Here is a 60,022-nt window from a genome sequence, read left to right on the forward strand (position 1 = left end):
TAGATGGAAATAAATGCGCTTGATGAACCGCCGCAATACGGCGCACGAGAAATGCATTTTTCACGTTAATAAGAGATAACTCTGAGCATGGGGCGGAGGAGGGTGGAGACGGCGGGCGCACGTGTTTGATTTGCATTTACTTTCTTCTACGAAAACCAACTTCTTATCATTTAAAACGCTTTCCAGCGAACGGCCTGGCCACGAGAGAAGGCAGTAACCGGCCTGGACACTTATCGTTGACCTGAATAACTGCGGATTTACGTTGTATGCCCGCCTGTAATAATGCCATGCAGTTGGGACACGATTTTCCGTGATGCTTGCAGGCACGTGGCGAATATGCGTGCTGGTGCACCCGGTCGCGTGGCAGCCTGCGCGGTGTAACTTACCGAGGAAAGTATGACGGAATCGGCCTGTACGCGAATTCCAGAGGAGACCACGTCGAACCATCTGCCCCACCCTCTCCCCCTTCCGAGTAAAAAAGATGTAGCTTGGATTCTGTTTCAACTGGGGCTCGTCTGGAACTCCTGGCTACGCTCCTTCGGATGATTCTTTCCTCCTTGTAAGGGGACACTGCGCTCGGGGAGACCACCCCTTTCGAAGGGAACTTTGTTATCTCGAAACAGATGTCGTTAAGAATGATTGAGAGCGAAATGGAGCGGATATAGCCTTTGCTTCGGGTGAGCTCGAGCCTTGGTAGTCAGGAGATTATGGGGCACGAGTCGTGATGGTCGCTTGGACTTCAAGTTCTAAAATTTTTAAATTTTTAAATTTTCAAATTTTCAAATATTTAAATTTTCAGATATTCAAATATTCAAATTTGTTAATTTTTCAAATCTTTAAATCTTCAAAACACCAAGTACTCCAATTCTCAACTATATCAAATCTTAAATACTTATTCAAATTTTCGAATATTCAAATCTTTGCCTCACAGTAATACATAAAAAAAATGAAATTCCAAACGAATTAAATCTAAAACCATATCACCCAGAGACCATGGATTAACACCTTTTTCATCACTTCTACCCTTCGATATCCCAAGCTTCACCAAAGTCTAATGATAAAAAATTCTCGCCCCTTATCCACCCATCTGTCATTCCGGTCCGCCTGATCAACGCTCGAGTCGTTCGAAAGCAGCTGATGGTTAACACCGATTCCTCGATCGTGCACGTTTCAATCTGTCGTCGCGATGCGTAGCTGGAAAAAGCTGTAACACGATCCCGCGGTCAGAATATCGCGTGCCGAGGCATATGGCTCGAAAAATGTCCAGATTGCCGCGCGAGGGGCGACGATGTTGCGCGCGAAATTCAATTAGCCAGGCACCTGCTCGTTATTATTTCCATTCTGTCGCACCTGAGCGATTCGCTCGGCGCCGACGGAACGCGCGAGGCTGGATGCAAATGAAGGAACCGTATCGCGCAGGCGGGGCCAGCTGCGGGATCCCTCTGCAAACTGACTTCTATACATATTTGTTGGTCATTTGTTCCTGCGCGTCGACCACTCTGCCAAACGAATTCCCGAGCAACGAATTTCTCAAATATTATTTCAGGATGGCCTCTCCTTCGCCCCTCCACCTCTAACCTTCTTCAGTGTCCTCGAGGCCCCGAGTTCCTTGTGCTTTTCGTCGGTCAAATAAGGATTAGTTTCCTGGAACCTCGAACCCGTCAACTCTCTTCGTATTTGAACAGGTTGCCGATGACAACCAGTCTATAAAAGAGGAAACTCTGCCTGGGGTCACGAAAATCGTGGAAACTCTCACGATACCAACGCGACCTCCGACTGGAAAGATTGTTGATACTTGGGGTGGGTTTGTTGGATAATCGTTGAAAGCTTTGAAGGTCCTTCGTGGCTCCTCGGGTAGGGAGAGTGAATTATACAGTTGAGTCATTTTATTTCTTGGTACTCAATGTCTTTGAATCTTTTATGCACTAGGAATCTAAATTAGGGGTTCAGAAACTAGGCTGTGCTGTAATCGATGCTATCCGATAACACTTTCTGACGAAGCTGTGTAACCTTGTAACCTACTGTCCAAATAAGTAACAGATACTAGTACCAACAATAGCTAAAACTAAAATTCATATCTCATATCTATCTTTTTCCAGAAAGTATACTTCTCTAAGGAACAAATTCTATTGAACTCACTAAACAATTAACCACCACGAAGGGTTAAAACCCCCTCTACTTCTAAATCCTAAATCCTCCCCTGCTCCTAGCATTCGTCGACGCCAGTGAATTACAGCTCCCCTGGCCGACAGCGAAAGTAAACTTTCAAAATTTCTGCGACCAAGGTTGCCGAACTTATCTCGAAAAAAGAAAGAAAGAGCAGAGGCTGTAGTTGCGCGCGTCTGCGGACGGGATTCAGTATCTTCCTGTTATTCCTGCGAGGCGGAGACTTTGTCCTCCGAACTTCGACTCGGTTTTATAAAGGTAAAGTTCCAGTGAAAGGATAGGCATAGTCTCGGGATGCTGTTGTTGCAGCTGCCAGCCGGAATTTCGGTGAGAAAACAAAGTTCCTTCGGAAAGTAAAACGCCTCCGGGGCGCATTGAAACCGTCGCGAGGCCGCTGCTCTTCCCCGTCGACCCGTCGTCGAACTTTATCTTCCATAAATTTATATTCCTCCGCGGCACCGCGAACGAGCCGTGACTTCGTGCCTTCCTACGCCTCCCTGGCTCGTTTCACCCACGATTTAACCCTCCGCTGGTTGGGTGGAAACGATTCATGCTCTTGGTTCCCCCCAATCGTGTGTGATTGGTCATGCCAGTCGTCCAGGGAGGTCTGAGTGTCCTTTAACCCTTAACTGGTATGGGAACACAGTATTTATACTGGCTCACTGTTTACATTTGTATGGAAAGGGATTTACTTTCAGATTATCTTATAGGTAACAGTGATACTATATCAGTTAAGGGTTAATACATTGAAGGTGTATTCTATATGTGTAGTTGGACTACAAATATAGTGTATATGTAAACTATGCCCAAAATTTTCGAATCACCTATTGACCTATCCATTACACTTCTACCAACAAAAAAATCCTCTCAGCCGCAGCTCTTAATGGAGCCACCCCTCGACTATTTACTCGCCTCAGATTCATAAGAATTGCAAAAACGAAGAAGAAACACTATCCCAAGCCAAAAAATTTCGTTAAGTCAGGTCGATTTTAGCCTGAGTCGATACATAAAATGATTATTTGAAAAGCTCTCCTCGTAATGTCGAGAACATTTGCCTTCCCGGGGCCAAATATTTGCCGCGAGCCGCGGGACGATTTTAACATCTCAAAGCACACACTCGGTCCGCGGCGCTCGCGTTATGACGAACGGCCTCTCCTTCTTTTCTATTTGGAAAAAACCCTTGTAGCCATTGTGTACCCAGGCACAGTCTACACGCGGGCCCGTGGCACGGTGCACGGAACGCGGACCATTGTCTCTATTGTTTGTCTACGCTGGTGCGCCTTGTCTACGGATCTTTAATTTAAAACACGAATTTCCATACGGTTTCGTGGTTCCTGCGGCGGCCACCTTCCCACCGTCCCCATCCACACGTAACTGTTTATCCACGATGGCCAAACCAACCCCCCTCCCCTCTGCAGCCAACAAATCATCCTCACTCCCCCGAGCTCCGCCATTTACCGTGTCGTTAAACACCTATTCTCCGCGCGTCTATGGGCGACAATCAAACCGCCAATTCCTAAACCGCCCATAAACTGACGTCTATCGACGATCGACCACGTGGCCAGCGGGTACACGGGCACAATGCGACAAAGCCTCGTCCCCCGGGCGAAGATCCGCCGAAATCGGCCGACGAACAATCGGCACAATCAGCGAGCCCCACCCCAGCGTCGCGGCGCCCCTGCTCCCAGATCTCGCGTGAAAAGTGCGAAAAGTTCGCTCTCTGCTCGGCCAGGACCCGACAATTATCGCCGCGGGGCGCGCGCCCACGTTCACGCCCGTACCCAGGGCGCAGGGGGAGGCCCAGCAGAAGGGGGGCGAAGGAGAGAAGGCGAGGGAGGCGCGAGCGAGGCCGTCATAAATTATCGGCCGGCAACAATGGAGCGAGAGGAATCTTCTCTGTGGCGACACCGCGGCCGAAAGGGCAAATATTTACACTGGCCCAGTGGCAGAACTCGAAAGTAATAGATTTGAGATGACTTTTCATTTAGCTGGACACAAAGGAGAGCCACCCGCTGGCACAGTGTCCTTTCTCGCCCCTGCGCCCGTTTCCAGGGGACGCGTGGACCAGGGAGGGACGCCGTTTGTCAAACGACCCGACGCTAATTGTTATTGCCCGCTAATTTCCTGGGACGCGAGACTTCGACTGTGGAGGGAGTGATCGTGCTCTATCTGGGAGTCACGCTACGCTGCGTTTTATCGATATGCGTTTCCGGGAGGTATTGTGTTAGGGGATGTGTATCGGGGAGGGTTGATGAGTGAGCGGTGGGTAAATAGTGGAAGGTGGCTGGAAAGAGATATGTATGGTAATTAAACTGGGTGTACACCCCCTATGGAAGTATTGGGATATCTAGTAGCCTCTGTGAACTGACATTTGACAATAGAAATTGTTGATATATGCAGTCAGTTTCGGCAAATTCGAAAAGATTTTAGGAAGCAGCTTTTTGCAGCAAAACCAAGCAATGATCTGAAGATCGAAAAAATTGTCGATATTTGAGCGGCTGTATCTCGGTCAAAAAAAATCGCAGGTGAGTGAGCCTAGTCTTATTCTAAAGGGCAAAGCCTCTACTTTAACATGCCTGAGTCGATCTTTACCGAAAAATATTTTTCACTTCACGGCGCGGCGAAAGAGAGGGGGTGGTTTTTCCTCGAATCTTTTTCAAATTCAGAGCACTGCCAAGTACTTGATAAATTTTTTTTGCGATCTTTTTTGATGGGAAACTGAAGGTTGAACCCTCCCTTTTCGAACGAGGCCTTAAAAATTGATCTACGATTTTTTTTCGCTGAGTTATGGCAGTTTGAGTGAAAAGTATGACTCTGACCTCAGAATAGCGCAGTGATCCAGAGCCCGAAAAAGTGGTTAATTTTTGAGCTGCTGTATCTCCGTCAGAAAAAATCGCAGGAGAGTGAGCCTGGTCTCATTCTAAAGGGCAAAGCCTCTACTTTCACATCCCTGAGTTGAACTTGTCCGAAAAAAATCATCTGCTCCGTGACTCGCCAAGAAACAGAGACTACTTTTTCCCCGAAGGTTTCCTGACTTCAGAGGACTGCCAGGCACTGGACAAATTTTTTCCGCGATCTTTCTTGATAGAACATTCAAGCTACAACCCTCCCCTGTCGATTGAGACCATGGCGAGTGCTCCGCGATTTTTTTTTGTCGAGATATTGAGATTTGAATGAAAAGTGAGCCTTGAGCTGCTGAATCACGCAGTGATCCAGACACCGAAAAAGTAGTCAATCTTTGAGCTGCTGTATCTACGTCAAAAAAAATCGCAGCGAAGTCTACCTGGTCGCATTCTAAAGGGTAAAGCCTCTATTTTAACATGTCTAAGTTGAACTTGGTCGAAAAAAATTGTTCACTCCCCGACTCACCGAAAAAGAAGGGGTAGTTTTTTCTCGAATATTTCCCAACTTCGGACGACTGCCAGGCACTCAATGAATTTTTTCTGCAATCTTCTTTAGTGGGATATTGAAGGTGGATCTCTCCCCTGTCGAATGAGACCACGACGAGTCCTCTACGATTTTTTTTCGTCGAGATATCGAGGTCTGACTGAAAAGTGAGCCTGTAGCCTCTGAACCAGGCAGTGCTCCAGAGTCCGAAAAAGTAGTCAATCTTTGAGGTGCTGTAACTCCGTCAAAAAAAATCGCAGTAGAGTGAGCCTGGTCTCATTATAAAGGGCAAAGCTTCTACTTTAGCACTCCTGAGTTAAATTTGTTCGAAAAAATTTCATGACTCCATGACACAACGAGACAGAGAGGGTGGTTTTTCCCTGAATCTTTTCCAACTTCAGTCGACTCTTAGAAACTTGATGAATTTTTTTCGCGACTTCTTCTGCAGGATAATTCAAGCTTGAACCCTCTTCTTTCGAACGAGACCTTGGTGAGCGATCTGCGATTTTTTTTCGCCGAGTTATTGCACTTTGAGTGAAAAGTGCGACTCTGACCTCAGAATAGCGCAGTGATCCAGAGCCCGAAAATGTGGCTAATCTTTGAGCTGCTGTATCTCCGTCAAAAAAAATCGCAGGGGAGTGAGCCTGGTCTCATTCTAAAGGGTAAAGCTTCTACTTTAGCACTCCCGAGTTAAATTTGTTCGAAAAAATTTCTTGACTCCATGACACACCGAGACAGAGAGGGTGGTTTTTCGATAAGAAGATTCCAAAGCGTCTCCCATTTTTCCTTAAAAACACTTACAGGAAACTTTAGGAAGCATAATCTCAGCGAAATGTAGAACGATCCCAAGAAGCCGCATTCCACTCAAGATACATTACGACTTCCTGAAAGGTGATCAAGAGTTTGACACGCAACACACGAGTCGCTAGTCGAGTACGCGTGAAGAGGCAAAGAAAAAAAGTGGAGAAATCGGTATTACAGTTTCAGGCGGCGTAGGTAGACAGCGGAACAGCTGTCCTTGACACTGAACATACTGCGGTATGCACGCACGCTTCCGGTCGACCGAAGATCGAGCCACGTGGTTCCTGCGTAGGTGTGAGGGCAGCTGTGACTTTTTAAGGGGAAAAGACCCGACTTCTGACCCGCGGTCGGTGTCATCATCGACAGTTTTTACACTGTCGACGACACTCTGATATTTTCCAGCCCCCGAGGCCCTTTGTCCACGAGATTTATTGGACGATTCCTCTGGCCAAGGCGCAGCCTTGACATCTTTGACTAAACACTTCCGTGGCTTCGCTATCGGTAATGCTATTTAGTACACGGGGTGCTTAGTTGTTAGTGGAGAGTTTAGAGAACGTATTCTCCAAACTATGCCAATTAATTGCTAATGTCTATGCATGTAGAATTAAATAATATAAAAGGATATGTAAAAAATGTTGTGAGATTGAATTGCATTCAGATCAGAAGTGAGGAATATATTTTCACTCCTCATAGATAAACAAGTTCTTAATTAAAATAGATACGTGGAAACCTAAGTCTCCAAATCAGTAGGTGAGGACTACTTGCAGAAAGTAGAACTTTCTCTCATTTTATTTCCTGTATCACAACCCAAGCACCTGTTCCATCATGAATGCAACTGAATTAAACCGAACTCCATTAAATATCTCTCCACAGTCAAACCCGAAAGACTATCAGCCCCAGGGACTACATTTTCACAAAATGCCATAGATCCCCGCGGAAAGTATCGTTTGACGCCGACAAAGTGTCTCGGAAGGAAGAAAATCCAGCGTTACTTCGGCTCCCAGCAGAGGGATCAAATTCCTGCGAAGGAAGTGTTTGAACAGGACCCAGGCCCTCTGCTAATGGCTCCAGTCGCGTTGAATCTCGAAAACAGCGACGTAATCGGGCAACGCTCGTACACAGGCACTTCGACGAGCGTTGTCGGGTATTAATGCGATAACTAACAATAACAAGGTTCATCCCTCTCTGGTGGACCCGCGGCACACATCGTGCATGTGTTTTCGGTGATTCCTCGCGGTGCCTCGAGGCCTCCCTTTGTAGGGACGCAACTTTGATCGTCGTGTTACACTGTGGCGAACCACCGATACAGTCGGGACAGGATAATCCCTTCTCGAGTAAGGACCGAAGGGTACACTTCACCTCGAGGCAACCTCGTCCTCGTTCAACAACCCCTACCCCTTCCCCCACCTTCTCCCTCGCCGTAGGAGAAACGGTGCTCTGACGCGAAATTTCGGCGTTCTTGTTATTGTAATAAACGTCTGTTTCGCGAGCTGTTGCAGTTTGTCGGTCTTGTGACCTGGGGTTAACTGGGGACTTGTTCCAGTGTGCTGTTTTTTGGAAAAAGAATGATGAGAGCATTTCGTGGGTGAGAATAATAGCAACGCGATGGGATCTAAATTTTGGTTAATGAGCTTCGCTGGAGGTTCTACCTTGCCTTCGGATGGGAGCACATTTTCCTAATTATGTAGTAAGTTTAGAATTCCCATTATTGTAGCTTATCTCTGTTAGGGGGATACTCCAAACTGTGAGGTATTTTTTTAAGTACGCCCTGTGGTACTCTGAAATTCTCCACGCAGATTTATGCATGTTCCAAGTATCTATGTTTTGGAATTTGAAGAAAAAAGAAGAGATATGACAAAATTATAAAAGAAGAATCGAATTTCTTTTCACTGAAGGTCCCTGCATACTGCAGCAACACGCTCTCCTATCGTAGAAAATTCCCTAAACGCTTTCATAGTTCCGCGGCATTTTTCAAACTTATCGCTGCAAGGCTCGATAGCGCGCGTCAAACTTCTTGCGAGATAAGGACGGCCAGAAACACCGAGGGATTTTTCGTAATAAAATTATGAATTCCTCGCCACCGTCGCCGTTGTCGTCGTTCCCCGCGAAAAAACTTTCTCCTGTTATCGTCCCGCGGAATCGCGCGATGGCGGCGAACTTCTGACCACCGAGCTGTTACTCGGCCTCGTTATAAAGGATATATGTGAGCTTGCTAAAAAGAATACAGCGTGGTCCTAACTTAACCGTGTCTGACCCAACACCCATAAAAATGAGCATCAATTTCGAGCCCCCAGAATATGAATTTAAATGAAAAGCTATTGGATACTCGTTCGAAGAAATAAAACCCACGTGGAACTAAAAAAGGACCTATCAAATTTTGGCAACACTTCAAACTGTGATACCTGATATCTAGAGTGATTGATTTTTCCCCTTCTAATTTAACTCCAAAATTGCAGTCAAATCTCACCACACTAAAAAGCCTGCGCAGACTCTTCTTTCAAGCCCCAAAAAATCCACCCCTCGTCTCAACGAATTTCACAACCACCCTCTTTCAACAACTATAAGTACATTCCTCCGCATCGACAACCACGATACCTCCAGCAGAAGAATTCCCTTTGAAACGGGGCTTTAGCATTTGATCGTCGCGTTACACTCGAGCTAACCACCGATAGGGAACAGGAGAACGGATAATCCCCAGGTCCCGAGGAGAGATTCAGTCCTCCAGAGGTCTCACCTCGAGGCGAGGCAGGTGCTCCCGCGACGCAGCACCCTTTTTCCAAGCATTCCTCCAGCGACTGTGCCGAGATCAACGAGGAAGACGGCCTCGGTGACACTGTTGACCCTCTGCCACATGGCGTTTCGCATATGGCGCTGGCTCGTCGGTTATTTTTATACTCCTAGATGAAATTCGGCACGCGGTAAGGTGGACGGAACGCTGACAGATTGGAGGCTGGCCCCGCGGAATCGAGGGTACAGCTGCGTTCGATTTACTTTGGCCCCGATTCATTGGGCTTGTTAAATTTCGTTGGAATTAAGGGGGGAGGCGACACGTGCAGAACTGCGCAGTATGCGATGGTACGTGGCGATGAGATTTCGATTTGAGAGAAATGCGGTGGAAGATTGGTGATATTGGAGCTGTTTGGTGAAGAAAAAGGAAGTTCCAGAAAATGTATGAATATTCGTTTACTTATTGGGTGAAGAGAAATATATACCTTTGGAAGATTAATCGAATCAGTTGGAAAAATGTGTTTCTAAGGGTATGCATCCACTTGAGAGTAAAACTGTCGGGAATTGCTCTTGAGAGTACTCTCAGATAGTGAATCTATCTCAGACAGTATCTCTCAGTTAGGCTACGTGTCCACTTGAGAGTAAATCTATCGCGATTTGCTCTCGATAGTACCTTCAGATAGTGTATTCTCTATCTGACATTCATTGAGAGTAACTGAGAGATACTGTCTGAGATAGATTTTTCCCCAAGTAAAAGCGAAGAATTTAAAACATCTATGGATAGATCCATAAGTCTTAGATTTTCAAAAAAATGGAGTAAAGACTTGAATTGAGTCCTACAATATAGAATTTATATTTTCAGGAAAAAGAAAGACCATTAAAAATAAGGCTTCTAGAGTACAATATTAAAGTTACGAAACTTTAGAGCCAATATCTCGAAAACAGCCACACGTGGCTTAGGACCTAAGCTATTTCGCCTTAAAACGAAAAAGCATACATAGGCGCTTATAGCTAGGAGGGTCGTGAAAGTTAAGAAAATATCCCATTACGTATGCCGCGTACGATTCCCCGACGTGGCCCTAGCTCCCCGTCTCTCATGAAGGATTAATACGCGCGATGAAGAGCGGGCAAAGTCAATCGTGCGAAGTCCCGCGTAAAGTGCACTTTGTCCATGGAAATCGACGTAGTTTAATCAGAAAACTGCAGGGAACGGAGCTAAACGTAAGCACCCTCCATCGTTGGAATGTAGGGGCATTTAAGTAGATGGAGGGTATAGACCCCTGTCTACTCCATTTGCTTCCAGCCCGAGGGACCTCCCCGATATATATCCCAATATTCTCGGTAACAATGATGAATCACTGCAGAGCACCTCTTGCGCAAGAAGTTGCACATCCAGCGTGCCTGTAACGTCTCCATCTCTCTCTTTCTCTCTCTCCTTCCACCCTGACCCAACCTTCCCTTTCTCTCTGTCCCTCGTGGAGACTCTCAAATACTCGGCTGGAGGAGACTTGCTTTAACCGTAATAACGCGTTCTCCAAGTACTTGCCGTGGTTACGTAAAGCTTGACGTAACAGACGGATAAATAAGTGCATCCCGTTCCCGGCATTAATGCCCGCGCTGCAAACTTTCGTTGCGTTCGCTTTCGCAACGAAGAGCCGAGGAACACAGAGCAAGTTTTAGGGAATCGCGGTTCGAGGCACGAAATCTGCAAGTGCTCCAGAAGAAACTGGTTTAAGTGTTATGCAAATTCGCCTGGCTTGTGTCTGACCGACTCCAAATTTATAGAGATTACCTACACTTTATCTTGATAATGGATTTTGGAGAAAAATAATGCGAAACTCGGTGAAAAGGTTTCGAAAATTCAATCTGGGGAGTTTTATGCTATTGGGTCGTTCCATTTCTTGGAGTAACTTCTCGGATCTTGCTCAAATTTGGATATGTGCAGTTTTCAGCGATGTCTAAACGTATGTCAAAGGGTTGTCAATAGGAGCTTTATGCTATTGGGTCGTTCCATTTTTTGGGGTAACTTCTCGGATCTTGCTCAAATTTGGGTATGTGCAGTTTTCAGCGATGTCTAGACGTATGTCAAAGGGTTGTCAATAGGGAATGACCCTATTAGAAGTTTTCGATTGAAGTCTTCTGTTAGATCTCTGTTTGCAGTCGACGGTCGTGTAACCCAGGAGAGAGCATTAAGAAGGACTGTTTATTGGCACGATAAATCAGCAGCTGAAACGCGTTCACGGGCGACCAATTAGCGTCGGGATGTTAAGATCAGCCGGGTCAGAGCCCATGTAATAATGACGAATCAGTTCGGAGCCGGTCTAGTGGCATAGCTGGCTGCCTCTTATTAATAAATTCGCTTCCCATGCGACGTCCTATGAATCACTCGATAGGCAACAAGGGAGATTCTATTAGACTGATTGGTTTATACCGCCGCGGGCTCAGCTCGCGCCGATTCGTCTTCGTTGTTAGGCCCAGAGACCAGCAGGACTCTATAGATCCATTCCATGCGCGTTTCAGATGGGAAGACGCGCAAACAGACGATCAGATATTTGCTTAAAGAGCCCTGCCACTTTATAGCCACGTGTAGGAAAACAGTTTCTGTTTTGCTTCTCTATGTGGATGGAAGAATGGAACGCGAACCTGAAGTACGACGCATCGATAAACGGAGGGACGTGTTTTCGTAAAAATAGCTGATAAAAATTGATGAAATAAACATCCACGTTGGGGCTCTTGGAAACATTCGATTTTATAGTAGTCTTATTATTTTTCATAGAAATTGTATTAAATTATATGACAATATTGAGAGAAATTTTCAGGAAATACGAGGATTCAATACATCATCAGTAAATCTGAAGTACAGTGTAAAGAGAATTCCAACAGAACTCTTCTGAACATTTTTAACCTTTAAACTCCGATCGAAGTTATTACTCAGCCTCATGCCATATAATCACTGGACTACATGGTAAGTCTTAATTGGATTATCGCGAGGAGCGAGGATATCATTAACCAGTCGAGGATTGAATTTAAAAACCAATAAGCAGGTCCATAAGTGATCCTCGATCCTTCCCCACCTGACCCAATTCGAAATTCGAGCGCATTAATCCCAAAAACATTCGCCATCGATGGACAGAAGGGGATGAGGGTAGGATGAGTGGGAATCCACAGGTCCTCTTAACGCTCCCAACCCAAAAGCTCGCAGCACTCGCGCCCATAACACCGCGGGTAGCTACCTTACGCTAAATCGTGCTTCATCCTGGATTAACTCCCCTAATTTATTGACTCTACTTCCAGGGGGAGGGGTTTCGACTACCCGTGACTGAAAAGTTAACATTGCTTCGCAGGGACGAGGCCCGCAGGAGGGATACGCCGAGTCATCGCCGCGGTCGAGTTTAATGCACGCACCGATATCGCGTACCACATGTTAGTAATCGCCGCTGACAAGATGCTTTATGCGTATTCGTCACGGGCATGGTAATTGATGAATCGCTGTACCGACGAGAGATAATTGGGAACACGTATCTCACAGGGCTCCGCGACATGACGCAGAAATGCAGAATACGATGGAGAATGCATCACCAAGCGCGCGAGTTCCTGCACAGTCTCTACTCGTTATAGTCTCGTAAGTCGGTATCTATGACGAGATTGCGTATACATACAATGTAGGGTACGTGTTTCTGAGGTCTATTAATGAAGCGACAAGTCATATTCATCTTGTCATAAGTGAGATTACGGGAAAATGGAGCATCAGTCTGGTGAACAAACTTATACAAAAGAAGTTGTGTATGTATATCGAAATTCTCATGCAAATATCATGTGTGTGCCAAAAAAGAAATTTTACAGAAGCTAGTAAATATTGTAACATTAAAAATTGGTAGAAATTTGTGAGAGATAGTAACAAAATGATACTGAGTAGATACTGCACACTGATTCGATAACGATATGAATGCATACTTTTGATTGATATAAGTACTGGAAGATTAGAATCGTAATTTCTTTTTTGTGTTGAGCAGGCTTACAAATGTAATTTATTCTTACTTACCATTTAGAATCAAAGATAATTTAAAACGGATGCTGTCGTCCATCTGGTGATAAAACTACAAAACACTGATTCCAGGAAAGGACCATGTAACGCCATCTGTTGGAGATTCAAGAAACTACTTTCTAAAATTTTCAATTACAAATACAAATAATGTTAATATGCAACTAAATAAAGGAGGACTCGAAAATGGTTTGGAATTCAATTCGATTCAATTCGATTCGATTTGATGCAATTCGATTCGATTCGATTTGATTCGATTAGATTCGATTCAGTTCGATTCGATTCGATTCGATTCGATTCGATTCGATTCGATTCCAGTTCGATTCATCCATTTAAATATGACTTAATTCCGAGCTTCATGATAAAATAATAAATATACCTGTTCAATATTCTGAAGTATCATTTTATTTCGTATGCGAACAAAAATGATCCATTGAGATATGTCGCTGGCATCATTTACAGTACAACATACACGCACGTTAATATGAGTTCATTGCCGTCCATTACACGATATAAAAATTGTCATTACATCATTGCAGTGAATAGCATCGAGTCTTACAATCTTCCCCTGAAACCTCGAAGCAAGCACGCCCTTATATACAAAATATTTCCTCGCGTTACCGAAAATATCCATTTACAATGCTTGGATATAATCGGAGAGATATGAGTATGAAAATCTGAAGTAAAATTACCCACGAAAATGACGAAATCTGTCTTAGTAACGACACACAGCGCACCTTCCCGAGCAAATCTCGCTACGCTTTGTCGTTCCGTGTAAAAATCTCGCGATTATGTTCCTCTCGTGCACATACACACTCTAATATATAGATTTCACGTCTTTTCATCGATGTGCACGCTCCACAAAATAAATACTGGGTTCGACTCTTTACAAAATATATATTACAACATTGCACTTAATGTAAATGTACACGATAAAACGCGTAAAAAATATACAACGAGTTCCCTCTTATCCAGAGGCACTAACGACAAGGAACACAGAAGTGTCGCATTACATAGACGTCATAGATCATGCACGACTGCTCGTCCATACACATATGTTCGATTTTGCACTTAGAAAATCCCGGTTCTCATTTATTACTCGTTTTAGGCATATCGATTTCGGCTAAATAACGAAATTAATGACATTAGATACGTGTAGGTATAACGACAACGATATTCCATGACGGATTTCGAATTGCTTAAATCCATTTTCAATGCATCGATAATTTTTAAGTAGAGATCATGGACGTGAACGTGCATTGAAAAGTCACCTGTAGCGTGTATCATATAATTAAAAATTCGTGATCTTAGTACAGTGGACGTATTTTACGTATATTTAAATAGAGACCAATTTCAAACAATTTATATGAAATATTTATACATAATACTCTTTACTTTTCTAATACTGATTCACTGCGTGCAAATGACACAATCGTTTAAAACGAGACTCAACGATTCGCGAGACAGTGTGATCAAAGGATCAAGTACGATTCCTGACTTTTCTACTGGAACACCTTTCGCGCCAGCTTGTTCGTCTTAAAGTAAGTGAAACACATTTAATGTCAAAGATATGACTTTTTTCTGTAAAAGTTCCGTATTTACATGACAATTGTAGATACGCCTACATGTATCTCGATGTGTTCCGCACAAATTCCACACAACACATTTACACGTAAGAACACATACGTACAATTTGTATTCACGCTAATATAATTGTTCCTATAGTTACAATCAGATTATTCGAGTGTGTGCTAAATTAGTAAGGCGAGAAGCTAACAAGATTCTAAAGAAAATACAATTCGACACTTAGAACTACTATAGTAGCCAAGGAGACACCGTACAAGATGTACGCGGAAAAACTTTTGAACAATCCATTCGTTTGTTCTAATACAACCATTGGTAGGTTGGCACATTTTTGTAGAAGTAAAAATTACGCACACCTATATGATCCTTTTTTTTTTTTATATATTAACTTCGAGAGTAGGAGAAAATTATGATGCTAGAAATATAAGAATAGGTATGAATATATTCTTGTGAATATCTAATACCTGTATTATGAATCGTAGTTGATAGGAATATTTTGCATGGATTTATTAATTATGCCTTGTAATTTCGAATGATTTTGTCACATGAATTATTTTGGACGAATGAAAATTCGATTCAAATACAATTTTATAGAGTACTAAAATAAAATACTTCGCATATCGTACGTAATTGCGTGTGCGAGGTCCTCGTACGCATACACAGAGAAATTAATTCTAATTCTTAATTATTCGTAATCGTTTTATTACTTGTCCGTATATATTCATTATTTACAATTGCATCGATAGTGAGGATATCTATTAGCGATCGTTAATTAGTGGAATAGCTAAATAGTTCGAATAGTGGATGGAATAACAGTATTGTCAATTAAAAATTAGGATATCGCGGATTCCTTTGAATTCCGAGTCTATGTTCGATTTTCCACTATTCTGTTTAAAATGAAGTATCGTGATGAAATGTAGACTGATGGATGCTTTTAGTACACATTGATCATAAAATATAATATGTATGCACAAAGTTATATTTAAACATATATTCTTATAATTTTTTCTTATAATTGTTTGCTATTATTTTTCCTCCAACACTTGCTTGTATTTCACAAGAGATCCATTTGAATAGATAAGCTTTTATGTAGCTTATAAGACCTGAAGCATTAAGCCATGCTATAAGCAAAGTTATTGCAATGTGCTTGTATCTTTTGAAATATGTATACACTGAAATTTTTTCATTTCTTTAATAGTAGCATTGCGTACAAGTATTGTACTCAGTATAGTATTTTAACATTCTATATAAATGATCCAGAAGTAAAATGCTTTAAAGGCAAAACTATTCATCATTTATAAATCTTCATTGAAACAAATGTTGCACAACAAGCACATACAATAAGCTTACATAGCTAGATTGTAAGAAAATACGTCTTTGAATTTGTTTATAATAAAGCTCAATAATTAGAAAGATTGTAAATTCTTAAATGTGGAATATATTCTATCTTCATTATAAAGGCCACTTAAAAGACGGGATCTTAAGTTTTTGCATATTTGTAACATAATATTTGTAAATCATAATAAAATGTGGCATAAATTTAAATTACAAATGATGACTGAAAACATTTAAATTCACATTAATAGTTTGAATTAATGAAAAAATATTTTCTTGGTTCTATTTATCTTTTCTTTCCATTAACAGATAAAAGACAATTTATAGGAATGACACAAACTATAGGAAATAATATAGTACAAGAAATATCTGTTATTAGAGATTATTTAATTTTGTAGTTAACTTGATATAATTGTATATCATTTATATATATTTTTTAGGAGATTCCTTAAATCATTGTGAAATTTACATCGTCCAAAATTAATTTTGTTCCATATTTGTTCTTAACTATTATTATGAAAGTATAGTAAAGTTGAATTTCTTTTGTTCCATCATATTATAGACACATATTTTATGTTCAGTACCATTAAAGCTTAGAAAATGTATTTGATAGTATTATATCTTAAATGATATACATTGATCATTGATCTCTTTTACAAGTTACACTTGTGATAGTCACTTTTTTAATCAGAGATCAATTACAATTTATTATTATTTGCTTGAAAGATATATGTTGTGGCACATATTTTTTACTATCAGCATTATACTCATTCTTTAACGTATTTGTCATTGGTAAATACATGTAACAATCAAGGTTTTTTTAAACTGTTTATCTGTGACATTACATATGTATATTATATCTGAGCATATTCTTGAGTATTTTTTAAAATATTTCATATTTTAGCAAAGGTCTGATACATACATGAAAGATACTTCAAAGTACATTAAAGTTAAAGTGCAATGATATACACTACACTATGATTTTTTATATATTCCACTGTTTTTTAATTATATACAAAAGGAAATTAAAAAAATCTTAACTATTTCCTGTAAACAGTTCAAATAAAAATAAATTATGCTTTTAAAATTATGCAGTTTTAAAATAAGAACATTTTACTTAAAAAACAATCAGAAATAAAAATGTTGTCTTTTTTAATACCATAAGAGTATTTTGAAAATTATAAGTTTTAATACTTTTAGTTGAAAATAGAGTATATACATATATGTATATCAAATTTATGTCAAATTTTATATTTCAACATTTACTTTTAATATTTTTCATTCAGTAGCAGAATATTTTTGCACATTTTTTGAGTTATGCATGATTAATTTATTGAAATATACTGGTTATAGTTTTGTGGGAAGCTCTTGCCTTTATGTATCTTAAATATACTAAACAGATATCACATCTCAGTATTTTAATCCCATATATATCAAAATTTAAAAAGCCTACCTTTTTTTCAACACAATTAATTAAAAAATTAATCCTTGTTGATTTGCAATTGGCCAGCACTTCATTTCAGAAAAGCATAATGATCCTCATTTTAAAATTATGTAAAATTTATGCAGACTTTTATTATTTAAAATCTATACAAATAATATTTGAACCTTCAGCATAAAAAATATCTTTTTATCAATCACAATAACAAAAATATTTTGAGATTCATTCCTTTAAATCTGGCTATCCATCTACATTCTTCACCATAATTCACAAAATTACAATGAAGAAAATTGAACTAGCATTTGCTGGAACGTTGTTGTTCCAACAGTAGTAGACATTTGACTAATACTGTTGAATAAAGCTTCTGCCTGTAAGTTTTCTGGCAACCTAGTAAGAAATTGTGCTCCATGTACAAAATCCATTTTTAGTAATTCCTCCTGATACAAGTGCAACACACCAAGTGCTGTTCTAAACAGGAACTCATCTCCATCTCTAAGAAAAACATCCCAAATTCTACATGCAACATCCAGAGGCATTGCTTTAGCATATATAGTATACAACCAATCTAACAAATATAAATCTGGGCTAAGACCAGCTACAGTAAAATGAGAAAAGACTTTTGGCAGCTTATGTGCAAGCGCGCTAGAATATACTTTATAGTAAATATCCATCTGTTTTTGGTCTAATGTGAAAGCAGCCCTGTGACAAGGATGATTTAATAAATTAGCAAAACAAGTAAAGGCATCTGGAGGTTCCATGTTTAATGATAATACAGCACCCACAAAACTCATACCTTGTACGTAGCCTACATCAGGTCTATAAACTGCATAGGCTGCCAAAATACCTTGAAGGCTATCAGATAATGGTCCACCTTCTTGAAAGACACATAAGGTAGGAAAGGTACGATATACATCTAATTTGATTGCAGCTAATGTGTCACTTGTTGGACTTGTCATTGCTCTGTCGAAACATATGCTATAAAGATGTGTTGTTATATTTAAATCATTTGGAATTGCTAATTTCCACACTTTACCACGAACACTGGGTGGAAGACCTCTCCACCATAGATCACGTACTTTTTTCGTATTTCTTACACTTTCAAATTTTGGAAGAATATGTACATTCCAAGTATGAGAATCTTCTGCTAATCTTTCCTCTTCTTTGAGTTGCAGTTCCCTTTGCTGCTTACGTTCTTTCTCTTCCTTTAATTCTCGTTTCCTTGCTGCTTGGAGAATAGCATTGTATTGCTTACGGTGCTGCTCTTCTTCAGTTGCATTCTTTGCTGGTAAATTTGCTGGTCTTGGTTGTTGAATTAAAGCTAAACTTCCACCCACTTTGTCTACATTTCTTGATGGACTACTAGTAGGAGTAGACTGTTGAGAATCCTTGTTTTTCCATGAAAAAACATTTTTTGAAAAAATTGTGTTTAAACCCCAACGTTTGGACTTTTCAGTTTTCTCTGAAATTTGTTGCTGTTCATCAGAACCTAGGAAACTTCCAGAGGGAGATACTTCACTAAGGGAAGACACAGTGCTACTACAAGAACGTGGCAAACTGTTCCTGGGACTACTACTTGTACTTCCACTTTCCAATCTTGTATATTTGTCATCCTCAACTTTAGAGATTCCATTCAAAGATTCTTCTTTATAATCACAAGAAGAATTTATATATTGAGATTTACATTCTAGCTGGGTATCATTGGATACATTTATATCTTCTAAAGAATATAGTTGCTTCGTTGTAGGATTATAAGCTAGAGACATGCTCTCTAATGCATGATTTAGACTAGTGCCAGCAACTCCTACAGAAACTACATTGCCAGCATCATACCATTTATTTTCCCGAATGTGGACACATAGTGCCTTGGTCTTAACAACAGGCACAGAAGCTACATCACATGCCAGAGCTTCGTCAACATTCACACTATTGCAAGATATTGAATCTCCATTTAATGACACCAACTGTTGTTTGCCAATTTTTGGAGTGATATTATTTGCAACATAACAATTGGAATCACGTCCAGATACTTTCAGTACCTGGTAATTATTAGGCATATTTCCATAATGAGACACAATACATGGAGATACATTCTGCGCTGGAACAGGATGACTGTTTCCATTTAAATGACGAGATACAGGGCTCTTCATGATTAGTGGCCCTTTTCTAACCTTGCTAGCACGTTAAATATTTTCGTAATTAAAACGAACCAATCGCAGATTAATTTCTCATACGTGATATTTGCAGATTCCGGCTCGTGCATAATTTCTCATCGTTTTTTAACAATTTTCTGCGCGTTCATGGTCGATGTTCAAAATCGTATCGATGGTGCGTCAAGACAACACCCACCTCTAAAATTTACTTGCATAGTCGCGTAGTTGTCACATCGTGAAGACCACGTTAGGCGATAACTATCTCATCGATCATATTCTGTCACGAGTGATAAACAAAAATGTATTTAACACTTAGATTTTTTAGTTGAATCAATCAACTGCTGCGAGGATATATCTTCAGTCCTTGTGCTCACAATGATCTTTTATTGGTCTCGTTGCACCAAAAAGCATCGAAGGATGATAACTTTGTCTCGCGTGAGAGAACAGTAATAACATTTGGCATAAAGCAGCATAGTTCCATTGATAAATATTTAACATAGTGATATATGATGCTGCAAGAGAAACTTGACACTGAATTGCACTGAATCGAAAGTGACAGATACGATATATGCGATGGGATGTTAAATAAAATTTTACACTATACTTTGCTATTTACAGATACAATAAATGTGTTCAGTATACGTATAGGTAGGGTAACATAATAAAAAAACATTTGAACTGCTGACAATACAATAAATTATGAATGATAGAAAACTTCTGATACGTGGTCACTAATCTTTACCACTGCAACAGTAACGTAATCACGTGATCAGTTTACCGTTCCCTTGTCATGTTAAATTATTAACTAATTTTTTTATCGTAAAATAGTAGGTACCTTAAATTTTATATATTTCTTATGTGTAAGTAAAATATAATACATCAAGTGCGTGTATGTAAAACAATTTTAGAGAAATTTTTAAGAAAAATGCTCAATCATATTTTGAACTTGAAAGTTTGCTTGTTCTATTGCTTTATTTTATGACAATACGAAAATATTATAAAATTTTCCGTAGAAGTTTCTCTAGAGTTTCTACAGAATTTTAAAAGTTTTAACAATTCTATTATAGTCTATAGAATATACTATAAAATACTCTAAAAAGTACACGTAAAGTTTTACCAACAATAACAAAATTTTAAAGTAAAAAACCATGAAAAAAAAAATTTGTTAATATTTTACTTGTGAATGAATTAGAACATTCATTCAATTTTCAAGCTAACTTTAAATCTTTTTAAGCTTATCTCTCAATGAAATTGAATATACACTTTAAGGAGCTAGGTACTTTTTTTTTGATTGAGATAAAAAATTTTATACATTTAATTGCCTACATAAATTGCAATAAGAAGTTAATATTAGACCAATCAAATTCAAGATCATCGGTACAATATAAATATGCGTATGTACAAAGCATTGTTTTTTTTTCTTCAATTAAATATCGCACCTTAAGTTGAAGTAAAAATCCCTAGAACGTTTGTATCTAAACAGCTGATTGCAGAAATTGACGAAAACGAAAAATCATATTAATTGAAAGGCTGCCGAAAAGTAGGTTAAAAAAGGTCAAATATCAACGCGTCATTGTCGAATCTTAATAAACGGCTGTGACTATTTCAGTGGAATACAATTGTCAAGTGTGAATCCTTCAACATAACAGATGTTTGTTGTAAGAAATGTCACAAATTGATATTCAGGATTTATTTGATAAAAGCAGGTAAAATAACTATCTATGACCAATAAATCTCAGTAGTGTTTCATTAATAACAGTATCTTGCTATCACCTTTTCAATAGTAATTGATATGGTGAAAGTATGCCAATGAATGTAATTAACTTTCTAGAATAATGGATTTTATATCATTAACATATGTTGTATCAATACATCATGGATTATATAAAAATGTACCTGCAGATTGAGATGTTTTCAATGCATTCTTGCAAGTACATCTTAATTAATAATGGTGCATGATATTGGCATATTTGTTTCTAAAACATATTTGGAATCTGTAACATAAAACAAGCTGTGCATTGCACAAGGCTGGATAAAAATACATTTTTGGTATATATGTTACCTCTTTCATAATCATGCAAACATATGAGTTACATTCAGTATTATCATTGATAGGTGACATTATTAATAACTAACATATTAAAAAATCTAGAGAATAATATTATGACTTCTAAATTTAATGCATTATCTAGGTTTCCTAGCGGTTGGCGCCTTTTATCCATATTTTTGTATACTCCTGTGGGCATTCTACTTGTATTGTTGCGGCTATTGATTGCTTTACAACTTTGGCTTCTTGCCTCATTACTGCCTGACTGCAATATCCTTCGCATATTCCTGAATCATGGATTTAGCTTTGCATTTGGTATTGTGGTAAAAATTCCTGAAGATGAAGTTATAGACAAACAATCAAGAATTATTGTTGCGAACAATGTCTCAGTCTTGGATCATCTTGCATTATATAAAGCAACACGAGCATTAATGCCTAGTGTTTGGGAACTACCCACTGCCCTTAGTAATGCACTAGGTCTACAGATTATGGACATGAGTAATAAAGATGCCCTGATTGCTAATATAAAGAATTTTCTTGCTAATTCTCAATGCAACATTGTGCTGCAGCCTGAATTTGGTACAACCAATAGCCGTGTTGCCTTGTTAAAATTTAATTCTTGGCCATTTACTATAGAAACATCTGTTCAACCAGTTGCAATTAAAGTGCAAAGACCAGAATTTGTATCTATTCATGTTACCTCACTGGCATCTACATGGTGGACTGATGTCTTTTGGTTTATGTTTGTTCCTTACACAATCTTCACATTTAAGTACCTGAAAGTCAAGAGAAATGCTGATTGTGAAGTATTGGTACGGGAAGTAGAAAAAGATATAGCAACTAGTCTGAGACTTCAAACCAGTTCTCACACAGTGTCAGATAAAACAGAGTTTGAAAAAAGATGTATTATGGAAAAAACACAAAACAGAAGGTTAAATAGAAGAAGTTCACCAAATTCACAAGTCATACATAGTATTGAGATACAAAGAATGGTACGGCAAGTCAGTGAAGTGCTTCCATTGGTCCCTCATAATGTGATTCTCAGAGATCTCTGTACGTAAATAAATGCTAATACTTTGGAAATTGTATTGTTATAATTTTTATACTTTAATAATGAAATGATAATTATTTCAGTGAAAACACGCAATGTTGATATCACAATTGCCAATATTCTGGATGGCATAGTTACTTATACTCCAGAATCACCTCAGATGACTGTTACACCATCAATGTCATTTAATCAATTGCAAACAAGTGCAATGAAGGATAACAGTAATCTAGGATCCTCTTCTTTCCAGGAAAGGAAAGCTAAAATGATAAGAGAAGCTAGGGAAAGGTATATTCAAAAACATGGACTTAAAAATTGCTGACATTCTTACTGCAGTTTTATTATGGTTATTGTATCTTTATTGAAAACGAGTATGTAATGTTTTGCTGTATGTGTATTTACTATTACATAATATGAATATAATTTTATTTCTAAAACATGATTGTATATTTTTATAATTACCTATCCTTTTTACACATGTATACTGTATAATATTGTTATAAAGAGCACATTTTGGAAGACTGTGTTTTCAATAGATTTACATAATTCTAGTTGTTACTATTAAATATTGTATAATAAAATTAATTCACTTGTACGTCAATCATACACAAAAATAAATTCATTAAATTATAGTTTTTTGTAAGTTTTCATTGTTTTCATCAATCCTTAATACTTTATCATCAATCATCAATACTTGAGAATATAACTACATAAAATTAAAATAAAATATTACAATACATTATATTATTTGCATACATCCTATAATTTATAATGTATTATAAGAAATTGGAAGACATTCAGTTGTATAAGTGGCATATAGTAAACAATACACCATTTAATATATAATTATTCTAAATTATATCATACACTAATATATTACAAAAAATATTTTAAGTTTTTCCATATTATATCACTTATAATGCTACAAAAATATATTCCTTTTTACATATATTTGATTTGTAACAAAACGTGAATAATAATCTCAAAAATAAATTGACAAAAAACATAAATGTTTCAAAAGTTTCACTAATATTGTGTTACTAATATGATTTTCTGAGTAATTTACCACCGCTTAATATTTCCAATGCATACATATTTCATGTCAAGGTAATCATCAACACCATGTTTAGATCCCTCTCTTCCTATACCTGATTCTTTTACTCCTCCAAAGGCAGCTTCTGCACAAGAAATCAACCCCTCATTTATACCAACCATTCCAACTTCTAATTTTCTTGATACTCTAAATATCTGAGATACATCTTGTGAATAAAAGTATCCAGCTAAACCCACAGGTGTGTCATTTACTTGTTGCATAACTTCCTCTTCAGTATCAAATTTATTAATAACAGCTACTGGTCCAAATATTTCTTTGTTATATATTTCCATATCTTTAGTAATATTTGTGAGAAGTGTAGGTGCATAGAATAATGGTCCTAGATCAGGCAATAGTGTACCACCACAGTGTACCTTTGCTCCTTTCTTTACTGCATCAGTCACTAATCCATGTACCAGTTTTACCTGACTTTCTTTAATAAGAGGACCATGAGTAACTCCTTCCCGACTTCCATCCCCCATTTTAATATCACTCTTAATCTTTGCCAAAAACTTCTCAACAAACTTATCAACCACATTAGCTTGCACAAAAAATCTATTTGCAGATACACATGTTTGGCCAGTGTTACGGAATTTACTTGCCATGGCACCTAATACAGCCAAATCTATATCAGCAGATTCAAAAACAATAAATGGTGCATTACCTCCTAATTCAAGACTAAGTCGTTTCATAGTAGAAGCAGATTGTTGATACAAAATTTTCCCTACTGCAGTTGACCCAGTAAATGACAAAACCCTTATTGTAGGATTTTCACACAACTCTTTACCTACAGCGGGAGAATTTTTCAAGCTTGTTGTAAGTACATTGAAGATTCCTTGAGGAAATCCTGCCTTCTCTGCAAGCTTAGCTAATGCTAAAGCAGTGAGGGGAGTGTCCTCAGATGGTTTCACTACACAAGTGCACCCAGCAGCAAGGGCAGCACCTGCTTTTCTAGTTATCATAGCATGTGGAAAGTTCCATGGTGTGATTAAAGCAGCTACACCTACTGGTTCCCTCAATATAAGCAATTCTCTACCAGGCACAGGTGGTTGTAGTACTTCTCCATCGATTCTTCTAGCTTCTTCGGAAAACCACTCAACAAATGAATTTCCATATTTAATTTCTGCTCTGGACTCAGCAAGAGATTTTCCATTTTCTTTAGTCAGAATCTCTGCCAGATCCTCTGCATGTTTAACCATTAAATTGTACCAATTTCTAAGTAGATCACTTCGTTCTTTAGCAGTTGTTTTACGGAAGGATTCAAAAGCTTTAGAAGCTGCATTGATGGCTGCCCGGGTGTCTTGAACATCCATGTCAGGAACATTGTTAATCACAGATTGATCAACAGGATTGTAAACAGGAAATATCTCCTTCTTGTTTCCTCCTACCCATTTCCCATTTATATATGCCAGATCCTTTAGGAGATGCATTGATCGAGTTAACACAGGAGTATGACATGAAACACCTTTTTGTAGTATACGTATTCTGAACAGCATCCCGGTAGCGATTCAATAAAAATCTATAACACAAAAGTGTATAAAAAATTATGTAGAAACGTGTTAAAAATGCAGGGCAGAGATTGAACTAATATTAAATAACAATAAACAGCAAATAATACAGCTGTTTTGTCAACCTGACACTTGCCTGTGGATAAAACAATATCAAGGAGAGACTTCTATTTTCAATTCAGTGCAGCACGTGCACCTTTAAATGGTTGTTTTAAACTGACGTTATCAATTCATGTTATCAATTTCATCGACAAATTGACCTTATGTAACTTACCGCTACTTTAGGCCGATTAAGGTTCTTATGCGTGTATCCACTGTACTCTCTTTAAGTTCGATAGTGTGTGTTACCGGCGCGCCGGCGTCTTTTGGTCAATAAAATTGTTATCAGATGTTATTGTTTATTCCAATACCATATTAAGAGGAATAAGAAGTAATAAATACTTTATACATCATGAGTACGAATACGAAAAGAACTATTTACGTTGGTGAGTGGAAAGATGTTATTTATACATTCACTTAATCTACGATAACCTACGTACTATTCAGCGTAATAAATATCATTCTATTTTTTACATACCTTTCAATCAATTTTCATATTTTCGAATTCTATGTTTAATACGTGACACGATATAAAAATATACTAGTATTGCAATATAAAAAAAGAGGCAGAATACAGAGGACTAAGTTCGTTTCTGTTACACACTTATTTTAGGAGGCTTAGCTGAGGAGGTGGATGAAAAAATATTACACGCAGCATTTATACCATTTGGTGAAATAGTTGATGTACAAATACCACTAGATTATGAATCAGAAAAACACAGAGGGTTTGCTTTCATTGAATTTGAAAGCGCAGAGGATGCAGCAGCAGCAATTGATAACATGGTACATGTATAAATCAACATACCTGTCTCTGTGAGTTATTTGATAACATAATTTCATAGCAAGGAATTCTTGAAACATTTCTTTAATTGAATTGTTTTAAATACATCTTAAAATGTAAAATTATCATGCAATTATCCACAAATGAATTATAATCATCAAAAAGCATTTATTTAATAAGAACAATACATGTATTAATAGCTAGATTAACACTAAACCCTGCTTATCTAATCATCATAAGTATTGATCACCCAAAAGTCATTTAATCCTGAAATTTGTCAAATTTTATCTTTGATAAACAGAATGATTCTGAGCTGTTTGGAAGAACAATAAGGGTAAACATAGCAAAGCCACAGAAGATAAAAGAAGGTTCATCGAAACCTGTCTGGGCTGATGATGCATGGCTGCAGGAACATGCAGGTGAAACTCTTAAGAGTGATGATAATGCAAAGCCAAGTGATGCAGTACAGTCTAAGAAGGCAAAACAGAATCCTCAAGTGTACTTTGATATTAGTATTGGAAAACAAGAAATAGGTAGAATTATCATGATGCTAAGGGCTGATATTGTACCCAAAACTGCTGAAAACTTTCGTGCTCTTTGTACTCATGAAAAAGGATATGGTTATCAAGGAAGCATCTTTCATAGAATTATTCCAGACTTTGTATCCTTTTAAAAATTGTTGTTTTATTTGTTTTGCTTATCAGTTACATGAAATTAAATAAGTACAAGTATTCCTTACATATACATAGATGTGTCAAGGTGGAGATTTTACAAACCACAATGGAACAGGAGGTAAATCAATTTATGGGAATAAATTTGATGATGAGAATTTTGAGTTAAAACATACAGGACCTGGTACCTTGTCAATGGCAAATTCTGGTCCAAATACAAATGGATCACAATTCTTTATATGTACTGCACGTACAGACTGGCTAGATGGAAAACATGTGGTGTTCGGACATGTTCTTAGTGGTTTAGATGTTTTAAAAAAAATGGAGAAATGTGGGGCAAAATCTGGCACTCCAACTCAAAAAGTTATGATAACAGCTTGTGGAGAATTAACTTAAGTCATTTTTAAATTTACTATTGTTAATTTAAAATGGTATTTTTTAATAAAAACTTTTGAATAATATGTGAATAATTTTTTACATAATTCAACCTTGCGCCATCTAGCGTTATTATTCAGAAATTAACGTTTAAAATATAAACAGAATAAAAAATGGTTCACTTATTCATTTTTTGACTTTTTTGTATTATAAAATAATTATAAGAATATCATTAGTTGTCGTCGAAATGTTTTTTTTTTCCAATAGATAAGCAACTTGTTGCTTGAAATTGTTGTATAATAAATGATAAAAGAGTCTACAAGAAATATAAATTGTAGATGAAGTGATAAAAAATTAGATATTTTTAATTTACTGATAACTAGTACTATTTTCAGCAATTTATAGTAGGAGTCTTTTGATTTTGTAATTATTTATTTTAAGCTAACCATATACCGTATCAAATTCTATTAGGTCATGTTTTAATGAAATAATATTTATAAATGATAAAAATGTGCTTCGTCATTATGATATCGTTCGAACTAAGTTCGAACTTTTATATTGATAATGTAAGTACTTAAATTATGCATATGTCATTAAGATCGTGTGGTGGAAGGTGGCATATAAATTACTGAAAGCAAATATCAATATTTAAGCCTTCTAGCACTGATTAAAAAAAATTGTATATGTAACCATCGATGACTGTTTAAAACTAGAAAGGTTAATATTGCAAGTACATGTAATGTTGCGTACTTTAAATCAATCTGTTCGAAAATTTAGTGCCAATATGTCAGAAATAAAGTGTAAACGATTAGAAGGAAAAACAGCAATTGTAACTGCATCAACAGATGGGTAAGTTAAATGCAATTTAAGAACAATAAAAATGATTTTCTCATGAAAATTGTCTGATTCAACCTTTTTTATTACATATTTCTATTATAGGATAGGTTTAGCAATAGCTAGACGTTTGGCATATGAAGGTGCCAAGGTAATGATTAGTAGTCGTAAGGAATCCAATGTGAAGAAAGCTTTGGAACAATTGAAATCTGAGGGTCTGCAAGTTTCTGGTCTCACATGTCATGTTGGGAAAAAAGAAGACAGAAAAAACCTGTTTGAAAAAGTAACAATTATTTAAATTTACAGCATTACATTTCACTATTTATTAATGGAAAATAAATAATTAACTTGAATAATATTGTAGACAGAAGAAGAATTTGGCGGTTTAGATATTCTTGTGTCAAATGCAGCTGCTAATCCAACTGCAACCACAATGTTTGAAACTTCAGAAGAAGCATGGGACAAAATCTTTGATATTAATGTTAAAAGTACTTTCCTCCTGATGCAAGAGTCTTTACCACTCTTGAGAAAGAGCAAATCACCTTCTATAATTATTGTATCTTCCATAGCTGGATATCAACCATTGGATGTAAGCACTTTCTCAAATTCTGTGTTCCTAGTGTATTTCTGTAGCTATATATTATATATATATATATATCTTTCCATGTAGTTGTTAGGAGCATATGGTGTCAGTAAAACAGCATTGTTGGGCCTCAATCAAGTAGCTGCTTCAGCTCTGGCATCAGACAAGATTAGAGTCAATTGTGTAGCACCTGGTATAGTGAAGACTAAATTTTCACAACTAGTAAGTATTCACAAAAAAAAAGTATATTTAGCAGATTGTTTGTGTATCTATATTGAGTATATCTGATCATATTTTTTAGATTGTTGAAGGTGAGGCAGCAGAAATATCACTGTCAATGATACCACTAAGGAAATTTGGAGAACCACATGACATTGCAGCAGTTGCTGCATTTCTAGCAAGTGATGATGCTTCGTATATTACTGGTGAAACTATTGTTGCAGCAGGTGGAATGCGGTCTAGGCTTTAAACATATCTCTCAAACTATATTTCTATTGTACACAAAAAGTGTACTATAATTATTCTACAATACTATATAAACTCCTAACAGAAATATTTTGTTATATTTTTATGTTGTGTCACTTTATGTGAATGGTTTATAAATTGTTAAAGATATATAGTAATTCTTTCCTATACCTATCCTATATCTTACCTGTGGTAAAGTGTTTGTATGCATGTTACCTTGGCAACCATATAAAAACAAGTATGGATGCTGGTTAGTCTTCAATAAGTTTTTGACAATCTCACATTTATTTGTTCTTATAAAGATACACTATGCAAGCTTGAGATGCTAATTGTGAGAGCAGTATTTGCAAATAGAAAATGCAAACTGAAGTACCTACTTTACCTGTAGTGCACTTCAATGTCCATAAAAACCCTGATAGGTAATTGCAGCAGTATTAAACACTTACAGATGAATTGACTCACACCTATTTTTCAACATTATTATTCAAACATCTTACATATTCGTGATATATATAAAATTTACAGGAAACAAAATTCTAATTTAAAAAAATCAACTGTAGAAGCAAAAACCAATGTGCCTCACAGAAATACATCATGTTTTACATCCAACAAAAAGAATTTACATCCTTTATTAGGTTTGTATTAAAATGTATGCTATAATAGATTTTTTATAGAAATCTGTTTTCATTTAGATGTTCAGTATGTATTAATCTTATAATTATTTATAGGACAGCCATACCAAAATAGCATCCGGCAGCAATCTTCAGAACATACAAAGCATAAAAAAAATTGCATTGAACAAAGAGTTTTGTCTGCAAAAATGTTACGTGTTAAAGAACTACAAAATCAATTAGCTGATGCACATTATCAATTAAATGTAATTACTGGAATTAAATAAATTCTAGATATAATAATTACTTATTTATTAAATATATCCTTCTCTGCAGGAATTAGCTAATGAAAATAGACTATTGAAGGCATTACAAAAGAGACAAGATTCTGCATTAAAACGTTATGAAGGAACAAATGCAGAATTGCCACGGATCATTAATTCACATCATGAGGAATTGAGAGTACTTCAAATTAAATATAAGAAGTTAAAAGTTTTACATAAGGAAACATGTGATTTATTAAAAGAAAAAGAACACGAATTTCAACAGCTGCAGGTAAATATTGAGTATTTATAATACCTTTAAGTATAAATTAATAATCTTTTTTTATTATTTATACAGTCTCAAAATAAACATTTATTACAACTTAGTAAAGATCGTAATTTAGGAGAAAGAGAAAAATTACAATTACAAGTCTCTGATTTAAATCACAGGATAGAACAACAGCAAGACACTATACAGGTAATTTAATTATATTCTATAGAGTACTGAAATTTTTTAAACGCTATTAAATATATATTTATTAGATGTTACATAGAAAATTGACTCTTGAAAGTAAAAGTTTGAAACATCAATTACACACAGAAATTTCCAAACGTAAAGAAACACAAAAGAATTTAGAGGAAACGATAGAGAAATTAAAAAGTTTAGAACATTTGTTAGATAATAGAGAAAGAAGATTGTATTATAACGGACAGCTACTACAACCTAGTAAAAATAGACATCTTGGCACACAATCACTTACCAATTTAAGAGACATTAGGTATGTAAAAATATAATATTGAACCAATTTTTTTTTCTGTATCATTTTCTCACTAATACATATTTCAGCTCATCAAATCCATTGAAGTTATCAGACAGGGCTAAAAAATGGCAAACGGACACAGAAGAAAACAGTTTGGTAAAATCATTTGTATTAAATATTGTTTTTCATGCATTTATAATATTTTTAGGAACAGACAATATTAATATTATTCATCATTTGTAGCCGGTGCTTCATGTGTCTGATTTAAATGATAAAACCATTAAAACAGATGATAGGATTAGTTTGAGTCAGACTTTAAATTCCATGAAGACAGAAACTATGGCCAATTTAGATCAAATACGAAAATATCGTCTTCAAAAGTCGTCGCACAGTAAAATCTCATTAGACGATACCGAGGAAAAACCTAAAGAACTAAGCTTCAAGATGTATGAACATTCCGAGAGATTAGAGATACAAGAGAACGAAGATCGTAATGAATATGAACTAAATGCAGATGAATTTAGAGCAATGTATAGGAACCAAAGGTACCAGGATTTTAATGAACTAGCTCAGGAAGAACTCGCTTATTCATCTGAAAGTAGTGATAATGAGAATAAACATTTCAAAGATAATTCTACAGATAGACTAAAAATCAATAATTCTAAGAAATTGCGAAGAAGGTTTGTAATATTTAAAATATTTAATCTTTTGACACTTCTTAAATGTTCATGTTTAATCGTGTTTTATTGAATTTCAGATTAATCAGCAGCGCGGACGACACTTCAGATTCGAAGGAGTTAACATTTTCTAATTGTAAATGTAGAGATAAATTGAAAGTTTTAGTGCAGGAAAGAGAGGATTCTTATAAAAGTGATTCAGAAGCAGAATCAGAAGTAAGAAAAGATTCGATTGATTACTTATCGACGAATTATCAGAATGATAATCTTAGTCCATCTTCAACTAACAATGAAGTTCATTATAATTCTGATAAAGAAATACAAAAATTGACCGCATCTTGTTTCGTTAATGAATCACAAAAGATTTATAAAAATTTAATTAGTGATATGCAAGTACAAATAAAAAATGTTGAGAGTGATGACTTTTATAGTTTACAATATGATCATACTCATATAGAACAAGTGGATACTGATCATCTAAAAAACGATACTAATATATCTTCGGAAGATTCACAAAAATCCTCGTATATAAAACAAGGAAATGATGATATAGATATCGAGAAGAATAAAGTTCAAGATGCACCATTGTTAGAAACATCAATTAAAACATCTGATAGTAAAAAACTGAGAGATATTGAACTTGAAAAATTATCACAAGAATATGAAATTCATTATAATGACTCAAATAATAAAGCCCTAACAAATTCATTGATTACATTAAAGGAATTGAATAATGAGCAGAAAATAAATTTAATACATACAAATGAAACAGAATTAATGGATAAGAATATATCTACGAGCAATAGTAATATAGAAAATAAATTAAATAATCAGGAAATAAATGAAGAATTAGAAAATGTTGACCATTTATTAAATAACGGACAATCTTGTGAGACTGATTCAATTGAAGCATCTAATGATATAGATATTAATGCTAAAGATGGAGGTAATACCAAAAAGAAAGTAATTAATTATAATAAAGAAAAGTTATTAGCAACAATGCGAGCTATTGATGATAATGAGAATATTGAGTTTTTAAATCAAGATTATAGCAAACATAATATAGCAAGTAGAAAACAAATAACAGAAAATCTATTTCGTGGTCTACCTACACATGCCAAAAAGAAGCAGGATATTATTAAAGACATATTTGAGACTAGTGGAATTAGAAATGAAGCGGCAGGTAGTTGTAACAAATTACACTAATATAAAAATCGACAAAAAGTATAACAAACTCTTTGTGAAGTTTTAATGAAGAGATAAACTGTTCAATTGAACTTAGTATGTATATTTTTTTTTGTAGTGGAGACATTAGTGTCACGAACATGAAAAGTTAGGAACTTCTCACTCAATGTAATAAAATATTTAAGAATTAACTGAATGAAAGATTTTGTATACCTTTTACTTTAATCCTAATTTAATTTTCAATAAAATATACATATTTCAATAGCGGTTTTAATATTAGCACATTATGAACTTCGTCGAAGCATTCGTTGTTACTGAATTAGTATAGATAAAAAAATATGTACACTGTTTAATGTCAAAGCTTTTAATTTATTTCTTGAAAATGATATTTTCATAATGATAAATAATAAGAAAAATATCGTGATGTACCTGTTTCAAATGAAATAAATAACTCATTCATAAACGACCTGTACTTGTTATCTATCGAAAAATAAATCAATTGAATTAGTTTCACAAAAAATACACTCCAAAATTTTAGCGAAATTATTACAAATTCAAATTTCGCGCTCAGCGCATGCACTGTGCTTTCAAGCATCGAAAATTATGATGGGGACTTTATATTTAATAAAAAAACGAAGCAATCAAATGTATAATATTTCTAATCTAGCATTAATAAATATATTTCAAAAAATCAGTTGCAAATTTCTATTATCATATGCAGATTTCATCTACGATTTGTAGATTGGCACTACTGCTTTCTCAGGATTGACATGAAAAAAGAACAAACAAGGAAGCAACAAGAAGGAACCTGTTGTGCAGAGAAGGCAGTGGAATGAAGACACGCCGCGAATACGAATGCCATAATGAACACCAAAACAAACCATGAATATACTTCTAATTCATATAATGGAGGTATTTCTTTATTCATTTCCAATAACAAAAATCAGAGTGCCTTTAACATGTTGATATTAATGGATAATATTCACAATTTTCGAAGACATTAGTAAAGGCGAGTTGAAAAACCGTCTGCTGGGCGTCCTTATGGCGTCTGCTAGAATGACGCTTGGAAAATAAGAAATTTTATTTCACACGTAGAAAGAATAAGGAATTATCACTTTCTTAGTCGTGCTAATTGTGCTTGTTGTACATTCAGACTATGAACAATACCTTTCATATATCTATAAAATTACAATTTTAATATTTTGTCGATCGACTGTCATATGTCATGATGTCAGCAAAGGATCAGCATATTTATTATTGTTATAATAATATTAATACTTGATACAATAAGTAAAACGAAGACGCGTCGCGCATACTCGTTCGTAAAAAATTGAAAATTTGCTGTGTAAGCTTCTAGAATTTTTATATAGTAATAACTTGTATAGTAATTATAAATATTTGAATATATACATGCAACTTATAGTACATGCACAAGTGGTTCATGAAGATGAAGTTTTTGAGAACAGTAGGGGGAACAAGCATATATTCTTGTTTACAAGATTATTATAATTATTATTTTTTTGCTATTTCGTTGTTTCAGGTATTATGGGAAGTGATAGCCCTGCTGCTTTATTAGATATGCTTGCAGAAGTTGCCTCTCAGACATTACATTCAGAGAAAAAACGAAATAAGTCATTATTAACGTCACAATGCAAGTCAAAAACAGATTATATGAAAAGAAAGAATCAAGAATCATCTTATACTGTGCCACAACTTTTGTCCATGCCTGCATCACAGCTAGTTAAACAATTTTCTATTTTTACAAGTGATGAATTGAAGAGACAATATTCTTATACATGTGCCCTCATTGTTGGATGTGGTCAGAAGTACACTAGCTTCGCTAGTGAAGGAAGAGCGAGAATGTCTATTAAAGCTCACTTAGCAGAACACTTAGAATATCTAAAAACAAATAAGGAAACATGTAAGTAAGCATATTTCTTCACGCATTAAAAACACATTATTCTTATTCTTTAATTTTACCTCTTTATAGATAAGACTTTTACTGCAAAATCAGTGAATTATAAAAATCATAAAACAAGTTCACAGAATAAAAAAAATAGACTACAACAGTCAAGAAAACCACAAGAGATGTTGAATAAGGAAAATAAAAATGTCACAACAGAAAAGTCTCCAAATTACCTGCGAAATATTCTACTAAATGATTCTAGTTTTAAGGAGTTAGATAAAAATAAGAATCATGAGAAATTAGAAAATCCCAAAAAATTACATAATTCTGAGCAGAGAGATGTAGACAAGTCAGATTTTAAAGTTCTTGGAGATCATAGTTACTTTGAACGTATCAAAGATGAGACTCCCAATGATAAAGAAACATCATCTTTTAATAATGTCCTTGAAAATACAACAACAGATGAAAATGTAAGTGTAAATGTAAAATACAATGTAATATCTGAAAGTAAAAAATTACTTAATTTTTTAGATTGTACTTATGGTTGTTGGCACTGATACTATTCATATGAAAGAATATTCCCACATAAATCAAAAGTTGTCAGAAAAAATTAGTCAAGAAACTGAAACCATTTATTTGCCAGGTAAATTAATATCACTTAACTACACTTTTATTTTCGTGCCTGAATTCATACTACATCTTGATTTATTTTTAGATATATCATGGTCAGAAGAGAGTTGTAACAAAAATGTAGAAATTACAACCACAAAGCCTAAAGGGAAAGCAAAATTTATAGGCACTAGCAAGGAGGAAAGAGAAATGGCATTAGCCTTTATGGATCGCATTAAGAAGAAAGGTAATCCAACAGGAAACAATCTTGAATGCCGAATTTGTAATCCTCCACGAAGTTTTACGGCGCCTACAACATTAGTGTCTCATTATCGAAGCCATGCCGGAATAAAACCATACGAATGTCGCATATGCAGAGCAGTTTTTACAAGAAGACACAGTCTAAAATATCACATGCTGATTCATCAAAATCAGACGCGATTTACATGCGCTGATTGCGGCAAAAAGTTCAGACATCCATCTCACTTTAGAGAGCATCGACGTAGGCACACTGGAGAAGCACCATTTGGATGTGACGATTGTGGGCAACGGTACGTAAAATACAAATCTCTGTAAATATAAAGCATATAATACAATTTAATAAAATCTCATTTATTTTAAACAGATTTAAGACCAGAAATACGTATAAACGACATTTGAAGACAAGGCATGGAAAGGTTTTAACAACTACTGGCGAGTTGTTATATCTTTCTGAAGAGGACTTTCAGAAAGTTCGAACTAACAGAAAGAAAAAAAGTTATCCAAATAAGGAACATGTAATAGATGAGAGCATAATTGCAGCTAAGACAATTATGCATTATGAAAGTGAAAATGATCACTTGCAGGATATGGTAACTGAGGAATATGTCATAAATAACGATACTGTTGGAAATGATAAGCATTGGGAATCAAATGATGCAATACAAATTATCAAAAATTGTTTTGAAACTTACGAGGTTTGTCCAGAATCTCAATTAAAGACTGAAACCACAGAGACTGAAATATCTGTAGATAGTAAAGTTTTGAGTAAAGATAATTTACCAGAGGAGTATATGGATGAGGGGAAAGAAGAATTGCCGCAGTTGCAAAATGTATCTTCCGACAACTTGGATGGAATTCCAAATGAGAAAAGTCAAATTGTATGTCATGGTGAGATTAATCAATCTGAATTGATTTATCATGATGTAAACGAAGCATCATACTATAAAGTAGAGTATAATCATTTGGCTAATATTAAAAATGAAAGTAATGTAGAATTCAAAGAAAGTATTGAACAATCTACAGAAAATCAATTTAAGGACACTGTAGAATTAATAGAACATACTGAAGATTATTCTCATAATATGCTAAGCAATCCTGAAGATGAACAACAGAATAGAAACTGCAATGAACATATAATTTTTAACCAAGAAAATGAGAAAGAAGATGATAAAGCCCAACATATTTTCAATGAAAATATGCTATTAAATCAAAATGATGAATGTACATTAATGAAAGATCAAACATTAGACAATTATCAAGCTGTTGTAAAAGACGTAACAAAAGATAGAATAGTTGCTTCCTCAAATAAAGTTTTTGGAAAGCAACAGAAATTACTACATCAAAATAAACATCATTTATATATACATAATGATTCTTTAACTAGTATAATAGTACAAAATAAATGCATTAATATAATTCCACATCAGTTTGAAACTTGTTACGATCAACAAAATAAATTAAAATCGCAAGTAAATAAAAGTCAGAAATTTACATTCTTAAATAAGCATGTGCAAGCAGTCAACATAAAGCAAAATGGAAACCAGAATACAATTTTATTACTAACCGATGATGCTTTACAGAATAGTGTTCTTAGAGTTGATCAAAACTGTACTGCCGACAGTGAAGTTAAAAAATGAATATTCGAGTAAAGTAAGTACAATTTACATGGTGTAGAATTTTTTATTTCATTTTGTACTAAATCAGAGATATTTTTCACTAAAAGCAATATACTTTTATAGTTGATGAAAAGCACTTTCATAGAAATACAGTTAACAAACATGCTCGTAACATATGAAATACAAAGCAATGCTTTGAATTTTCGGACGTGTAAATATTGTTGGGAAAAATGTAGTTGTAATATTTTTTACTGCTTAAGAAGAAAGATTTATATTCCATATAAAACTCTATAAAAAAGGGTAAATCTAAAAGAATATTTTTACATGATTTATATCGTGTAAAATGCACAGTATTAGTATATAGCTTTGATATATGATAAGATTAAGAAAATTGAATAAAAAATGCATTTACTTTATTTTCTATGAAATAAAATTATTTTTGGAATTGTTCAATACGTATATTATTATTTCATAATTCTATAAAATTTTCATCTAGAAACCATTCCAAATATGAAAAATAAAAAAAGAACCTTTTTTATTGAATATGCTATAACAATCTTGTATGTACATATTAACAAACTAACAAGATGGAACCATAAACCAGTTTAATTTTCTAAAACGTGTTTATAGAAAATATTGTTACTTAATGTTAACATTTATTCGTGTGCCAAATGCTGGAAAGTGTAGTACAAATTCATAATTTGCTTAGTGAAAAAGGATATTTATTGTTTTATAAATGTTTATGTAAATTTTAACATGTATGTAAGTCATACAAAATTTAATTTACAATATTCAATCTAATTTACCATAGGCAATTTATGGAGGGTGTATTACCTCTTTCTGTTTGAAGCACACAAAGTTATACACACTAACAATACACTAAAATTCACGATTCTCAACAGTAGAATTATACTATATTCATATCATTTTACAATGAACATAAAATTTTCAAACACAGTTTGTGATCTTCCAATACAGCTCAAAAATGTCTTCCATTAAAATAATCATTTTATTCATGCATCCTCTATGATTCTATAGATTGTATAAAAGTATGAATACAATAATTAGTCATATATAGATGAATATAAATAATTCTTAGATCCTAAGTACTAATTGTGTACAAGATATGATGTAGAATACTGAATATATTTGCAAAGATTAATTATAAAATATTTCTTTGTGTTCTATAACAATATATCAACATTAGCCTTTAAAGTTTATGTCGTCATATTTTTCTAACAGTGTTAAAATTCATAATAGTGCCTCTTCTTCCAATTCTTGTCTAACTTTGTATTTTATCACTTCATAAAATTGCAATACATCTACAAATGCCTATGTGATAACTTTACATTTTTCAGACTTTTATACATTATTTGTGCAGGTCTAGAAGTAGTATTTTTTGTGTATGTAGAAATAATAACTCTAATATTCAAAAGTAGATTCCATTAACGTTTGAAATTAATTTAAAATTAGAAAGAAAAAATTTTTACATGTTATGAGCTATAATTAAATTATGTCACAAGTTTATGGTCTAATGTAAATACTCAAAATGTTTTTAAAAGGTTAATATTAAATTTATTTTCTGTTGAACTGCATATTGTAAATAATTATTACATAATTGAATTATAATCAACATTCCCAAAACAATGCTACAGACTTATATAACATAATTTTTATAAAATGTAAAAGGCTAATACAGTTTGGCAATATGCTCTTATATTCTAATTGCATTATATCTTATAAAGGAAGGTTTTGCTACAAAATAATTATATAACACACGACATTTTAGAAATATTATATTGTAGAGATTAACCACAATATTAGAACAATTCATTATATAACAAAAAACAAACAAAAATGAGTAATGAGTAATCTTAAAATCAAAGATTTTAATACTCATAAATTATATGAACAAAATATACATATTCATTGTACATGTTTTTTTATCTTGAATAGAAACATCTAGAGAAGTCAATTCTTCTTATACTCTATAAGATGTTAGAATAATGATTAAGAAATTATTTTCATAAACCTTTGTTCATTGTAAAATATAATGTGCCTTAGATGTAGTATAAAATTGGTTACTAATAATATAAAACAAGTATGGCAGCAGTTACACATACTTTATACCAAATTTTTTTATTATTATTCATAACAAATACTGCATAATTATAATGATGTTAATACGAAAAATAATTTTAGTTGCATATTGTATTTTTATACCCATTTTGTACTTAAAACAATAAAATACTTCGAAATTATTTACTATTGTAACTGTGCATAAATTATCTTCCTTAAACATACAAAAATAATACTCTTACATACTTTTAGTAATTACTAATGGCTGCATATGTTTTACACCTCCTTTAACTCCCAATTCTTTACATCTGTAGAAACTTGACAACAACAGTAAAGGAAGAACAATAAAATAATTGTAGCATACCATATGTCTGCAATGGAGATAAAGTATGTTTAATAAATTTTATCATCTTCATTTCAAATAATTCCAATGTAAAATAATACCATGTAATATTCTGTAGACATAGATGTGTCCTATCTCTTCACCAGCAAAAAAATAAAAATTGGATATCACTGACATTGCTAGGAGAGGAGTTGCTAATATACAATGAAATCGTCTAGCATTCACTGCTGACATATATTTTCTTTCGATGTTAGAATAATATTTAGTTTTGCCAACAGATTTTGTGAAGCTTTCAATATTCAATCCTATAAAATTAAGGAATGCCCAAATAAAAATGTTCACTTGCATTCCATGCCACACAAAAACAAATGTGAAGCACAAAAAAGAAGCAAGTAATTTATTAAACTTTGATTTCAATAGTGGTATATAAATATATCTGAAAAACAAGAGATAAAAGTTTTCATTACAAATACAATTTTATTTATATAATATAGTATATGTCTCATACCTTATAAGGAATTTGTATAAACCTGTATCAAAATGCTTCCACATATCAGAATATAAATGAATTCTTGCAACACACTTAGGTTGAGATGGTGCTTTCACATGGTCTATTGTGCATAAAGAATGATTAAGTCCGTACACTACAATATATTTAATAAGAAAAAACTGCCCCCAGCAATATCCTAATCCATACAGAGCCCATGGATTTAGAATTCGAACAATCTAAGAAAAATGAGTAACTGCATTCTTCATTAAATAAAAGAGAGTGTACTTAAAAGAAAGAACTTTACCTCTGGATGATATTGCATTGCATTAAAATAAAGATAATGCAATGAAAAATTGGCAAAGAATATCCAGAAAATGTATCTAAGTATATTTAAAGAGAAATGTCTTAGTTTTGATAATTTCCAAAATTGAAATGGTCCTTTTATCTGTAAAAATTTATATCATATAATTTTAACAGGTCAATACACACATATGTAATGCAAAAATAAGCTATACATACAGAGTCCATGAACTCATGGTACAAAATTAATGGTCCTAAGCATAATGTAGGTAGATATAGGCAATATGCTAATGTGTGCAAAAAATTCCTCAAAAAATAGAATGCATTGTAATTATGTTCTGAATGAATTTCTATCATATCTATATTGCAACTGATGCTCCTTAACTGAATCCAACACATTGTAACAGTTAAAAGATAATGCTCTTCATCACTTAGCTCTAACAGACTTTGAAAAGTACTATCTGGTATTTTGAGGAAATGTATTATAAACAAAAACAATGTATTTATTATCCATATAGTGAGTCTGTTATGCTTATATGTTAAAATGTATAGCACACTTGGTAATAACAATGCACACAGCATACCCAGTATTCCAATACAAAAATATAAAAATGATGCAGATATAAAAATATACCAACAGCACAATAACTGTAAGAATATAACAATATTAATTTAAAGAAAAGAGACAAATGATGGAGTGCAAATTAACACCCAAATATCACACCATAGTATTTGACCTAGTTTTAATAATTTGACTGACAAAATGATGACAAAATATCCATGGTATTAATTTAAATATCAGTGGTATCCATATCCTCCATTCTTGATCAGAAATATCTTGTTTCTTTCCAATCCACGTCCATCCTGGTGCAAAATCATTATACAAATCATGGTAATCATTGAAGTCTAAAAAATGAATACAATTTTTAAAATGAAAAATCTATATGCTGAGGAATATATGACTTCAATTCTTACATGGACTGATTAAAGAAACTTTATACACGGAATAAAGAACAGCTGTGGTCCAAGAAAAAAAATAGAAGAAGCTTTCATATTTAGGTAAATTAGTGACACTCTTCGTCACCGAAGTCATATTCAAATGTGGTGGAATTTACCGCTTTACTTTTGTTTGCAAACATTAATTCCTTATTCTTTCGAAATACTAGATAGAATAAAGTATAATTCGTTTATATTTTGTATTTTTACTGAAAGTTTCTTTATCTATATGTAGACATTTTGAATTTTTCATAAAATACAAGCCATCCGATATTCAGGATTTGCTTTTGTTTTGTAAACAGAACCTTTATTGCATTGCATGTGTGAGTACTAGAATTGAATGAACAAAGGTTAGGTATTATGAATCAGGTCAGGTTAGAATGATGTTGCTTTGTTTACGTTGCAAACCTATACACTAGTTGATGTTTGGTACATAATTAAATAATACACTAGAAACTATGCAATGTTTCCTAAAAATAATTTTATTCATGGAAGATGATTAAGTACATTGAATAAATTAATCAACTGTAATTACATACAATCTGAGTATAAAAAATGTAATTTTATATTATATGTTAATGTAAAGAACAATAGGACAATGATCACTACCATATACTTTGTCCCTCATAACATTGTCACAAACTTTATCTTTAATGCGTTCAGACACCAAATAGTAATCCAATCTCCTATACAATAAAAGTTGCAATATAAGTTATATGTGTGTTATCATTTTTTTATTTAAATTGTGTATTAGAAATATCTTTATTCACTCACCATCCAATATTTTTGCTACGTGCATTAGCAAAATATGACCAAAATGTATAAGCTCCTGTTTTCTCAGGGTACAAAGCCCTAAATGTATCCACAAATCCAGAAGCTAAAAAGTCTGTCATGCCTTCACGTTCTTCTTTAGTGAAACCAGCATTCTTTGTATTTGTTTTAGGATTTGTAAGATCTATTCACAGCAGAAGAATACAAAAAAATATAAAATGGTTCCATGAATCTATAGACTGTTTTCTATAGTAAGCACTGTTACCTATTTCTTGATGAGCAACATTCATATCACCACAGATAATAACAGGCTTTTTTTCATCCAATTTCTTAACATAAGCCTTAAAGACTTCATTCCATTGTAATTTTTTTGGTAATGTTACAAGCTTCTGACCCGCATTAGGAACATCTATAATAAAGTTTAATCATTTGATAAATAATTGCTTAATTAACTACAAGGCCTGCAAATATTGTATAACTCACAAACATTGATTAAATAGAACTTTGGATATTCTGCTGTAATTATTCTGCCTTCATCATCAAATTCAGGATCATTTATGCCATATTTTAGATCAATTGGTTTCTCCTTTGAATACAATGCTACACCACAATAGCCTGGTTTCTTACCTATTTACAATATAAATAATTAAAGCTATATTCTAATATTTTACTCCAATACTCGGAGCAAGATAAATTGTGTAATATGTTCTTACTATCAAGAAAGTAGTGATGATATCCATCTAATTTAATTTCTTCAGGTAACTTATGTTTATCACATTTAGTTTCTTGTAGAGCAACTATATCTGCATCTTCTTTTGTGATGTAATCAATTCCATTTTTCTAAATAAATACATCATTAAATTACATTCAAAAAGTAGATAGCAAACTAATATCTTACTTTGATAAGCGCTCTTATTCCAGAAACATTCCAGCTGGAAATTTTTAAGTTATACTTCTTCCCTTCTGCATTTAATTTCTCACAATCAAAATCAATTTCATTCAAATCAGTATCTGTTTTATTCATCATCTGCTTTGGTTCTGTTTTGGCACGTTTTGATTTAGGCTCTTCAGCTTCATCTCTCACACGCTTGGTCTTTTTACTTTTTGTCTCTTCTGTTTTCTTCTTCTCGTTTTTCTTTTCATCTTTGGCTTCTGAAGAATTTGCCTAGAATTAAAGCCAATATTTTTTCACATAAAGCTTCACATTGACCATGATGGATATTGAAATATTTGAAACATGAAAATTTATTACTTTATCTTTTAATAAAGCTACTAAAATTAAGAATCAATCAAATTAAACATCCCAGGATTAAGTACATTATTATGCCATCAAATATTAAAGATTTTCAAAGAAGTAAATTATATAAATATCTAACCTTTGGAGCACGGCTTCGTTTTGGCGGCATGTTGATCACTCCTGTATATAACGGACTCTACGAAAAATTATATTAATTTAATATCGATGTCGCGGTAATAGCATGAAACTAATTCCTTTGAAGCTTCTACTATATTTAGAAACTAATCTATAGAAATACTTCAATCAATTGTAGTCCTCAGAAATTCATAAACGTGTCTAGGAACGAACAATTTGTACCGGCACAATCTTCAACGAAGTTCAAAAACTGCGCGACACTACGATATTTAACATGCTCGTAAAATAATTGGTCAAATACCTGAAGAACAGTTTTTAATTTATTCTGTTGTAAATTTGTTTTTACTTTAAACTTGGGACATATATAATATGCGTCGTAAATAATTAAATTTAGCGATAGGTTCAAATTTGCAGTCCACTTTAAATTTGTTAATTGACGAATGGAACGAGCAAACATAATTTTTAAACAGAACAAACACGATAAATGTAAAATACATTTATATTTTTTTTAAATTATGTATACCAAAATACAACTGTATTTTACAGAACATATATTTTATATGAGGTAACGATGCCTGCAGTCATTAAAAAATAAATCGTCAAAGTAAAGTGGGACTTCCCTGAGCTCTGTGTTTATGGTGTATTTCATGTGTATATAAATACTGTTTTTACAAATATTTATATGTATATTATTAAATCAACGTTCAGTATAATTGTTCAAGACCTGATATAAATAAAAGTGTAATATATTAAGCATGTTTAGCAATAAAAAAAGTAATTTGCCACCAAGACCTAATATTCCGGACCCTGAACATATATTGGAGGATCTAAATAATGCACCAATGGATGATGTGGCATTTCAAATAATAAGCGAAGGTTTCACTATTTTCGATAATTTTCTTAAACAGAATGAAATAAATATAAATACTTAATACATTCTAGATTCTAACCTCATTTTAGGTTACATTTTATACGTTTTGTTATTACTTAATTCAAATATTATTTTTTTTCGAATTTAAACTAATTTTTTTCGGATAAATTATTTATTAAAAGTTCATCAATAAACGAATAAACTACTATTTATAGATGAAGCTTCTGGAGAAAATCCAACAGCTACAAATACTTCTGATCCATATCAGAAAGTTAAAACATATTTATCCACAAAACAACAGTTGAAACAATTGTGGGCTACTCTTGAAAAGAAAGAGCAGCAGCTAAGAACGGACACAGAGGAAATAAAGAGGCTTGCAGATGATATTAGGAAACAAGCACAAGAAGCATTAATAACATAAACCTTATTGTATTTATAAATTGTATTTAAGTAATTTTTGTATAAACAGTGGTTCAGTATAAAATATTTATTTTTAATGTAATTTTGTCTTAATCACTATGGTAAAAAGTAGCTGCCTGTGTAAAATACTTCTATGATTTTTTAATATCATTGTATATGAAAATTGTAGCAATCAGTGTGTATGTGAGTAATGAAATGATTTAACGTAAAATATTCAAAACATTAGATATATAGTAATCTACATACAATCAACATTATATAAAAATATATGTTGTATGATAATTACTTAATGTTGCAAACATATATAGATGTTGGTTATCATGTTAACATCTTATATAAAAATTGATATGATGTATAACTATGCAACTACATTATTATACCTTATAAACTCATACAATTAAGTAGTCATTACAAATATGGGTAAATGACATATTAAAAGGCACTGCAATTGCATTCAAATGTGTAATTGATTGAATACTATATGTTTTCATTGTGCAATGGCAATTTGGGTTTTAAGTCTTAAAAATATTTTCACTTCCACCCTGTTTTGTAAAATGTGCCACAGTGTGACAAACAAATATAAAAAAATATATGTTTTATGAATATGTTTGATTGTATAACTAGAATAGTTCATTAATTACAACGCTATTAGAAAATTGGAACTTTAAAAGCTTCACTTCCTATAATACAAATGTTGTGTTTAACTCTTAGAAATCTTTAAAGTGATTTTTCACAAGTTGAATAATAGATATTGATACTGATATGCCTGCTTCATAAAAAATATTGTAACAAATACTGCTGTGCAATAATTAAACAATTAATGTTATTAATTAGGGATGCCTGTTGTAACATCATGCCTAACTAGTGGATCATTAAGATAAGCACACCATGTAAAACCAGGTGGATATCCTGAAAAAATCATGCAAATATTATAAATTGGTAATTCAAATTAAATAACATAAGGGAGATTATTTACAACTATATGGTTTTGATATTTAGAAGATATGAATGCACATATATATACAGATGTGAACAAAATATAAAAAGCCAACAACCCAATTTAAGATGTTCCTCTGAGCACTGATGATAAAATTAAAATTGCAGAATACTTACACGATACTATGTATTACAATGATTTTCATGTGTTGAGAAAATGTGGTTGAGACAAAAAATCAATGTGTATCGCCTTTTGTCCAGCTGCATGCAAGGAACATCCCTGGATTAGTCAGTGGTTAGTGACAAATACCTATGTTTTACAAAAATATATACATATAAGGTATATTTAGGCAATTATCAATAAGCAATGTTTTGTGCGCCAATAACTATTTAATAAAACGATTTCATACAAGAATACAATTGTACCCCCACCAACATGTATTATGCACTTATCTTTATTTATAACATGTTTAACAATAATATAAAAAGTGCTTTACATCTTTTTAATATAAAAGTAGAACAGCCCTGTCCATTTACAAGTATTAAATGTTTTTAAACGGAATATAAAAGTATACAATATATTAATGATATCCTTACATAAGTATTAATATACTTTATTAGGACGGAATTAAGAGATATGTACGTTCTTCAGTGTTGTATACTTTTTTACAACATTTGTAGTGTTTGCTTATTCGTAGCGAATATAAAATGCTTTAATATCATTTGATATCAAATTTTCAATCATAATACAACATTTCTAGTTGAACTTATATAACAATTTTTTTTCCTTTGAAAACAAGGAAAAATTAAGTTTTACGTTCTTTAAACTGCAATATAATTTTCCGATATCAATGCTGGAAAATTATACGTCATTATATATGTATATATATAATTTTCATTAAATTCATTACAATTAAGAAAACAAATATTAAACAGCTTTTAATTTGACATAGTTTATGGCCAAAAGTAATAAGAACGGAATGGTTATTTTGTGTTCTTTCTTACTTAAGCTAATATTTGTAATCTATTTGTTTTATCATTCCTTATATTTAACATGATGTGCTGATGTACTTTGCAAAATGGTGAATTATTAGTTGTACTAATAAACATAAGAATTTTAGTCAATCGTTACACTGAGAATTCGTGTAAGAAATGCGGAAAATGTAATAGCTTGTTGTAAAAACGTTTTACACATGCATAATAGAAAAACAGATATTAGGAACATATAATCAATATAACTTGACTCATGATGATTAAATGATTGACCTGAACTATTTTCCATCGAAATTCGGCATCAAAAAAAACGTACGAAATATTGACTTGCCTCTAGGCTTGTATTTGAGATGGTCCTCAATGAATTGACAAGGACAACGGGCGGAGACACAATGTCGTGGTGGAACAGACAGACCCGCGATGTCTCTATTACGTTCCTGTGAGTCTATAACCAGATCAAGTCTGCGGCGCACAAAGTGATGTGCCCATCGAGATGCATACCTCAGCAACAGCAACTCCGCCCGTTCCTGTCAACACATACCATCATCATTCAGTACCTAGAGCTAAAGTAATAATAATAATACAAAAATCCATCTTTTCTATGTCAATAATACTCGCTAATCTGGAAATGCAAAGATGTTACATTGTAAGTACTTTAAATATTTAAGTACCTTTTCTTGTAAGTAAAAAAATAGCTTTTTTTTTAATCTTGCATCATTCACCATTTTACAAAAATATGTATGCTATATATTATGTCGAACTCACAGTTTTTAGTTAACTAATATTTAAATACTATATACATTATATTATATATAATAACAGAAAATATTAAAATGAAACTTGCAACATATACACATATGTGTAATTTATACAATCTCTGTACAAATTTCGAATTGCATATACTAAGTATTCCACGTTTGATTAGCGAATCAAGCAATATAATGAAAAAGTGGTCTTTAAAACATTATTCGAGACTAAAACAATACTAATGTCCATTTAGACAAAGTTAAAATTGATATATACTTGCTCTACATGATAATATCCTCTTCACCAAAATAAAAGATATTGATAAAGAATATTGTAAAATATACTCTACAGTCTATAAATAAAATCTAAGAATGATGTAAATTAAGTACAAAATGAATGTAAATAGCGCTAATATCTCGTACAATTTATCACTGCTTAATGTAAATTTTGATTATTCGGCCATTTTGTATAATATTGTCTATGTTACTTATAAGCACAGAATTCTATAGATATTTAAAAGGTTTCTTTAGTTCAGATCTGTTATACTATCTCTTTCATAAAAAACTTCTGTTGTTAAAATGATATTAAAATAGTTTTGTCAAGCTGGAGTATAAGCTTTCTCTAATTTTTCCAAAATTATTGTGAACAATACTGTTTTTAATTTGTCTTGTGCATATTAAAGTTCTATTTTATATGCCTCTATCTTTAAGGAAGTTACTCCAGCTAGGACAGAAGTCCCTGCCTCGTACATGCGGCTTATTGCGAAGCCATTCTTCTATATATTGACATGGACACAAAGCTGATGCTAAGTGACGAGGTGAAGAAGGATTTCCACCTTCTTCATCGACTGTCCAGTCCAAACGTCGACGTAAATAATCCTTTGCCCAACGTTGTACGTAACGGCAGAATACTTGTTCACTTTTACCCTGATAGATTTCAATTTTATTTTACAGAAAAGAAAAAAAATTCAAAACTATTATAAAAATTTACAAAATAAAAGATATAATTAATTTTCATAATATATACAAAATAAAAGGCAACAAACCTGAGTAAATATAAATTCAATATGTTAACTAAAGTACTGTAATTACCTGATGTAAAAATGTTTACCTGTTTACGAGAAATTCTGGTGGTTGTGCTGCCTTGTATCACAATATCACTGTCATCAATATCCATTCGTTGTTGCAATTCTCTTTTTCGACGCATTTCGGAATTTCCATCTTCACCAATCACTCTTCCCTCGCGCTCTTCTCTCTCTATTACCTCTTGCAATTTTTTCTGTAATAATGTAGATAAAAACCTAAGTATATTACATAAATTTTACTATATAAATATGTAATTAATATCGTTTTACATGCCCATAATATAATGCAAATAAAAACACTGGTACAAAAAACATATTAAGCCATAATTGTTTACACTAGAAAGGACAGGTTTAATGACACTTACTATGCAATCTGTAGTATCAAAGTATATGAAACAGAGATTAACTTTGTGACATGAAATCTTCCCCCTATCATCCAATCCAAGCAATATCTTATGCCGAAGTAAATGCTTGTTGACTTGGGCCATACATTTCTCAAGATTATGATTCAATTTTATCTTGATGAACATGCAAAAAAATATTGCTGCAGCATTGAGGACCAGCCACATGACCCCCAGGCCAAATAAAGTAAGACCAGTCACTCCAGAAAACAATAAGCCAAGCAGTACAATAAATGCAGTAAATATCCAAAGAACAAGAATTCTCTTATAGCATACATTGTACATATTGAAACGTACATCATTTACAAGCAACTCCATTATGTGTACGTAATCTTCTACTGTAAGCTGTAAAAATTACATGATAACAGTTTTTACATTATCACACACAAAATGGAAAATTTTTTTATATAAGAAATATTTACTATATATTTACCGTTAAGCCTTGAGCCATTAATTCTTCTGGTACTAATTCTGGTCTAAATTTAGCTGGAGTAATCCATGGCCACTTGGTATTAACTGGTAAAAGAGTAACTATTGTATCTCCATTGGCAAACCCTTGTCTAATATTCCCAATTGGTGTGCTAATAATATTGCTTGTAGCACTTCTTCCATTGGATACATCTCTGAGATCAATTGTTTTCAGAGAAGCACTTTTTGGATTAGAAGTTCGTACTTCGGACGGTACATTAAGATCTGGACTTTCAGAAGTCATAGAGCGGCTTAAGCCTGACCTATCTAAATTAATCTGGACGGATTCAGTTGGTATCACAGCACCTCTATACTCATTATTCTTGGTCTGTTGATTATCTGACTTGTCAGCTGTTTTACCAATTTTTTCAACATTTACTGTGACTGATTCTGGTTTTATGACAGCTGGTGCACTTGTTTTAGTTTTCTCTTCCACATTACCATTATCTTTAACAGGCGTTTCATCTTCAAATTGGACCCAATTTTTTGTTCTTGAGGATATGCTAGGTGAATTAACTGCTGCTACATTGTCAGTTGTGTCTTGAGAACTCATTTTCTCTGAAGAAATCATAAAAAATATGCAATTTAAGCATATGGAAAATTATTTAACAAACAATATAAACAATCTCTCAATTACCACAATAATGAATGAACAATTTTCTTAACCTGTATAGTAATAAATAGTGTAGTTTCTTTTATACAGTGAATCATATTAACGAAATAGTGTGAATACGGTGGCCAATGTTTTGAAGCAATGGCTTTAAAAAAAATAGGGAGTGCCCATAAACGAATAGCCCAGAATGCAAATGTGTACCAATATACATAATTCTCTAAAACGATAAAACGGTAGACTACTCAATTGCAATGTCCCTCAATCGAGTATAAAGGCATTAAATTTACAGTAATACATTTATTCCAAAAAAATAGTGGGTGCATAGAAAACGCGAAATGCGCATGAAGACTTATTCCCGATATTTTGTATACGATCCCTATTGTCAAAAGAGCGCAGCTGAATTCATGTTACGTGATAGAAATGTCATAACCGCTACGTAATCCGTATGAAGAATGCATTTTGTTACCTGTTGGTGATGTGACCTATCTCATATCCGTAAGGTGAAAAGGTGCGTAATGCACGAAATCAAGGTGTGCAGCATTGAGATGGGGAAAAGAAGGGTGGGGCGAGGGGCACCATACGAGAATACAACTGCGTGTAGATTCACCTACACAGTGATTTATCATGAATAAACTAATTTCATCTCTTTCTGGATACGTGTAATTACCTACACGTTATTGTTCCCATTGAATAATTGATGATGCATGGGTGGGTGAATAATAGATACGTCAATAGCATAGAAACGTCTAAATTGATAGCAATGCATGATGTGTGTTACATTTTAAGGAGAAGGATCAAAGATGCATCGCTCTATTGATAATCTATAATTCATACACAAAGATTTTATAGTATAGTATAGATGAAATCTATTAACAAACATTGTTCTTGTTTCTGGAAATATTTATTGCGAATTTGGTGATATGTAATTACATAGTTCAAATTTGTTTACAGAATATTTTCCCCTGCCTCTACTATCGAATGTGTGTGTGAGTATGTCACGGATTTGTATATAGGACAATTCTGTGACTACTTCGGCCGCACCATTTTTTAAGAATGTATTATGCACGCTGCTGAACGAGATTAAGTGGAACTAAGATTTTCTGTTCACATCATTACAGTCATATGTATATTTGTAATTAATATTTGTAGCCAAGTTTTTACGAAATAATAGTGCACTTGGCCTGTACATGACATTTCTTACTAATTTGTAATTCCTGCCTCGTGTTTTTACCAGATACTATAAATTATAGAGGAATGAACATACATGTGAATCGGCAAAATTTAGTACCACCTAACCTCGCTCTGTGGCGCACGTGGTTAGTTTTCAAAGATGGCGCAGTTCAAACGGTATCAACGACAGTGATAAAATCTGTTTGAGTAAAGAAATTTCTCACTGAGCGCGTGTCTCTATATAATTGTCTATTTTATGACTGTGCATAGTTTCGTATGTTTGTAAAAATTTAGAGTGGAAGTGGAAGGTATCTGCTTAAGAATGAATATTTACTGTTAAAATGTTACGGTTATGAGGGAAGAAATATCTTACGAGGATTATGGTGCTTCCAAGTAAAGTAAGACCAAATAGATAGTGGGTGTAAAGATTAAACTTGAAAACAAATTGTGGAAAAATGATTTGTTCGTTCTCCTTTTTCAGAGAGGTTCTATTACACATGAGAGAGAGAGCTAGACTGACGGAGTCGTAACTAAAATTTTAACAGCGAAACGAACAGAGAATGTATTGCCTACAGTGGTTGATTCCGGTACTGTTAATACCAAAGCCTGTAAATCCAGCCTTACTGGAGACACATGTCATGTTCATGGTACTTTATCTAATTGGATTCTTCCTGGAACGAAAGCCATGCACTATTTGTAGCTTAGTATTTCTCGTCGCTGTTTTCCTAATTTGTTACAGCGGTATTGGTAATTGTCTCCTTTGGAGCACAAATTGTGATACAGTGAGATGTGACAATAGTTAAGGTTATTGAACAATGGTTTTAGATTCTACAATTGTCTATATTTTCATTTCTCCTTTAGAAGAATGTATCTAAATTAGTTCTTCAGCAATGGAATCTGCTAGAAAAAGCTAATATATATACACATATACATATTTTAGTATAACTGTATGTATATATTTATTAGTACATGTATATATGATTTTTTTATGATTTTATTCGGAACTTTATAGTTCTTGTAACTAGTATACATATATGTATCTGTATGTGCATACATACATACATCTATACATGTATTTATACGCATGGAATGTAAAAACATAAAAGATTAATAGACCATATAAATTTTGCATGAAACTTCTGTATAAAATTAAGGTTATTCAAGGTCAAAAGATAATTCAAATATATGATCTTTGTATATATAATTGAATTTAATTCAAATTAACTTAATATTATTAACTCTTTTTGTGTACATACAATCAGAAGTGTTAGTTTTTGAAAACTATACACTTTAAAATTAAGACTACTTTTCCAGTGCTTCATTTCAAACAAATATTTTTTTTAAGAGATTCAATACATGAATTTTGTGATTGGTTGTGCTTCGAAGACAGGCTCCTCAAGTTTTTCTAACAATTTGGAATACTGATATTCAGCTTATAAGCTTATCACTGATGATTAACTGAGCAATATTATCAATGATCATATTAATGTCCAAGGATGCATATAAGAACCTATTGAACATTGCCATTTGTTGAAAAAACGTGATAAGTGATAAAAATAAATATTGTGCTAAAGTATAAAATCTACATATCTAGCTTAAAAATATATTATAATAAAATATTGATTATGTAGATTTTATGAATGATTATTTTTGACTTGTTCATAAGATAAATGTAATATTTATTATATTGAGCATAAGAGAAAGAATTGACATGTAATTCTATAGTAGTTGGGAATTCTACAGGTAAATAATTAATACTCTAATATAAATGAAATATGATCTATGTAAATGTTATGGAAACATTTCTTGATGCAATATAGTTACTGACATTTTGCTATAACAGTTTAAAGTTTTTAGGAAAACATTATTGCCATAGCTAAAATTAAGATGGAGTTAGTTCATAACTAATTTTATTTACTCTGACAGTTGTAAAAAGTAAGCCTAAATTCTACTGCTAATACATATGATTTTGTTGAAATGTAAAAGGACATGTTAGTGAGAGAAAGATTAACTTTATTTTGTTAGTATAGTAATACAATCAAAATTTATTTAAAGCTTTTGCTTTAGCACAAATATGTATCTGTGATGTTTCCAGTTCCATGCATCTGTTTCATTGAAATAATACATTTACCTACAGAAAATGTCTAATTTCCATACTTTACAATTGTAAACATCAGTTGCCTACTGTTTGCTTCCAGTTATGATTTTACAGATATGAGTGACTAATACTTGTACAGTTTGTAAGTAGATGTACACTTTTATAATGTGATAGAAAATAAATCAAAGAGAATTCCTATACACCTATTATATTTTTCTTCATTTCATAAATGTTCAATAAGTTTGCTCTATATTTATAGTATTGAAATCAGTATTTAGGAACATAAAAAGAGGAATTGAAATGACAATGCTATTAGATTATGAAAGATTTATTTATTGTATATTAAAACATTATTGTGGTTTACCACGACCAAAACCACCACGGAACTCTACATCACCAGTGCCTGCACCAACATCAGCCTTTTTGTCTCCTGTTGGTCCTCCAGGCCCTCTCCTATATCCAGCACGATCTTCTGTCGGCCTAGATGTTTCACTCCTTGTAGCAGCTGCAGGTCGTGGCCTTGTAGTTTCTGACCTGGTCTGTCTCTTTAGGGTAGAAGGTACAATTTCAGGGGGCAGATGAAGATATCCACGCAGATATTCAATGCCTTCATTTGTCAAATACCAGTAAAAATGTCTCCAAGCAAATTGTTCTTTGACATATCCTCTGGATTTTAAGGACTACAAAAGTAAATGGGTTAGTTCAATGATAATTTTAAATTACACATAATAATTACCTGCATTGCCTTAATAACTTGAAGATTTGGAATAGTTTCCAATTCTGGATGCTTTGGTGCATGATAGTCCTTCTTTGCAACCATAACACCCTCTTTGAAGAGGTATTCATAAATAGCTACACGGTTCTTTTTTGGCATCAACATCCTAAAAACAATAAAAAATAAATTTAAAGAGTGAACGTTATTTTATAACAATTTATATTAAATTGAATAGAGGGTGAGGTAGGTTTGTTCCTGGTATTTTGAAATACGATATTCATATTTATTTCGAAAATATCACACAAAATGAGGATATAATTATTACAAATATCAAAATCAAAGCATACAGTATAATCGAAATAGGTCTATCAAAATATATCGACCCAATATATTTGAATTTTTGAAATTGCTTTTAAAAGACAAACTTATAGGTTATGCAAGTTTCTTATATTTTACATAACAAAACTGTCAGTATTTTTTTGCTTGCATATTACAAAATAAGACTCTCATTTAATTGCAATAATAAATTTTAGCAAAGTAAGTTACAAGTTAGCATGAACAATTTAGAAAGATGTAAAGTGTTCCTTGGTTATAGTCATCAGTATTACTAATATTCATTAGGATACTGTAAAAAATGATGAATCATATAAAAATTCTTTAATGCAGTGAAGACTAAGGAATCAAACAAACCTCCCAATTTCTCTTAATATTTCTCTATTGATAGGATTAAAATAGATATTAGAAGAATGCTAACGTACTTGACGTTTCAGCGCGTGTCGTTCATCGGAAAGAAACTTTGTCGGCCTACAGCATATCGATATACACAAATCGATATATCGCAGAAAACAAACCGGAAACAGTAATGTAAGTAGCTAAAATTCATTCGTATACAAAAATATTGCAATATTATTCATGTACCACAGTACATATTGTGGAATCAAATAAAAAAATATGAAGTATAATAAATTCCTTAATAGAATCCTTTCATACTACATAAATTTATTATATTATAATCATACGTAAATAACGTTTAGATATTACTTCTGAATTTTCTCTGTCCTAGTTTATGGTAATATTTAATGAATATTTCTCGTGGAAATAATTAAACATACACTGCCAAAAGATAATATATTAACTTTATTTCATATTGTGTAAATCCTGTAGAAATTCTTATTTACAACGACCAAAATTTTGGCGCTCACTGAAATTTTTAAACGAGTATCTAATCTAGTATTAGTCGATGTTTAAGAATAGAATATTCATAAAGTTCTGTGGCGCCTACGATGTTATAAAACAAATTTCCGAGAATAAGAAAAATTAAACATGTTTCGAAACGCGATAAAGACGTAATTATAATTTATAGAACTGCGTGACAAATAATTATACTTAATGTCTTCGGCTGCGGAATGGAAAATCTTAAAGGTTCATATACTTTTGCAATGGCATCGTAGTTTTAAAAAATTCGACTTATTTACATGATAGGATCAAGTTGAATAAACGTAAGCATTAAAAAATGCGTCAGCTTTAATCACACTAAATATAGTTGTCGAGTGGGTGTAGAACGAATACGCCTATGAATAATAACAGTGAGCTAATAAGGCAGTGTGTTTCACGTATGTAATTATTTGTCGAATAATTTATTTTTAATTACGGTAATATGCAAGTGAAATAATGTTACGTATCTCAAGGATTTAATACATGAATAAAAATCAAAGTTGTTTTAATATTTTTCGTGTTCCATTGATGACACACTTTTGAAGTAACTCGATGTTATTTATTGTATGTTTTAATTATTTGAGGCGAAGTTTTGCAATTAGTCTTTAGAAAATTGATTTTATCTTAAATCCAGTTATTGAAAAAGTCGTGGTTTTAGTCAAACACCATAGGATTTAACGATTATGAAATGTTTATATTTTTGTGTAATCTGTGTTTTTTTCTTCACTGTAGTTATATTTTTTAGATGAAGCAACTTTGTGGAATACGTGCATATGCATTTGCACATTTAATTGAGATTTAATTGCATGGAATGTGGAGGTTTTTATATGGCTATTTTTATACATTCTGGACCATATTTTCACATATGCTACCCTTTTTACATGATTTTTGTACATATTCATAAAAAAGTATTAATTGTAAATTCAACATAGATTAGTACTATAACAATATTGTACATATGATGTGTCTTCCTAATTGTTAAATTAATTTGGAGAATTAATATATTAGTCTACGAACATGCATTTTTCAATACCAGATACACAAGAATGTATTGATACAGCTGGTAATACGTATGTGGTAATTATTTTATCATAGTATACATTTATGAATTATATGTATGCATTATAATCCAATAATATATATATTTTTCATTTTATTTAATTTTTTAGGCTTATAACATTCACATCAATGGATTATTTCATTGTACTGTGAGATATAAACAATTGTATAGTCTCCATGAACAATTAACAAGGAACTTAGATATATTTCTTCCAATATTTCCACCAAAAAAGTTCTTTCCTTTAACAAGAACTCAACAAGAGGAACGTCGTTTATTATTAGAAAAATATATTCAGTCAATTGGACAAAGTGCAGTGGTCAGTAATTCAGGACTACTAAATGCCTTTTTATTAAATGCTCAACAAGAAACTATAGGTGGACTATTTAATAATGAACGTATGGATATTTTTCTTATGAATAGCAGTAAAATAACAATAAATGTCTCTACAGGGGATCACTCTGGAGCTATTTTAAAGGTACTCCTTATTTCATAAACATTTAAAGTATTTAAGGTAATTAAAAATTAATTAATATTTATTCTTGTTTAACAGAAAGTGTACAAATATCTGAGATTACCAGAACAATATCATTCTTATTTTGCCTTATTTATTGTTGCTCAAGATGAAGATAATAGTGTGTACTGTAAGTACATTTTTTAGTGTTTCTTTTACATGGTATTATTTTGTACAGTCTTTAATAATTCTTTATGTGTAACTTTTTCAGTGTTAAGAAAATTACAAGATTTTGAATCTCCATTTATAACAAGCAAGCACATACACACTATAGGCAGTAGAGTTGTACTTGGAAAAAATTATTGGGATGTAGGGTATGATCTAGAATTGATGAATAATGCAGTGGCATTAAATTTATTATATATTCAATCAGTTGCTGAAGTTCAGAGAGGATGGATTTTAGCCACAGATGCAGCAAAGGATCGTTTGAACGATTTACAAAATCATGGACAGACAAAAGAAGTATGTTTAAGAGTATATTATAATTTAGAGACAGAAGTAGATTGGCTTTGAACAAATTTTAAAATGAACTAGTGATAAATAATTTGTAAAGTTAAGTGAACTTTAGTATTATATATTACTAATTATAGCCATCTACTTTTGACCAAGGTTTATAGTTTTCATAATTTGAATATTTTTATATGTTTATTTATTTTAAACATTATTATTGTAGTATTTGGATGTAGCGCGTACTTTGAAGTATTATGGTTATATTCAGTTTGCTCCTTGCTTTTGTGATTATCCCCAATCAGATTCAAAAGTGTTAGTTGCCATAGGTAGGAATGAATTAAATTTGCGCGTGTTATCTGATGGAGAACAACGAGAAGAAGTTTTTAAAGTGTCTCGAATGCGTTGTTGGCGTATAACCACTTTACAAAATGTAAGTAATTGTTAAAAAAAACATTTTAGTATTGTTACATAAATTTATTGTTTCTTCTCGAATTGTAGGGTCCTGAACGATGCGAGGAAAATGATGACTTTAGTTTGGAGCTATCTTTTGAATATTTAATAGCCGCAAATCAATTACAGTGGTTTACTATTACTTCAGAACAAGCAATTTTGATGTCTGTCTGTTTGCAAGCTATGATTGATGAACTGCTATTGAAGAATAACGGTGGCAGTAAACCTCAGGTTAATGACGAATAAAAATCATTATAAATTGCTAAGTAAACTTTGATATTTTGTTGTACTAAATATTCAAAAATTTTATTGTAGGATGTATCAGGAAAATCTTGGACATATGTTATGAGAAACGGTCAAAGTATCACAATGGGAGCAAGCACAGATGAAGCAAGTGAAAAGGTATTTTGGTAATATCTATACTTTATTATATTTATTTATATTATTTTATGCTTCTTTAGGATCATTCCACCAAAGAGTCTTCAAAATCAGAGCCAATCATAAAAAAACTTGCAGAGAGATTCTCAGCAGTACGGATGAAAAAGTCCAGTGATGTCAAAAGTGGTCTAGGCAACAAAATTGAAAAAAGACACATATCGGAATGTGATATGGAAAATAATGCATTTCACATGATTGGCGATGATGACTTATGAGTAGCAAAATATGACAAAACAGGGTATAACTTATTTTTGAAAATTTTTTAATTCATACTATTATATTTTTGGTAATCTATTACTGGTTGGGACAAATATAATATATTTCTTGCATCAAATGTAAAATAATAATTTGTTTATACATATGTATATTTTTATTATGATATTTTTACGGTTGTCGATCATGAATGTTACGTTATTTTTAATATTAAAAAAATATTTAAGCAATACTATATTTTAGATATTTAAACATTTGTAACAACTTTTATATAAATGTTATGAATAATAAAAATATAATGTTAAATTCTGAATTTAAATTACCTTTTAAAGAATGTAGTATAAGTATCTGTTTAATATACTTACGCTTTATCTGGGAAAGTAAAAATGTTTGATAGAAGAAGAAAAAAAACTGAAATAACTCGCTGTATATATAATATTTTATTATTATTAAAATCAAATACGTAAAAGGCAGCGTGCCATATTAACAATCGTTTCGGTATTTACCTAAAATGAAAATTACTAATATATTTTATTTTAATACTAAATAGCAGTAATTCATATTTTATGCTGTATAGTTGTATTATAATTTCAGCTAATTAGGTAATCATCTGTTGGAAAAACAAATTTCTGCCGTCAGTCTGTATATTTTGCCCAAACAATATAGAGGAGAATACAATTTGTAGAAAAAATATAAAGAGATTTTTATTCAAAGAAACGATATCGTATTGTTTAATGCGATAGGTAATTATATAGAAATGCATAACTACTTTACAACGTCATTTCCGCATGTTTTTTTGCATTTTCACTAATACATGTGGAAAATGAACATAGAAAAATGTTTGTTCGAGCACATAACGAATAAAATTAATTTTTATTAGACTACTGTAGCATGTATGAATGTTGATGGAATAGCATTTCGAAGAAATGGTGCGTTCTATATTTTATTAAACGGTGGAAACATGATTTTTTTAGAATGAGAACTTAATTTTCCGTTTTCGTCATTATGAGAAAGTAATTACTCAATACTATTATCATAATAGTACCACTTGTCATGGTAGGGCTATATAAAGACTGGATTTAATAATAATTAATATTTGAATCTCGTTCCATTGTAATGTGCATATTTTCTATATCAAAAATATGTTATTATTCTGTATTGTTATTTTCTAAGTAAACAGAAAAGTCAGTTCTGGCTATAGCATTTAAGTATTATAATTCTATTTCTGCTACTTATAAAATAGCCCAACGTCAGCAAAGAATTACTCCACTATGTTATAATGTTCTCAATATAATGTTACTGTTCCTCTGGTTTGATTTCTACCATCAAACATTCAAATTTCTATAGAAAATGTGTAACATATTTGAACAAAATTTCAAATATGAAAATGATGAAACAGAAATGCATTTTAATAGAATGCAAATTTGTAGAAGTTTAAAAAAATTCTAAACCTTTCACTATTTTATGATGACTACTCCCAACCATTTCAATACTGCCTTAATGAGTTAATGAAATATTGAAATACAATCTAATACGGAAGACTAATTTTAGTAAGTTCATTTATATATTCGACTTTAAGATATTATCACTCTTTTGCATGGTGTAAAATACTACTAAAAAATTGACGATTTAAAAAGTTTATAAAACTTGGAAACTAAGTCCTCAACGTAACCTAATGTTAATATCTGTAAGTAAGCGCGTAATATCTATGGCAGTAAAAAAGGTAGTAAATTCATTAAGATTTTCTAAGTTTTTTCACGTACTTAAAATCGCTTCGCAAGTAAATCATACA

General features: G+C 33.1%; 13 protein-coding genes across 19 annotated transcripts; 8 read left to right on the plus strand and 5 right to left on the minus strand.

Moving 5' to 3' along the window:
- Positions 1-17,379: 17,379 nt before the first annotated feature.
- Positions 17,380-20,336, minus strand: LOC143187343 (TBC1 domain family member 14). The gene has a single exon (XM_076391497.1). It carries the CDS (start codon positions 19,628-19,630, stop codon positions 17,759-17,761), a length of 1,872 nt encoding a protein of 623 aa, XP_076247612.1. The 5' UTR covers positions 19,631-20,336; the 3' UTR covers positions 17,380-17,758.
- A 755-nt stretch (positions 20,337-21,091) lies between these two features.
- LOC143187345 (lipid droplet-regulating VLDL assembly factor AUP1-like) lies at positions 21,092-23,170 on the plus strand. 2 transcript variants are annotated; one of them, XM_076391502.1, is made up of 4 exons: positions 21,102-21,173; positions 21,243-21,339; positions 21,826-22,733; positions 22,815-23,170. In XM_076391502.1, the coding sequence occupies exons 2-4, from the start codon at positions 21,299-21,301 to the stop codon at positions 23,048-23,050; spliced, it is 1,185 nt and encodes a 394-aa protein (XP_076247617.1). In that variant the 5' UTR covers positions 21,102-21,173; positions 21,243-21,298; the 3' UTR covers positions 23,051-23,170. The 2 variants fall into 2 exon arrangements, with proteins under 2 accessions (XP_076247616.1, XP_076247617.1); XM_076391501.1 differs by having other exon boundaries at positions 21,092-21,339.
- Positions 23,171-23,302: 132 nt separating this feature from the next.
- Ssadh (succinic semialdehyde dehydrogenase) lies at positions 23,303-26,024 on the minus strand. 3 transcript variants are annotated; one of them, XM_076391500.1, is made up of 2 exons: positions 25,907-26,024; positions 23,303-25,340 (listed from the first exon to the last, which is right to left on the minus strand). In XM_076391500.1, exon 2 carries the CDS (start codon positions 25,315-25,317, stop codon positions 23,791-23,793), a length of 1,527 nt encoding a protein of 508 aa, XP_076247615.1. In that variant the 5' UTR covers positions 25,318-25,340; positions 25,907-26,024; the 3' UTR covers positions 23,303-23,790. The 3 variants fall into 3 exon arrangements, with proteins under 3 accessions (XP_076247615.1, XP_076247614.1, XP_076247613.1); XM_076391499.1 differs by lacking the exon at positions 25,907-26,024 and adding an exon at positions 25,604-25,807; XM_076391498.1 differs by lacking the exon at positions 25,907-26,024 and adding an exon at positions 25,466-25,603.
- LOC143187346 (peptidyl-prolyl cis-trans isomerase E-like) lies at positions 25,679-27,341 on the plus strand. Its single transcript, XM_076391503.1, has 4 exons — positions 25,679-25,814; positions 26,042-26,211; positions 26,511-26,870; positions 26,959-27,341. The coding sequence occupies exons 1-4, from the start codon at positions 25,781-25,783 to the stop codon at positions 27,274-27,276; spliced, it is 882 nt and encodes a 293-aa protein (XP_076247618.1). The 5' UTR covers positions 25,679-25,780; the 3' UTR covers positions 27,277-27,341.
- A 461-nt stretch (positions 27,342-27,802) lies between these two features.
- Positions 27,803-29,289, plus strand: Dhrs4 (Dehydrogenase/reductase 4). 2 transcript variants are annotated; one of them, XM_076391031.1, is made up of 6 exons: positions 27,806-27,821; positions 27,909-28,104; positions 28,195-28,372; positions 28,454-28,678; positions 28,760-28,894; positions 28,974-29,289. In XM_076391031.1, exons 2-6 carry the CDS (start codon positions 27,995-27,997, stop codon positions 29,139-29,141), a joined length of 816 nt encoding a protein of 271 aa, XP_076247146.1. In that variant the 5' UTR covers positions 27,806-27,821; positions 27,909-27,994; the 3' UTR covers positions 29,142-29,289. The 2 variants fall into 2 exon arrangements, with proteins under 2 accessions (XP_076247145.1, XP_076247146.1); XM_076391030.1 differs by having other exon boundaries at positions 27,803-28,104.
- Positions 29,290-29,424: 135 nt separating this feature from the next.
- LOC143187078 (uncharacterized) lies at positions 29,425-33,010 on the plus strand. The gene is made up of 9 exons (XM_076391029.1): positions 29,425-29,556; positions 29,663-29,772; positions 29,866-30,014; positions 30,085-30,303; positions 30,370-30,489; positions 30,555-30,790; positions 30,859-30,928; positions 31,016-31,452; positions 31,530-33,010. The coding sequence occupies exons 1-9, from the start codon at positions 29,495-29,497 to the stop codon at positions 32,653-32,655; spliced, it is 2,529 nt and encodes an 842-aa protein (XP_076247144.1). The 5' UTR covers positions 29,425-29,494; the 3' UTR covers positions 32,656-33,010.
- A 428-nt stretch (positions 33,011-33,438) lies between these two features.
- LOC143186866 (uncharacterized) lies at positions 33,439-37,290 on the plus strand. 2 transcript variants are annotated; one of them, XM_076390683.1, is made up of 7 exons: positions 33,439-33,546; positions 34,175-34,555; positions 34,625-35,010; positions 35,072-35,183; positions 35,256-35,700; positions 35,775-37,060; positions 37,150-37,290. In XM_076390683.1, the coding sequence occupies exons 1-6, from the start codon at positions 33,498-33,500 to the stop codon at positions 37,045-37,047; spliced, it is 2,646 nt and encodes an 881-aa protein (XP_076246798.1). In that variant the 5' UTR covers positions 33,439-33,497; the 3' UTR covers positions 37,048-37,060; positions 37,150-37,290. The 2 variants fall into 2 exon arrangements, with proteins under 2 accessions (XP_076246798.1, XP_076246797.1); XM_076390682.1 differs by having other exon boundaries at positions 35,775-37,286.
- Positions 37,291-39,247: 1,957 nt separating this feature from the next.
- Rasp (protein-cysteine N-palmitoyltransferase Rasp) lies at positions 39,248-41,331 on the minus strand. The gene is made up of 7 exons (XM_076390972.1): positions 41,214-41,331; positions 40,963-41,144; positions 40,458-40,886; positions 40,243-40,383; positions 39,957-40,174; positions 39,550-39,884; positions 39,248-39,476 (listed from the first exon to the last, which is right to left on the minus strand). Exons 1-7 carry the CDS (start codon positions 41,329-41,331, stop codon positions 39,382-39,384), a joined length of 1,518 nt encoding a protein of 505 aa, XP_076247087.1. The 3' UTR covers positions 39,248-39,381.
- A 373-nt stretch (positions 41,332-41,704) lies between these two features.
- Positions 41,705-50,623, minus strand: LOC143187409 (uncharacterized). Of its 2 annotated transcripts, none has more exons than XM_076391645.1 (11): positions 50,377-50,623; positions 49,263-49,855; positions 49,127-49,174; positions 48,455-48,622; positions 43,382-43,438; positions 42,904-43,170; positions 42,719-42,845; positions 42,489-42,632; positions 42,271-42,414; positions 42,009-42,189; positions 41,705-41,920 (listed from the first exon to the last, which is right to left on the minus strand). In XM_076391645.1, the coding sequence occupies exons 2-11, from the start codon at positions 49,848-49,850 to the stop codon at positions 41,803-41,805; spliced, it is 1,842 nt and encodes a 613-aa protein (XP_076247760.1). In that variant the 5' UTR covers positions 49,851-49,855; positions 50,377-50,623; the 3' UTR covers positions 41,705-41,802. The 2 variants fall into 2 exon arrangements, with proteins under 2 accessions (XP_076247760.1, XP_076247759.1); XM_076391644.1 differs by having other exon boundaries at positions 48,794-49,174.
- Positions 43,804-46,024, plus strand: LOC143187412 (uncharacterized). Its single transcript, XM_076391647.1, has 2 exons — positions 43,804-44,253; positions 44,464-46,024. Exons 1-2 carry the CDS (start codon positions 44,133-44,135, stop codon positions 44,667-44,669), a joined length of 327 nt encoding a protein of 108 aa, XP_076247762.1. The 5' UTR covers positions 43,804-44,132; the 3' UTR covers positions 44,670-46,024.
- A 694-nt stretch (positions 50,624-51,317) lies between the features above and the next one.
- Bc10 (BLCAP apoptosis inducing factor bc10) lies at positions 51,318-53,378 on the plus strand. The gene is made up of 2 exons (XM_076391649.1): positions 51,318-51,478; positions 51,562-53,378. Exon 2 carries the CDS (start codon positions 51,641-51,643, stop codon positions 51,881-51,883), a length of 243 nt encoding a protein of 80 aa, XP_076247764.1. The 5' UTR covers positions 51,318-51,478; positions 51,562-51,640; the 3' UTR covers positions 51,884-53,378.
- A 112-nt stretch (positions 53,379-53,490) lies between these two features.
- On the minus strand, positions 53,491-54,730 carry LOC143187411 (small ribosomal subunit protein eS10). The gene is made up of 3 exons (XM_076391646.1): positions 54,652-54,730; positions 53,915-54,059; positions 53,491-53,858 (listed from the first exon to the last, which is right to left on the minus strand). The coding sequence occupies exons 2-3, from the start codon at positions 54,056-54,058 to the stop codon at positions 53,529-53,531; spliced, it is 474 nt and encodes a 157-aa protein (XP_076247761.1). The 5' UTR covers position 54,059; positions 54,652-54,730; the 3' UTR covers positions 53,491-53,528.
- A 1,277-nt stretch (positions 54,731-56,007) lies between these two features.
- On the plus strand, positions 56,008-58,529 carry Snx17 (sorting nexin 17). Its single transcript, XM_076390659.1, has 8 exons — positions 56,008-56,185; positions 56,278-56,643; positions 56,719-56,809; positions 56,891-57,141; positions 57,353-57,559; positions 57,628-57,810; positions 57,895-57,981; positions 58,041-58,529. Exons 1-8 carry the CDS (start codon positions 56,126-56,128, stop codon positions 58,230-58,232), a joined length of 1,437 nt encoding a protein of 478 aa, XP_076246774.1. The 5' UTR covers positions 56,008-56,125; the 3' UTR covers positions 58,233-58,529.
- Positions 58,530-60,022: the final 1,493 nt, after the last annotated feature.

Source organism: Calliopsis andreniformis, unplaced genomic scaffold (assembly GCF_051401765.1).
Source record: "Calliopsis andreniformis isolate RMS-2024a unplaced genomic scaffold, iyCalAndr_principal scaffold0022, whole genome shotgun sequence".
Lineage (NCBI taxonomy): Eukaryota > Metazoa > Arthropoda > Insecta > Hymenoptera > Andrenidae > Calliopsis > Calliopsis andreniformis.

Coding starts and splice junctions, on each gene's coding strand:
- LOC143187343 (XM_076391497.1), bottom strand. CDS start 19,630: ATGAAGAGCCCTGTATCTCGTCATTTAAATGGAAACAGTCATCCTGTT.
- LOC143187345 (XM_076391501.1), top strand. CDS start 21,299: ATGTCACAAATTGATATTCAGGATTTATTTGATAAAAGCAG. Junction 21,340..21,825: donor GATTTATTTGATAAAAGCAG/GTAAAATAACTA, acceptor TGCATTATCTAG/GTTTCCTAGCGGTTGGCGCC. Junction 22,734..22,814: donor TGTGATTCTCAGAGATCTCT/GTACGTAAATAA, acceptor TAATTATTTCAG/TGAAAACACGCAATGTTGAT.
- Ssadh (XM_076391500.1), bottom strand. CDS start 25,317: ATGCTGTTCAGAATACGTATACTACAAAAAGGTGTTTCATGTCATACT.
- LOC143187346 (XM_076391503.1), top strand. CDS start 25,781: ATGAGTACGAATACGAAAAGAACTATTTACGTTG. Junction 26,212..26,510: donor CAGCAGCAATTGATAACATG/GTACATGTATAA, acceptor TTTGATAAACAG/AATGATTCTGAGCTGTTTGG. Junction 26,871..26,958: donor ATAGAATTATTCCAGACTTT/GTATCCTTTTAA, acceptor ACATATACATAG/ATGTGTCAAGGTGGAGATTT.
- Dhrs4 (XM_076391030.1), top strand. CDS start 27,995: ATGTTGCGTACTTTAAATCAATCTGTTCGAAAATTTAGTGCCAATATG. Junction 28,373..28,453: donor GAAAAAACCTGTTTGAAAAA/GTAACAATTATT, acceptor ATAATATTGTAG/ACAGAAGAAGAATTTGGCGG. Junction 28,679..28,759: donor CTGGATATCAACCATTGGAT/GTAAGCACTTTC, acceptor CTTTCCATGTAG/TTGTTAGGAGCATATGGTGT.
- LOC143187078 (XM_076391029.1), top strand. CDS start 29,495: ATGCAAACTGAAGTACCTACTTTACCTGTAGTGCACTTCAATGTCCAT. Junction 29,557..29,662: donor GTCCATAAAAACCCTGATAG/GTAATTGCAGCA, acceptor TAAAATTTACAG/GAAACAAAATTCTAATTTAA. Junction 30,490..30,554: donor AACAGCAAGACACTATACAG/GTAATTTAATTA, acceptor TATATTTATTAG/ATGTTACATAGAAAATTGAC.
- LOC143186866 (XM_076390683.1), top strand. CDS start 33,498: ATGAACACCAAAACAAACCATGAATATACTTCTAATTCATATAATGGA. Junction 33,547..34,174: donor TTCTAATTCATATAATGGAG/GTATTTCTTTAT, acceptor TCGTTGTTTCAG/GTATTATGGGAAGTGATAGC. Junction 35,701..35,774: donor TGTGACGATTGTGGGCAACG/GTACGTAAAATA, acceptor TATTTTAAACAG/ATTTAAGACCAGAAATACGT.
- Rasp (XM_076390972.1), bottom strand. CDS start 41,331: ATGACTTCGGTGACGAAGAGTGTCACTAATTTACCTAAATATGAAAGC. Junction 40,887..40,962: donor AAACTAGGTCAAATACTATG/GTGTGATATTTG, acceptor ATATTCTTACAG/TTATTGTGCTGTTGGTATAT. Junction 39,477..39,549: donor TGTCTACAGAATATTACATG/GTATTATTTTAC, acceptor TCTCCATTGCAG/ACATATGGTATGCTACAATT.
- LOC143187412 (XM_076391647.1), top strand. CDS start 44,133: ATGTTTAGCAATAAAAAAAGTAATTTGCCACCAAGACCTAATATTCCG. Junction 44,254..44,463: donor ATTTCAAATAATAAGCGAAG/GTTTCACTATTT, acceptor TACTATTTATAG/ATGAAGCTTCTGGAGAAAAT.
- LOC143187409 (XM_076391644.1), bottom strand. CDS start 49,850: ATGAGTTCTCAAGACACAACTGACAATGTAGCAGCAGTTAATTCACCT. Junction 48,623..48,793: donor TTGATACTACAGATTGCATA/GTAAGTGTCATT, acceptor ACATTATTACAG/AAAAAATTGCAAGAGGTAAT. Junction 42,415..42,488: donor GTTCTATTTAATCAATGTTT/GTGAGTTATACA, acceptor ACTTTATTATAG/ATGTTCCTAATGCGGGTCAG.
- Bc10 (XM_076391649.1), top strand. CDS start 51,641: ATGTATTGCCTACAGTGGTTGATTCCGGTACTGTTAATACCAAAGCCT.
- LOC143187411 (XM_076391646.1), bottom strand. CDS start 54,058: ATGTTGATGCCAAAAAAGAACCGTGTAGCTATTTATGAATACCTCTTC. Junction 53,859..53,914: donor AAGTTATTAAGGCAATGCAG/GTAATTATTATG, acceptor TTACTTTTGTAG/TCCTTAAAATCCAGAGGATA.
- Snx17 (XM_076390659.1), top strand. CDS start 56,126: ATGCATTTTTCAATACCAGATACACAAGAATGTATTGATACAGCTGGT. Junction 56,644..56,718: donor ACTCTGGAGCTATTTTAAAG/GTACTCCTTATT, acceptor CTTGTTTAACAG/AAAGTGTACAAATATCTGAG. Junction 56,810..56,890: donor TGAAGATAATAGTGTGTACT/GTAAGTACATTT, acceptor TAACTTTTTCAG/TGTTAAGAAAATTACAAGAT.